Source organism: Scatophagus argus, chromosome 17 (genome assembly GCF_020382885.2).
Source record: "Scatophagus argus isolate fScaArg1 chromosome 17, fScaArg1.pri, whole genome shotgun sequence".
Taxonomy (NCBI): Eukaryota; Metazoa; Chordata; class Actinopteri; family Scatophagidae; genus Scatophagus; species Scatophagus argus.
The window spans coordinates 16,074,468-16,133,255 of NC_058509.1; the positions used below are offsets into that span (position 1 = coordinate 16,074,468).

General features: G+C 40.4%; 2 protein-coding genes across 5 annotated transcripts; one reads left to right on the forward strand and one right to left on the reverse strand.

Moving 5' to 3' along the window:
* The first annotated feature begins 461 nt into the window (after positions 1-461).
* c17h5orf49 (chromosome 17 C5orf49 homolog) lies at positions 462-6,458 on the forward strand. Of its 2 annotated transcripts, XM_046417856.1 has the most exons (4): positions 462-738; positions 1,478-1,594; positions 4,811-4,886; positions 6,223-6,458. In XM_046417856.1, exons 1-4 carry the CDS (start codon positions 622-624, stop codon positions 6,237-6,239), a joined length of 327 nt encoding a protein of 108 aa, XP_046273812.1. In that variant the 5' UTR covers positions 462-621; the 3' UTR covers positions 6,240-6,458. The 2 variants fall into 2 exon arrangements, with proteins under 2 accessions (XP_046273812.1, XP_046273811.1); XM_046417855.1 differs by lacking the exon at positions 6,223-6,458 and having other exon boundaries at positions 466-738; positions 4,811-5,074.
* A 296-nt stretch (positions 6,459-6,754) lies between these two features.
* On the reverse strand, positions 6,755-45,911 carry adcy2b (adenylate cyclase 2b (brain)). Of its 3 annotated transcripts, none has more exons than XM_046417853.1 (25): positions 44,930-45,911; positions 37,037-37,234; positions 33,574-33,735; positions 32,448-32,597; positions 29,554-29,702; positions 28,325-28,436; positions 27,017-27,144; positions 25,695-25,853; positions 23,346-23,478; positions 20,267-20,443; positions 20,120-20,160; positions 19,915-19,995; positions 19,370-19,439; positions 19,058-19,155; positions 18,280-18,364; positions 16,466-16,603; positions 15,215-15,367; positions 14,248-14,432; positions 12,489-12,573; positions 10,256-10,414; positions 9,440-9,586; positions 9,151-9,258; positions 8,006-8,120; positions 7,746-7,891; positions 6,755-7,653 (listed from the first exon to the last, which is right to left on the reverse strand). In XM_046417853.1, the coding sequence occupies exons 1-25, from the start codon at positions 45,191-45,193 to the stop codon at positions 7,501-7,503; spliced, it is 3,396 nt and encodes a 1,131-aa protein (XP_046273809.1). In that variant the 5' UTR covers positions 45,194-45,911; the 3' UTR covers positions 6,755-7,500. The 3 variants fall into 3 exon arrangements, with proteins under 3 accessions (XP_046273809.1, XP_046273808.1, XP_046273810.1); XM_046417852.1 differs by having other exon boundaries at positions 16,466-16,606; XM_046417854.1 differs by having other exon boundaries at positions 7,746-7,870; positions 16,466-16,606; positions 44,930-45,909.
* Positions 45,912-58,788: the final 12,877 nt, after the last annotated feature.

Here is a 58,788-nt window from a genome sequence, read left to right on the forward strand (position 1 = left end):
TTTGATGCTCCACTGTTGACTGTCAATAATCCCAAAAGTGTATCAGCAAACAGCCAAACTGATTGGTATTTCCCTTTGAATGTCAACAATCTGTAACTATAATATAATATTAAAATCATATTTTATAATTTTTCAGATTGTTAGATCTGCAGTAGATCTGTTTAATGATAAATCAATAAAAATTTGGCACATAAAATAATCTGTTTCTTTTTAATCTATTTGGTTTGCTAATTAACTAGTTAACTAATCAACTGAAAAGTTGCCAATTTCAGTTAATGGACGTTTCATCAATAACTGATCACAAAACGAAAGGCAATTGTGATTTAATAGATATTAATTATCATTATTATTATTATGTTTTAATTAACAAAGATATGATTTTTAAACATGCTCATGAATGTAATTAGGATAACAGAAGCCTGGAGTGTTGTTGTGTTGTTGTGAAGTAAAGACAAACAAAAAGCCAACGAAGGCAGCCATTTCAGGCGTCACTTGGAAACAATCAGTATCCTAGCAACGACTGACGCTGGCGCTTGGCGTCGTCAAACCGGAGATAAATTTTTCCGAGGTCTTATTAGTTAGGTACTTTTGTTTAGTGTTTTTTTTAATTCAGCAAACAAGATGGACGTATCACTCGAGGCACAATCCAAACCGCTTTCTACCTTGTCTACATTTAGTTACGTCCCACCGCGAAGAAAACAACTTAAAGAAATGTCGTACTTTAACAAAGACTCAACTGTAAGTCATTGGAATTATGTTCGAACTTCTCTTAGATGCGAGCTTACCTCGTTGCTCATGTAATTAACTAGCTAGTTATTTGAATTCGTACCGTGAGGAATTGACGATAACGATGACGATATCACAAAAGGAAATATGTTCAAATAGTCGCCATATACTGCTGATATTATTTGTTGAGGACAAGGGAAGTCAAGAAATTTGGTAAAGCTAGAGCTAAAGTTAGCTAACTATAACTAATTTATAAATTAAATATTCTTGAATAATATCTTTGATACAACTATGTTCCCATAGTATGCTAGAGCAGCTGATGAACAACCTTTTCACTTGTATTAGATACTTGTATTGATGTGCAAATGTTTCCTTTCATGTCAAGTTTGTTGAAAATGAACTTTTCTGTGACCATCACATAAGGTAGCATGACAAGCTCGAGGGAATAGCACGTCATATTCATATAATTAATAAATACATGAAAACTCATGTGTCCAGCAGTAATAGTACACTCATACCATGTGATGGTCTCTTTAAACGATTAATCTAAATACCACTGGTGACTGATCCATCATAGAGCTGTTTGTTTTGCTGCAACTTGAATCAGTTTGGAAAAGTAATTGTTGTGATCATCGCCTTTGGTTCTACTTTTACCTCCCACAACTCAGTCAAAGTGGCACAAAATGATCCCCTTCTGTTTGAGGGCAGGCTTTGAATAACAAACACCTGCTCACTGCCTCTCCATCGACAGGTCCCAGACGTCTCCATGTATGACCAAGTGTTCCACCAGGACGAGGGCTATGATATGAGACTGCACCGAGATGACAGAAAACATCATAAAAGAAGAGGACTAGAGATACACGAGGAGGTGCTCACCACACTGCCTTAAATCTTAAAAGATGTTCTAGCTTGCTGATGTGCTCAAAGCTAACTTGAGCAAGATATCTGAGTTCATGGACCAGACATGACGCCGGCACAGTGGTGCAGTGGTTAACACTGTCGTCTCACAGCAAGAGGGTTCCGGGTACGAGTCCTAGTTTGGGCCCTTGTGTGTGGAGTTTGCATGTTCTCCCTGTGCCTGCGTGAGTTTTCTCTGGGTACTCCTTCCTCCCACTATCCCAAGAACATGCACATTAGGTTAATTGGCTACTCTACAGTGTCCCTAGGTGTGTGCATGTGTGAATGAATGTGACTGACTGCTGACCAGTCCAGGTTGCACCCCACCTCTCGCCCATAGTCATTTGGGATAGGCTCAACCCCCCCCCACAACCCTGACGGATACGCTGTATGGAAAAATGGATGGATGGATCAGACATGAAATGAAAAAGTGTAGATTTCATTCTTAATCTGTATTCTCTGCAAGGTTTTATTTTATCCCCTGCCGACTGTGCTGAAGTAAATGTAAATCGTATATATTTTCATGTACATTTGCTGTATACCAGGGATCAAGTCATAGGTCACCGACCTGCACAATCGTATTTACGTTCAGCATTTTTCCGATGATCAGAATCATAGCGAAACAATTACAAATAAAGTAAAAAAATTTAAAAATGTGTTACTTTAGCTCTGCAATATGAAATCTGCAAAATAACTAATTACTAAAGTTATTAAATCAATGTAGTTTAGTTAAAACTACAATGTATGCCTGCAATTAATGTAAAACACAAATACGTCAAAATTGCACTTAAGTATAGTCCTTGAGTAAATGTACTTAGTTACATTCCATCACCGTTCAGTGTATGAGTGCAAGCACAAGTAAACATTGTACAGTTGTTTTACGGTAAGATGTCACATATACTGATGTAATGAGCAGTTGAAGTCATTCATTACAGTTCTTTACGTCTTTTCCAGTAATGACGTCAGTGGACTTTGCCTTATAACACCAACCACCTACATACTTGGCACACAGAACACTGTACATTATAAACATTACCTCTCTTTTTCAAGCTTAAGATAGATGTTAAAACAATTTAGACGTTACAGACAATATTCCTTCTGGAGTATTTTGTAGAGAAAATGTCAGAACATTATGAAAATGAGTTCTAAAAGACCATATGTTTCAAAATGTTCCATATTTCTAAGTCTGTTAACAGTTTTTACCATATGGTGGCTGACATACTGTATATCTCCAAGTTTTATTTGTTTATCTCCTTTTGCAGCCATGTCATCCCCATCCCCCATTATTCATGTCAAGAAAACTAGCTCACACTGAGTTTCTGGGTCACTGACAGCAGAGAGGGTGGTGAACAAAGCAGCAACACACACTGCTGAGCTTATTACAGTTAGCTGAGTGGTGGGCTGACAGCTCCTGTTGTACTGGACCTTTCTGTTCATGAATTCTTATTTGAATATGAACTAAAAACTATTTATTATATAAAACTATTGCAAGGATAATGGCAGTGTGTTATATTTTTGGTCCTGTTTCGAAAAATGCAAATATAAAACCCACCAGTGAATTTGCTACAGCCAGAAGCAGGTACTGTCTGTTCTGCAGATAGTTAGTCTGACCTCCCTGAAGTCAGAGGCACCCAGCGTTCAAAAATCACACTCCATCCATCCATTTTCTATACCGCTTATCCGTCAGGGTCGCGGGGGGCTGGAGCCTATCCCAGCTGACTACGGGCAAGAGGCGGGGTACACCCTGGACTGGTCGCCAGTCAATCGCAGGGAAAATCAGTCCTGCCTTGAATAATATTGAACACAACACACAAGTTTTTCTTATTAAAACATTAGCATGTAGCTAAAAGTTTCATTTGTTGCCACTATTTTCTCCTCTCACAATGTACCCTATTACATGCAGCAGCAATGAAGAAACACAGTGAATCTTAATGCAGACAGGGAGTAACAGTCATCTCTTCATCTCCGTTCTGGCAGAGATGGCTTTATAATACTAAAGCGATGCATCAGAGCAGTTAGGTCAGTGCAATCACAGAACACAGCACCTGAAGCTGTCAGTCTCTACGCTAAAACGCATTAACTGGGAACATTTCGGGGCTAAAAATGGCTCACTAAATACAGTTTAAATACAACACTTTCTGAGCATGCCTGAAAACACAGTTTCACTAAAATATGCACACTGGATGCACACTGGTTACCGCTGAAAGTTGCAATTGTGTTTCATTTTTGGATTGCAGAAGTGTGATTCAAATGACATTATGTGTGCCTGCACGAGCAAGGTTTAGTTGCAGACAGTGATGGTTTAACCAGCCGATGTGTCAACTTTCTGCAGCAAATTTAGGCCGTAGTAAGCCCCATCTGCGACCAGCATGCCATACTGTTACTCCGTGATTCACTCATGTATCACAGCCCTCAGGGGGGGAAATTAAAATCCAGTCTCTTTTAGGTCAGTGATTCCCAACCAGGGCTACTTGTACCCGAGGGTTACGTCTGCAGGTATCAGAGACTACTTGGAACGACTCAACAAATTTGGAAAAACAATCAAACAAACAAACAACAATAATAATAATGATTATAATATAGACATTATAATTTGCTAGAAAATAGACATACTGCTCCTGGATACCTAGAAAAGAAGAACTTTTTGACTTCACCCTTAAAGTTTGCATAGGGAATACTGGTGTAACTAACCAAAGTTATAGCTAATTAAAGCCAACGGTGAATACTGAGTGCTTTATTACACCACTAATGTCATGTTTTAGCTACTAGCTAAAGCCCCAAACAACCACATAATTTATTCTGATCTTTATGATGTATGAACAAATGTTAGCTTATAATTATTGGCTCAAACTCATCATGTTTAATTCTGCGTAGGCCACCATTAGCTTTTGAGTTAATTTACAGACCACAGGCACGATATTGGTCAGAAAAATTGTCTGTTGATGATCGAACACACTCAATACCTGAACCGCATAGCTGAAACACCTAAAATGGTTTGGACCATCGTTAATGGAATTATTAACCCATGTGCTTTTTTCTACATGCCAGAAACTCTTTTGTGAACAAGATGCATCAGATATTTTCCCCAATTCATTCAGCCCAAGCAAAGGATCATGGTTAGTCTTTCTGTATCAGTTTTTAAGATTTCTTCTGAGCCTCTCTCTGTTGTTGTCCTGCTCACCCACAGGAGAAGTCCCGAGTTGTTCCTGTGTGCTCCTCTTCAGAATATGGACGGCGTCCTGTTCCCGTCCTTTACCAGCCAGGTCGGCACCACGCGCGTGTGGCTTGCATAAAGGCTGAATTTTTCATGAAAAATGGGATCATCTGGAATGTGGCAGAGGGATATGGATCAGTGGTCCCTATGTGAAAACCTGAAGTATCACATCATGAGATCAACGTGTTTGTTCCCACTGTGAAAGTATTTTCTAATAAACCAGTGTTGTAGTGTGTAGATTTCTCTTTACTTGATAGGTCATAGTAAAATAATACAAGCATTTCATCATTGCTGGTAATTAGCAAGACAGATAGTTATTGTCAGTGAAATATTATCTGTCAAAAGATCTTAAAGAATAAAGCAGAAGTTATGATGACAGTGACATTTTCCAAGAAGCTCAAGCTACATTTTCTATCGCCAGGGTGAAATTTCTCCATTGTTAAAGGCTCAGGGGCTACAGGCAGTCCATAAATCAAAAAATGTCTACTAGTTTTTGCAGTTCAATACTGCACATGATATCAGGGATCAGAGTCTTGTTGTTGAGTTTTCTGTTTGTTTTTATTATGTGAGACTGAATGTCCTGGGTGACCGGTACAATGTGAATTCTGTAACTGTGTCTGTGACAGGTTTTCTCTACTGAGCATGTCTTTGAAAATGGACCAAGATGCATTATAGAAGTTCCAAAGGATTGTTTCAAGCAATCCCACATTCAGCACATATTTATGTTTTCCACTATACATTACCTGTACTCGATCTCCTGTCTGTTTTGTCTCATGCAGTAGATTTGTGTTACCCCTGCCACCCATGTGTTAACAGAGTTCTTTCTGTGCATCATTAACCTCTTTGCTTTGCAAGTTTTTGGATGGTTTTTGAGTATAAATTCTGAAACCACACAAGTGAGACCAACCTCCCACATAATAGGATGTTTTTGAGCACAGAAATCTCTCGTTTACTTCTGCCTTTGTGCTCTGACAGAAATAGACCCTTTATTATTAGAAATGATACAGTGCTTGAATCTGTGTGGTGTTTATTCAGAAGGATGAGGAGCTAATAGACAAGGTGGTGTCTAAAAAGTAGAAAGAGAAAAATGTCATACGATCTATTATTTGGTCACAAAAGCCACCTCAATCAACAGAGTTCTGCTTAGTCCTACACAACACGTAGCTTATTACATCCATCCATCTTCTGTATCACTTATCCGACAGGGGCGTGGGGACTGGAGCCTGTCCCAGCTGACTAAGGATGAGAGTCGGGGTACGCCTTGGGCTGGTCGCCAGTCAATCGCAGGGCTGACACACAAAGACAGACAACCACACACACACTTATAACTAGGGGCAATGTAGAGTAGCCAGTTGTACCTAATGTGCATGTTTTTGGGACTGTAGGAGGGAGGAAGACCTGAAGAAAACAAACGCATGCAAACTCCACACAGAAGGGCCCAGACCAGGATTTGAACCTGGAACCCTCTTGCTGTGAGGCAACAGCGCTAACCACTGCACCACCGTGCTGCCTTAGCTTATTACATTCTGGTGCATTTCATCTGGGCAGCCTTTATTATTGCTAAATTACTACTAAATGTGCAGCCGGGACAAATCTTTTTTTTTCATACATATGCATATTTTACAACAATGTATTTGTATTCTCTGATAACATAAGGTATTCATACAAAGAAGAGCAATAAATATACTGGAGCCAGTGTAAAATATAAATCAGTGTTACTGCTGTATTCTACATTATTATAACTACATAAATAAATCTGCCAAATGACAACGTGTATTGTCTCTAATCATTCAAACTAATGATCTTATAAGCCTTTGACTCTATTGTGAGCACATCCTGCCAAAGTTTATACTGTGATGAGCCTTTCATGGGGCACTTGTGTTTAAAGCACTAAAACAAACACAAAGGCAGAGGAGGTCAATTTATATACAAATGTTTAATGAATAACAAAAGGATGGCAGTGAACATTCACACACATTACTGTTGGTTTGGTTCCAGATAGATTATAAAAAAGAAACCTCTACTTTCCTCTTGAATCCTGCGTGCCTGAGTCCACCTACTCTTCAGTAGGACACAAACACAGCTCTAAAGCTATAAATACAATTCACAGGTTTTGGCAAACTACCCATCACACTAGCGATTTGTTGGCATCGACTGCTCTATATGACAATAAACTATTATAACATCCATTTAGAATAAAATGGAGCAAACCGGCTCACAGTCCCACCCAGGCAGTTATAAAAAAGCACAGCTCGACAGGCAGCTCAAGCTTGTTCAAATGTAAGGCTCTGAAGCACTGCAACACCGGCATGGGTAATTAGCTCCACACCAACACTACTGAACAGACGGGTGACTGCGGTCCTTGAGAGCTGTACCGAATTAGCAAACATTTCTTTAGTCAGGCACTCCTTTAGACAGTGAAGAGACTCCTCGGAGCAAAGTCCTTGTTACTCTTGAGATGTGAGAACCACCTGAAATGCAGTGTTGAAGGACTGCTCTACATTGTGTTGCTAAGGGAAAAAAAAATCAGCAGTTTTCTATCCATTGTGCTGCTGGCTTCTGGTAATGGATTTTAGTTTCGGGGCATGACGAATCACTTCTACAACCACTTTGTGTGTGCGATTGTGTTCTCAAGTCTTATTCATTCAGTTAGTGCAGTGTGCTCAAGGCATCACGGTCCCTTGTGACAGAGATCGGGTCATCTCTGTGTGAACAAAGTAGGTCTTCAGCTCTCCTTTGCCCTTTACGTTGATGATGCCGCGACACGTACACATGTACCCTAGTGTCGATAAGATTTGACTTGTCTCCTCTGTAACCTGTACGGAAAGAACAAATATGACTAGAACAAGAAGTTTACTAATACGCTGAAAGATGTGCTCCTGTAATTTTTTTTTGTAAGACATCCCACCTGTATTTTTCCCAGCACCCCAGTGGTCTCCATCCTACTGGCCACATTCACACTGTTTCCCCAGATGTCATACTGAGGTTTCTGGGCACCGATGACACCTGCAATCACTGGCCCGTGGTTTATCCCTAGCGAGGAGTACCACATTTCTGATTTTTTAGAATAATCACACATCATCAGCTTTAACTTTAACCCTTAAAGAGGAGGTTAAAAAAAATAATCACATTTATGCTCATATTTATACTGGGAAGGAATGTTCTCACCAATTCTGAGTCTGAAGTCGTTGAACGAGTGTTTGTTGATGACATCTAGCTTTCCTACAAGAGCAAAGGCAAACTCCACCATGGTGCCAATGTGCATGTACTGTCTGTCATGTTCCTGAGGGAAATACAGCGCAGGAAATAAGTCAAACGTGCCACCTGACCCATGTTTATACCCTGATATTTCATTGTCAAATTAATCCTAATAACTAATACATGGCACAAAAACCATGATGACCATGATGATTAAACCTTGCATCCTGTTGTGCACTGGGCACTACAAGGAGTGATACTTACCATTCAAATACTTTGGATGTTGGTGTAGTTTTAATTATCACATTCCCAAAGCAAAAAACATAAACATAATTATTGACTTAAACACTGTGTTTATTTTAATCTTTATCTTAAAATGCAAACATTTGCATGTCCACATAACTAGCTCAGTAACTGACTGTTACTTCCAAGGATGAGAAGCATATTATCAGCCACAGTAACTACAACTACATTATTTTGTGGGGTTACGAGTTATTTTAGCTTCAATCAGGAATGACCTGTGCAGGTTTGATGTTGCAAGCAGGGGTGAACCTAACTGGTACACAGGTACACATGCACGACAAAAATCAGGAATGCGTAATGTCACTTGTGTTACTAAGCCCCTTTATCAACACCACTATCTCAGATAGTAACACAAGTGACATTACTTTGCTGCTATGTTTCTGAGTGATGGACTCATTTGCCTCCGGTGATGTATCCAAATGAGTGCTGTAATAAATCACTGATTTGAATATTTTTGTGACTATCATGTGTGGCACATTTTAAAGAGCAGCCCCCATGAAGCTTCCTTTAGACGATGCATTCTTTGATGCTTAAGTTTTATCCTATGTGTGACCATTAATTAAAATGACAAGTTGATTGAAAGTGAGCTCAAGCTGCCAAACCTGTTTTGGCACTCTGAAATGAGGCGAAAAGGTGGTCTGTGTGTCACTTTGTATCCAGTATGGAGGAGACATTAAACATTGTGTAGCTGTCCGTGTATGTTTTCTCAATGCGCAATGTGCTGAGGACATGCCATGTGTATTTGTGTGTGTGTGTGCGTGTGTGTGCGCGCATGCATGTGTGTGAAAACGAGTGCGTGTGTGAAAGCATACCTGTGTGCACTCTGGTCCTGGTGTCACATTGAGTCCTGTTGCAGCCATGTAGGTGCTACCGATGGTCTTTATCTTCTCCACTCCGCTGAACTTAGGTTTGGACAGCAGCTGAGGACACGTGAAAAACACAGTGCATAACACACACAGGAGAAGGAAATAGCTCTCTGCCAAAACCAACATTTGTCTGCTACTTTAGAGTGTAACCACCCAGTGTGACTACTTCTCAAGCATGTTTTTTTTTTCTTTTTGTTCACAGACAGTCGGGATTATCAGTGTGAGAGGAGTTTACCTCATCAAAGTCTGCTATGATCTCGTTGAGAAGACGGAGACACTCCAGTCCTTCCTTGTTGACATCAGACTCGGTATAAAACTCTTTGAAGTCTGGGATGGAGGCGAACATCACACACACCGACTCATATGACTGATGATAAAGGTCCTGATAACAAGCAAGAAGAAGATAACAGCCGGATGTGTTGTATTGACCGAGCACTGGTGAAGGAAAGTTAAAGACGAATGGTCTGTGGTTTCAATGAGAGGGAAGATCTATGTGTTCAATACCTAACACTGAACAATGACACTGACTCTGTAAATATATAAAGTGAAACTTTAATCATCCCTGTGAAGATACTGCATCCATGTAGCGCAAAAATATTTACTGCATAAGAAAGACAGACATAAGAAAAAAGGAAATGGATGTACCAAGTGCATCCAAAAACTTGCAACACTGTACCATAATTAAGGAGACATATAGGTATGGAAAAGTATGTTAGGCAAGTAGGTTACATCAACAACAGCATGTTTGCATAGATAACATGCAACGGCAGAAGAGCATGAAACAAAGAAAATGAATTAATTAAATTATACTATGAAAAAGAAAGTATGCATGTAACATAACAAAAAAAAACAAAAGGTACAGTGACAAAAGGCATGAATAATATTACGGCTAAAACGGCTATCCTGACTTTGTCCAAAGGTAACAAAGTCCTCCTACCAGCACCTGTAATGCTCATGAATTAACACATTAGGCCTTGTTTGTTCAATCAGTACTGCTCAGCAATGCAGTACAGCACAAACATATAAACAGTAAGGCTGAATGGGAATTTACCTCATTTTTCCAGTTGCGCCCCAGGAAGTGTTCGGCTACGTGGGCAGGTAAAACGTTCTCCAGCAGAACTCTGTTGAGGTTCTCCATGGTTTCAATCTCCTCGCACTCCCTCTTGAACTTGTCCCTCCACAGGAAGTCCAACCTACAGTAATATTCATTCTGTTACAGGAGGACACAGAGTAAAGAGACACCTGCGTCATTCATGCCCAGCACTCTGTTCCAAAGCTACAGGCCACAGAAGAAACCAGCAGTTAAATTCTGATATGTGATATGGACTAAAGTTGATCAGAAGGGCCACACATGAATCCTATACAGTAGTCATACACCTGCAGGCATATGTCTGTGGTATGAGTACGTTTCTACAGGATTTCTAGGAAAACACGACTAACTGAACCCAAAAGACTTGCTTGGTATTCAACAATGCTCTCTCTGCTCAAGGAAACAATAAGCAGCCAGGAGTATTTAGCATAAGAGATAGCCATTTCTCTCTCTTTTGGATAGATAGATGTAGACAGATGTAAACAGATTACTACCCAAAACATGAATTATAAAGTGCGATTAATTGTGCAAAACATATAAGATAAGGTGCATATTGAAATAAATGTCCTCAGATTTTATGCCAGATGTGATTCAGGCACAGACTGTCGCTGGTATCGTGACCCCTGGACACCTAGAGATGTGTTGTAGAGTCGAATGGCCAGGGGGACAAACGAGTTCCTGAGTCTGTTTGTGGTTATGTGTTTCTACATCCTAGTGTTTTGTGCATCAGATTGGATACCCCAAACACACCATCGTTATGCTCATATGTGTTTGAAGGCTCCGGGCTACCTGTGAGCTGGCCCTTCCAGTGTGTGTGTGTGTGTGTACAAATGTGTGTGGGAGTCTCCTGTGAGATACATTTCATGTGTGTAGTTAGCAATCTGCATGATGAATGTGTACACTCAGTATTGTTTCTCCAGAGATTAAAGTATGCTGCTAATTTAGAACACTCCAACAGTATAGGCCCATACTGCTGTGTGCTGAGGTCTTCTGCTACATTGTTGATAACCTGAGGCAGAAGCAGAAATATGGACGTCCAGCCCTCTAAGGATAATTGCTCTGAACCATTTTTGTACATATGTTTATATGCAGTTTGAGCACTTGCTTCTCTTGTGAGAGAGGGACTCTAGTACCTCCAGGAGTGTCGAAAGTGGGCCAGATGAAACGAAGCTCATTGCAGATGCCGCTGAGAAAGCAGCTAACAAGCCTGTAAATGAGCTTTGCTCCATCGTGCATCTGTTCTTGAGGGATGAGTTACAGATGCCTTCGTTCTCCTAACCTGCTTTCTCCTCCCTCTGACTAAATGGTTAGAAATTGGCTCATTGGGGTTGATGATGACGAAAATTTTTGCAATGCAAATTTGTTAATAGTAGACTAAAAGCATTAAAAATGGATGCTCCAAGGCCTTGTGCACTCACGTCCGACACAGATTTATGTACTCCTGCGTCAAGGGCCTTGCATGACGCCATTCTTTTTAAGCTGCCTCTAGAATTATTTCTGCTTAACGAAAAATTTTACTGCAATAATTTATCCTCAAATAGCACCAAGAAGAATGAAGCCAACTAATCCTGTAAGACTTTTAAAAGACAGCAGCCCAGAATAAGAATATGACATTAACAAAGAGTTTACGGCAGCAAGTTGTATTTCTCAAACAAACGATCCCCTCCTCCTGATGACAATGACCCAGAATGAGAAGAACAGAAAAGCCCCAGTTTCATGTACAGAACCTCCTGGGGGAGTCTTCCTGTCCAGAACATCTGCTTTGGGGTCAGAGCTGATGGATGCTACCCCAAAAAAGGATAAAAAATGCACACCAAATCTGTGTCAGCTGAGTTTAGCTTTCATAAGGAGTGAGGGTGGTGGACACAGAGGAGATGGAAGGAGTGGGCCAGACTGGCTGCCTTTGTGCTACAAAAATGTTCATGTGTTATTTTGATATTTGAGCACATTGCACATTCTTGAAAATGGGTTAACTTACTTCCAAATTCTGCTTAGGAATGGAGTGAAAATAAGTTTAATCCACTGGTGTCAAGTGTCTCCTCATGCACTGGTTTTCAGTAAAACAACATTCTGTGACAGCATCTAATAAGAGTATAACTGAAGTGAACGACCATGGTGTGACCTTGGCTATAATTATAATAACAATTATGTATCAGTGTTACATTGTGTTGGCCAGTTTAAGAAGATGACTGACCTGCCTGGCTAATACCAGAAGGGTGATGAAGAAGATGAAAAGAGACACGGAGCCCATGGTCTTTAGATCCTTGAGCACTCCTGGTCTGTACACACACACACAGAGGGATAACACAGTTATCACAGTGTTGATTCTGATACAGCACACCACATCACATTACCTTGACTTCTGTCCAGCAGCTAGTATTTATTGTTTGGGTGTGCAAGCTTGTGTAAACTTGTTGCTTTATGTCACCCCCCCCCACCCAACACTTGGATTTCATTATACTTTTTATTTCATGATGTTACTTTTCAGGACAACCAATCACATGCCACCCTGCTCCTTTTAGCTAAAACATGTATTTCAAGGGCAAGCAGCCTTGCTAAGCCGAATAAATATGACACCAGCTTCTGGTTATTTTTTTCAAATATTGTATTATATATGAATGCGTGTGTGTGTGTGTGTGTGTGTTTAAACCATTAAAGTATTTCCTAAATTATTGTATTATTTTTGCATTTTACACTGTTTATTCAAATGATGATTTATTCCATAATGTCTTCTTTATTTAGTTAATGTTGAACACCGAGGTTTCCATATTGAGCTTGGGGCTGAGTGAAACAGACAGTAACACACTGTTTTGATCTTTCTATGGGACATGTTAACTTACGAAAAATATAGAACACCACCAGCCTTATCTTCAAAGGAACCACTTTTTTACTTGCAGTACCCTTTTCCTATTTCCTTTTCCTCTTTTGTATCACATTATGAAATCAATCTTGAGATTGTTCAAGATAAGATGATCTCTGGTTTTACTGACGTCATTTACCATGCCATGCGGTAATAATGTGATGAAATGGAGACTAATTTGTAAGGCAGAGCGTCACTAATATGAAGAACCATGTAATTTTGCCAAAATTGAAGCAGACACGATGTTCACGAGAACAGATTACCTCACTACTCTGTGCTGTTTGTAATGAACAGCAATAATGTGCAATAGTTAGTATTTAAAAATAGACACAAACATAAAAAGTCACAGGTATGGTCTTTTCCATGTTTTCATAAGTAACTATCTCTGTTTATTGATGTGCATGTACAGTAAATACACCTTTAAAATTACAAAAAATTTCCTTAACACCTGTAATATTTTATTTAAAAGATCATTTTTTTGCATTAATTTTGCACCATTCAGGTAGATAATGTGTTTGCATGTATCAGTTTGCTTTTACTGGTGTACTTTAGTGGTTGTGCCCATGCAAAGTCCACCAAACCGTACCAAGACATACAACTTCATGCCATGCCAAGATATATTTCTTGGCAATAAAGTGCAAACTGATCCGTCTTGTCAAAAACTGAAACTATTTCCTTTTCATTCAATACTTCATAATACTGCAACAACAATATCCCCTCCATGTTAATAAATCCAAGGTGAGAAAGACAAACAAAGAGAGAATCTTTTTCAGCACTGAGGCTCCAGCTGTCAGTCAAATGTGAAAAATGAATTCAGCTTCATCAAAACAAACTGTCATATTTTATCCTGCCCCTCATCATCCTCCTCTCCAGGGCCTATGTTTTATCAAAAGTCATATGGCATATTGCTAACTCAGCAACTCTTTCCCTCAAGACCAGGGTCCAGGCTCATTAGTCATTTAACAGACTCTGCTCAACTGATGCAAGCAGGATGCAGAGTCAGAGGGGCGCAGCTTCAAACAGATAGGACTGACTTTAAATGGGTCAAATAAGTGTTTGCAACAGAGAGGAGAATGCAATGAGTTTCAGGTACCTTTCCAGTGTATTGGTCAGGTACGGCGCTTGGCTGAATCCATCCAGCAGGGAGGCATGTGTTTGGAGGATGATGACATTGTAGATCACCACGGCAACCAGCATCACCACCATCTTCAGCTCGTAGTTGATCCTCAGGAACACTGAGCAAGACACCAGTCCCAGTATACAGCAGTAAATGAAGTACTGCAGAGAGAGAGAGAGAGAGAGAGAGAGAGAAATATGGTGACTGAAAAATGTTTCTGTAGAGGTGAAGCCCCATGCAGCCTGATGTGTACCCTCTGCAGGAGCATTGTGTCACATATGATATATGCATAAAATAAAAATAAATAAATAGATAAATAAAGTGTAACATGCTTTCATTGAATGTGCTTCTGTAACAGCAGTGAGTCACGCAACACTGTATGGTTAGGAAATAAGAGAATGACATTTATCTGATATATCAGTGTTGTTGTGCAACAAACACCCATGCTCCCATGCTTATTATGAATAAACAAATGAATGAATGGAAGCTTTAAGCCTTAAAAATTCCCTACTATGTCTCACAACCTGGAACTATTGATGACTAAAATAAATATCTTGTTTTTTTTTTTTTTTTTTAAAAAAAAGCTATGTCATCAGCTTAATAGATTTGAAATGGTCACACAAAGGTTTCCTTGTGGGAAGTGGAAAACACAGCAATAAGAAATGTTGCTTCAGCAAATTCTGTGTTCACACCAACATGTGAGCAGCATAAGTTTATTCAAAGAAGGACATTGCCCCAAGTGTTGTGATGTATTCTCTACAGGAAGCTAATTTAGTATGGGTACCATTTTTATACAATATATACGTCAACTCAATTGAGCTGTTTTTTGTTTGTTTGTTTGTTTTTGTTTATTGCATACTGGTTAGTAATTTGACTTATTAACATATTTACCACATATTTACCCTACACCTCATGTTTATTGACCTTGCCCTATCATACTTACTGGCAGATAAAACTTGTTTTCTCCTGTGTTTCCTTTCCGGTCGTCCAACAGGCTGTCATTAGTTAGATTCACAGGCGGAGTAGTTATCAGGACTTCAGGTGGAGCAGTCATCATTGGGTCTTCTGGTGATCCTCCGGGATCCTCCACGAATAACTAACAAACAAAAAAGAAGAAAGATTGGAGGGCGAAAAGTTTGACACGTCAGCCAGAAATGGTTTACTATGAAGTCTTTGTTCTTCTGCAGTCATCAACATGAATTGTGGAGATTATTTGTACTTTTCGATGTGACATGTGATTTGATGTTGGCTAAACCACTTGTTTGTTAGTTGTCTTTCATACACGTCATTCACTCCATGCATGTGAATCAATTAGAATCACAAGTAGGGGTGGTTAATCTGGCCAAAAAAATAATATCACAATGGATTAATCGATCCACAACTTAAACTGACACCCTGACGACTACCACCACACTTGAAATAACTTATAAATTTATACATTTCCACCAATAAAACAAAATATTGCATTAAAGATGTTTCTGTTTTGGCACAAGCTCTTTATCATGTTGCATTTTTTACATCCTGTCAGCACAGCCATCTAGCTGGCTGCATCACTCTGTTGATACTGTATGTTCACATAGTGTGGATCTGCCAGTCACTGAGGTTATGTGAAGCTTGGAAACGGAAGCAAGAGGAGCATGTCACATGTATTCATATTATCATTAAGAGACGTGGCAGCTGTAAGAAATCAGCAGCAAATGTGACATGAATTATGTGGATGACAGAACATATAGGTGTGCCTTTTGAGAATATACTTTAAATATAATGTAACAGGATACCTGAGGGAAGCACTAAATCACTGTATTAGTACATGTATGTGTGCTGTATTATGGGCGTATGGATGAAAGTGTCTCTTTTGGTGTCATAATCAGACTATAGCAAGGAATTAATGCACATTTAACCAGTACCAGCTAATGCTGACAATGTTAACAATGTAAATGTTTAGCCTGACTATCTCTGTCTGTGGAACTCAAGTGGTTTAAATGTCGTTTTAAAGGTGCATCTTCACCTGCTGCATTATCTTAACGGTCAAACTGTCCTCCCCAGTATGACCTAAATCAAATCAAATAATCAAAAATGATATTATTTCCACTGTGCTCCTGTAGCTACTGTCAGGACATGCAGTTCCACAATCAACTTATACATCTGTGAACCAACCACATCCACCAGCCTTGGCCTCTGACTGGTTTCTCACCATATTGAAGATGGCCATCACCAGTATGAGAGCAGTGGTTGTCATGGTGAGGACCAGTCGCAGCCAGGGATTATTGGTGACGATAATGCGGGAGGAAGTGGGGAACCAGGTGAGAGAGCAGAAGGACCCCTTCCTTCCCTGCTGAGGATGCAAAGGAACAGAGGGGATGATCGGAACAAGAAGAAAGATGAGTTTTTGTTATTAAAATTCAATTATGTTGAATTGAAGAAGAAATATATATCTATATCTGTATATATATATAGATACACACACACACACACACACACACACACACACATATATATAGATATATAGATAGATAGATAGATAGATACTGTATCTTCCCATCACAGACTTTCTGCTTGGTGGGGCTTTCTCTTTAGCAAGCTAAGCTCATTTGACTTCAAAAGACATTTTCCAAGAAGTGCATTTGATCGCAATAAGCATGTAATGCACACCCACAGATGAACAGAGCGTATCCTTTCACTATAATATGCCCCATTAACAATAACACAAACCCATCACAAATACATGTCTGATGCACACACACACACACACACACACCAGTTAAAAACATTGGATATGGCCTCTCATCAGTCAACTGTGTGCTCTTTCAGCAGTGACCACAGCAGCTTTTATTGTTCAGTGTTAAACTAATGCTTACTGCAAAGCCATCAAACATCTCTGTTTGGGGTGACCCCAGTTTATTGATAATTCTTCATTAATCAAAAGTGACCCTCTTACTTGGTGATAATACTCTCTTGAGAGGAAAAGAGGAAGAAAATGGGCTCCTAAGAGAGAAATCACTTATTGATTGTCCATCTAACACTTGTGAAGGGTATCGGTAGCAGATCGTAAATAACAGCCAACCCTCCCCTGATGCTGGATAACAAACAACAGCAGTGAATTGATGGATGAAGTTGAATACAAGGTAGATCAGCTCATAAACCATCTAAGAATCTTTGCAAGGACTCTTATAAGACATGTCGCTGTTGAGTTGTGTTGCCACAACTATTGCCTAACTGTAGCTGGCGAGTATTGATTGTGATATGAAGAATCTCATTTCACATTTGTCATTCCATGGGCATTTTTTTTTCTTTCGAATATAGTCTTGATTACGAATACATGTTTTAGTACTTGTTGGATAGCTCAGGTGAGGTGATAACGCTGCCACCATTGGTCATTGACCTTTGTAAGGCATCAAATTCACAATCAGTTTTGAACAACCGAACAAAATGTTATGACAAATATCACATCAATAACTGTTTAAATGTCAAAATCCAGGGAATACCAATAGCAAATAGAAAAACGACCTGTAAGTGATTAGATGGGCAGTAATTCAACATTTCCTTCTTTGTCACAGTAGCTTTAAAGCTGATAATAAAAGCTGAAAATAAAATGTCCAGAGGGTATCTTTCCATGGTTAAAAGAAGACCAAATTGGGAGATTAGTAGAGAAGGCATAAAATCATGAACTGACAAATAAAAGGTCAGACAATGCTTAATATTAATCTTAAAGTTGCATGCAGTTCTACAGAAAACTTTATCAAGTGTGTAGAAGAATGTTTTGGTTGAAGACATCAGCCTGCTGGACAGTCACTGTGTCCTCAGCGTATAGAGGACAGCTGCACTACGTATGCAGTGAAATTCCATACAGAAGAAAGAAAAAAGATGCTTTCCATATTTTTGTCTCACACATAAATTTGGTGAAGTGACTGTGTGAGAGTGTATGTGTGTGTGTGTGTGTGTGTGTGTGTGTGTGCGCGCGCGTGTGTGTGTGTGCGCGTATTCACTCATTAATCCATACAAACCCACCAGAATGTGACCGGCGAAGCAAAGGAGCAGGATCAAAGCCAGCAGCAGGAATGCCAGGCCAAAGGAGATCCCCAGCACAGCAGTTCTGCAACACACACACACACACACACACACACACCCACACACATTATGTTAAACCCTCTTGGCACCTCTTGGTCCTCTGCAGTGTCATCCAGGGGAACAAATGTAATGAAGATTTTAATGTATTCTAGCTCAGACCTGCACCCCATTTACATGAAGTAAGCATCACTATGGATTCCACAGCAGCATTCTGTATGTGCTTCGAAATGCAGCTATGTTCATGTATCGCTTTTCTCAGGAGAGACACACTGTGGTTGCTTTAAAGATCCCTGCCATAAAACAGATGATGTCATGTCTAAATGTGCAGAGTGATGCTGTGACAAACAGAGCGAAGATATAGAGAGTGAGACAGAGGTGAATTAGACAATCAATGGCCTCTCAGAAGCTGAATTACACCTTTGGCTCTCAGAGGCAGTAAATTAGCATGACTGTGAATTTCTGTCGTCACCATTAAACAGACAGCACACTTTGATTCACCTGATCTCTAATCACTACCAGATATGGTGCCCTTTCATCTCGATCTGCTTTTTAGCATTCTGCCTCTTGCCCCCCTGCCTCTTTTATTTCATTTCTCATTCCTGTTGATGAGACAGCTGGCATCAAATGGCTTTTTCACATCAACCTGCTGCCACAGCTGGAGTTTGCTGATGCTTTGGGGACTGTGCAGTGTAAATCCTGTGAAGAGCTGCACACTTACTTGGGCAAAACAAGAACCTGCACGATGAATATACAGCAGAATATGAGGCAGGCACAGGTGACATAGTACTTGAAGGCCGGCAATGTTGTGGATCTGTACTGTTGAGAGAAAGTAAGGAAAATTTGGATAAGACGGTACAATTGACACAGAGAATATAAAAATGTACCAGACTTCTATGTGGAATGAAGCAACTATGAAGCAAAAATCGCAAAAAATGTGAAGGGTGTCCTATAAGCAACCGGTTTGTTGTCTACTCCCTCCCCACCCCAACCCTGAACAATGCTGGCTGGTGGTTTGCATTCACTTGCCTACCTCTTTCTCAAGAGCTTTGTTGTGAAAGAACAGTGAGATCCTCTGGATGTCTTCAGACTTCAGCCACTGTCTGGAGAAACAAGTGAAACAGATTCAGCTGTGACAGATTCAGAAAACACAAAAGGACCAGTCTCTGGGTTGTGTTATGTTGCATCTGAAAATTATTCTGTAACTTGTTGTGCTGGAAGGAGCCAAATGGCAATGTAATTGAATGGCAATTGAATAGAACATTACTGTTTTTAGTTTTTATTAGTTGTAATACAGTTAAATGATATGAAATGTGCACTTTTGGGTTTGGGGCTATATGAATCTGTGGCAAACACAATGTGAACCACATTATGTTCTTTCTCGAACTGACATTTTTTATTTGATTAACTGAGAGGTTATGATTTCCCATATAATAACTACAGTAACATAATCAAAGATCTCTTGAAGATTATTTTTCTGACTTGTGATTTCTTCTATTTAGCACTGAGAAGGTCTCAAGTGACTGTGCTTGACCTGTGGCTGTGAGGAGTGATGCAGAAATTGGATGTGCAGCTTACTTCTGCGAGTTGATGCCGTCGATGGTGCGAATCATTCGCTCATTGAGTTCCTCCTCAAACCTCCTCCTTTGAGATTTAGACCTGGGATGGACGGGAAAAGAGGACAGTTTTAAACATGAGCCACAGAACAAAAACAATGAAACGTTGTAAAGACAGCGTGATTACATGTGTTACAATTCTAAATGCAGTATTGCACAAGGCTCACCTTTCTCTTCTCTGAAAGTGGTACTGCCCCATGGGAACGTCCTGAAATGGGAATGAGACCATTAATCCATTAATGACTGATATCTCCATCTGTGTGGGTATGTTTGAGGGCGAGTTTGAAAGACAAAAAGCACCACATTGTACTTACAGTTGTGTTGATCTTGCCGTTGTCTGTGGTCATGCTGTCTCGGTGGTGGAGGTTGGCAAAGGGCTTGGCCGCACCCCAGGACTCGAGGTACCGCGTCATTCTGACAGACGCCCTCATCTTCCCACCATCCAGAGAAGGACGAGAGCGCACACCCAACAGAGGGCTGTGCCTCTCAGTCTTTGAAAATCAACAACAACAGAGAGGGACACAGAAGAAGGTCACAGGTTAGTTTAATGACACAGATTGTGAGTCAGAACAGCAGCCATGCTGGTCCCAGCTAACAACTGAATGATATGGTAGCAGATTTAGAAAAGAGTTGTCAAATCAGTGAACTGACTACATTATCGTCAGTTTGTTGACTTTATATGTCCAACAGTTACATACAGCAGTGCACTTACAGTATGAGTTTGTCTACAAAATACGTTGTCCTACAGTTTTGAACATATTATCCTGGTGTACATATTAGGCAGGTTTGTATATATAAAGATTACATGTACAAACCTTATAATTCTGATCAAGCTGAACAGTACCTCATGCTCGCTTTCCCTCAGTGTGTATGAAGGAAAAAGGGCTAGGTACTTTGGGTGACAGTGGTCAATTGACAGCCACTGACATCTGTGCCCTGCTTGTCAGGGTCCTGAGCCGCCTAAAGCACTTTTAGAGAAGCTCTCCTTTTATTTTGGCATGTATCTTGAGTGGTTCTCTCTGACAAACACCACTTCACTGCTGACAGAAACATTGCACCAAACTAAGCCATACAGCAGTCAAACCGAAAGATGTATTTTCCCTTTTCCTTCAAGTATATCAAAATGGAGTGGGTAAAATGTAGTTGTTACATTCCTCTGGTTATTTATCTCACTTGCTGATACAGACAAGTATTGTGACTGACCAAATATGACACATAAGACTATAAGAATCAGAACAGACACTGTCAGTAATGGCGGTGTTCATTTCCCACGGCTGTACTGAACAGCTCTGACAGTGACAATCAATGACAGTGGAGATGACACCTCCTGCGACCTATGCTCCATATTTGGCCTTGATCCATGCAGGGGATTCTTGAAAATGTCACTGAGCACCCACAGCCCTTTTCCATTATCTGATGGGATATTGAAAAGCAATTTCCATTACAATAAATAAAGGACACAGAGTAACATCTTGTGGAGACTTCTGATAAGCTAATATTGTTTTATTGTAAGAAGACACGTTACCACACTTTAAATACCTAGAGGCTCATGTTAGGCCTGCTTTTGTTAATTACTGCAGGGCTGCATGCAGCCAGAGTAAATTAACACTCTCTACTCAAGTGTCGCTCCTCTGCATTCATAAATGGGATGCCATAAAAATCAGAAAAAAGTGAGCAGGGTGAGTGCCATCTCTCCCGAAATGCACTTACACAACAGAGACCAGAGACTGCTGATAAAAAGGCAGCTGATAACACGCAGCTTGCATGATGGCCTATGATTGCCTCTGTTTTCAAAACTGAACATCTGGTTTTCAACAATAGATAGTGGAAAGCTGCTGTCTGCTGTCAAAGTGTGTCTAAATACTGTATGTCATATGTGTTTGACGGCCAGAAGATATCAGCAGAGAAAGATGACAACTCATTTTTCTAACTTTCTGACAGATGATAATCACAACAGCATTGATCAAAACATGCCCGTTCATTTACCTGAGAAACTTCAGTGAAGGCTGGGGGAACCTCTTTTTATTATGTTTTTCTTGTACATTCCACTACAATATGCTGTTACTGAGTTAGCAATCTGCGCTGTGAGAAGTGCTTAAAGAGATGTGATGACTTTAAGGGAAAGCTACCAGTCCTTGGTCAAGCTCTTAGGGGAGGAATCAGAAACGGAGAAGACGAAAAGGAGCCAAAGGACCAGATTTGGAGAAATCAGTGGTGAAAACACACTGTGGCTTTTCATGTCAAAGAAGGCAATTTCAAAATATGCACTGGAAGGCCTTAATTCTTCAGAAGAGAGATGCCACTAAAAGCCTTGAGGTCTATGAAGCAAGAAGAACATGGGATGCCTGAGGGAGGAGAAAGGAAGGTCTTACTGCAGATATTTAGGGAAATGGATGCAACCTAGCCAAGTGATAGAGGGATTAGGAAGGCAGAGGACTGTTAAGCACAATTTTCTTTTGCCAAGCCAAAAACACTGAACACAGCCTGGATGCCAACACATTCTATATAGAGATGTTCTCAGCAGAAAGTTCACAGAAGAGACAGATCTTGTAAATGTCCTTGAGCAGCCCTTTACGTCCTGGTTTGACAGGAGGGGCTGCATGTCTAGAGCAACTGAGTGAACACACATTTGATAACACTGGTTCACTACACACTCATATTATTTTTCTATACTTGACATTGTCAAAATTGTTTAGCTGCCTACTGTGCTCCTGGCAGGATGAAAAGGTGGCGTGGGATTTTTTGTGTATACCTGACCTGCACATCGAATCAAATGTTTGTTAAGCAGTGCTGCTGAAAATATTTTTTGCATCATTATATCATCATGACCCAAAACACAGAGACGATCAGCAGTTACTGCTGCAAACTAACAACTACTATATGTGAACATTCATACTTCATCATAAGTGAAGATATATATACAAGAATACAGAGTGCTGCCCTGTGAAAACCATATGTCAAGAAAAGATAAACTTTTCATGAACTAAGAAAGAAAAAAGAACCAGCAAATCCAGGCATGAATGTGTGTACAGAATTCATTGCAGTCAGCCTGATAGTCGTTTCAGAAATTCAGGGATCACCAAAGTCTCCATTAGTAGATTTCATCATCTAGGGACGATGAATGTTCAACATTTCATGACAATTCATCTACATCAACAGCTGAGATATCAAAGTGGTGGACTGACAGACAGACTAACCAAACAGCATTGCACTCATAGGCAATACCGCTCACATGGCTGAACAACTGAATAACCTAAGAAGTACTATTTATATTTACTTTCTGGGTTTCATATGGCCATATCCTATGCTCTTTCATGTATTATACTAACCTAACCAAAGGTGCTCTCTGGACTGGACATGAGTGAATAAACCATGTAAGTGATTGTATCTGACCTTGGGGTTGATGACCAGGAAGGTGACCACCCCATGTTCTTTTAGGTAGGAGTCTCGGCTCTGTCCATCTCCAGGCTCCACCTTATACGAACCTTTCAAATGTTCCAACGTCACTGAGGAGATGTGCACCCTCCTGGAGACGAGACAAGAAGGGATAAGAGGGCAGACGGTGAGAGAGGTTAAGGGCTTGCATCAACAGGTCCATCAAACATATTATTTACCTCCAAGCCTCATTACCTACACTAAACAATACTGGATGATTACCATTACAAACAATGAGGGTTGGCGTTGGGAATGTGTTCCTGGGCATATTTTTCAGATACCTTTCAGCAGGCATAAGAGGAGACAAACCATTAGCAGCCCAGTGAGACAACGTGATGGCACTGAAAAGCTTATTTTCAGTGTAGCACGCACATAACCACCAGCCAATTTCCCCATACTTGTTACAGTGATAGAATGGCAGACCTAATGGTCACATAGCACGCGTAGAGCTGATTGGGCAAATGAAGTGGCTATAATTGTCTCAAATGCTTATAATGGGGTAGAATAAGGACAGGCATGTCTCATGTTCCATTTCAGTCTGTGAACATACACTTTCCTCTTCAGTGATCTCTTCTTCACAAATCCAGCTAACTGTGCACCACACTTCCATAATATGAGTGATCATGTGTATTGGCTCAACAAATTGTGCATATAAGCCGTCAACTTCTGTGCTCCATATACCTCCAGAATGGTTCCGACCACATTGATATCATTGTTATGCTGATGACACACAGATTTACTTCACTGAAAAACCCAATAACCTGAATCACCTGTCCATCCTCCAAGATTGCCTGGCCACCATCATAGATGGGATGTCACTTAACTCCACCTAAATTGTGTTAAAACTGACATTCATGTAATTGGACCTGATAATTTTGCCACTGTCATTGATCAACCTTTTAAACCACGTATAATAACAAGCCCACTGCAAAAAATCTTGATCCTTCTATGACCTTTGACCATCAGGTGACTTAGCTTGTACAGTCCTGTTTTACCAAAAATATCACCAAAATCAGAAATACTTTGCCATCAGCAGATCTCAACCTCTTAATCCACACCTTCACTTTTTCTTGTTTAAATTACTGCAACTCTCTTTACACATCTCAGTCAAACTGGGCTAAATCATTTACAGTTGGTTCAAACTACAACTACCAGCTACTATAAAGTCTTGCTGATCACATATAAAGCTCTACATGACCTCACCATTAGATATATTTATGACCTCTTGCTACCATATTCTACTTCTTGACCACTTGGTTTATCAGATCTTGACCTTTTATCCATTCCTTCTTCCAACTTCAAGACAAAAAGTGATTGTGCCTTTACTGTGCTGGCCTCAACTCAACTTCCATTAGATTCAGTCCATTAGATCTGCTCATTCTGTGGACTCTGTTAAGAAGCTTTTAAAAACTTACTACTACAGGCAAACTTTTTGACAGAGCTCTATTCCAAAGTGTTTGGCTCATTTTAATTGTTTGTTGTTTTATTTTAATGTATTATTCTTCTATGCATTTTTACCTTAATTGTACTTTGTTTTATTACATATATATATATCATTTTTCTATGTTTTTCTTATGTGAGGCACTTTCTAACACTCTGTTTTAAAATGTGACATATAAATAAAGATTTACTTTAATTTACTTATAGCAAAGTCATTAGGAAGCAAGTAGGAAATGGGCCAAGGAAGAAATGATTCATACAATACACTTGGATACAACATATTGATGTGCTGCAACACATCAATATGTTGTTCCCTCAGGTGTATCTTAATATTTGGTTTTGACAGGATGGTTTATGAGGGTTGAGTCGATATTTATTTTAGGACACTCATAATCATCCAGATATTTTTTAGATTGAGGTAGTCTGTGATATTCAGTGCTGATTAATGTTTGATCTAACCATTTCCACCATTTCCAAAAGAGCAGAAATTCAAATATTCTGTGTTATTCTTTTGTGGGTGAAAAAGCCTCCAATACAGACTCCTCGAGAAAGTAACTCTCCACTGAAACTCAACATAATGATACTATGGAACTGCTGACCACCGGGACTTGCTCACTTCTGCTTTAGGCTGCATGGATCTGCAGTTGGGAAGATGGGAATTCACCAACTTGCTAAAGTGCAACTCTGCATTAATCACTGAGAGAGCAGAAAGAAATTCCCAGAGCATAGCTTCCTGTCTGGTGTACAAACTAAAACTACTTCCCTCTAGTTTGCAAACCACACAGTAATTACAAGGGTTTGTGAAGTTGCACTGCACCAGTAATGACATCAGGTGAAGCATTCTCTGAAGTGTCCGTTATATCTTACCCTGGCACACCTCCTGCCTCCATATGATTGGCTAGCGTTACGTCATGTGACCACACATCATACTGCCACTTGCGAAGGCCAATCACACCACACAGGACATTCCCTGAATGAACACCAACACGCATGTTGATATCGACTCCAGTGGCATCTCGGACCTTCCTATGAAGAAAATAGAGTAGAAAATTGATCTTTTGTCTAGTCTACCATTTTGGAAAATGTGCATATTCACTTTCATTTTGAGATCAAGTTTTGAGAGCAAGTTTGTGAGTACAGAGCTGGAGTTGAGACACAGTTAGTCTTTCTTGGCATAAAGACTGAAAACAGGGGGGAACAGCTCATCTGGAGCACCCCGAAAAATCAACAATGAGAAGGATCATCTCATTTTCAGTTTCAGTTTCAATTCAATTCAGTTTATTTTACATAGCGCCAATTCACAACAAAAGTTATCTCATGACACTTTCCAATTAGAGCAGGTCTAGACCAAACTCTTTAATTAAATTATAGTATAGAGAACCCAACATTCCCCCTTGAGTAAGCACTTGGCGACAGAGGTGAGGAAAAACTGCCTTTTAGAAGACAGAATCCTCAGAGCAGACCCGGGCTCAAAATGGGCGGCCGTCTGCCTTGACCTCCATTTTCAGGTTGGCCCCATTACAACTAACTCATTGAATCTACATGAAATTACTTAATCTGTACACAGACAGAGATGTAAGAACAACTATTTACTATTTCTTGGCTAATCAAGTACAGCCACTAAAGTGTTACATCTCATTTCTTAAAAATGAATAGAATATAATTATGTTCTCTTCTTTTTAGCCACAGACTGCCATTACCACTAGTAACCAGTAACGTATTTTGTGATATATGCCAAATGACTCAGTGTTTCTTCTGGAATTTAACTCCAGTCAGGATAGAAAATGTTGTAGTACTGCACTGAAATAGGCACTGTTTCATTATGTCAGAGATGGACGGCACTGGGTGGCATCTTTAATCTCATTGCGATTAAAGGTCAGTGCAGGCAAGCAAACATATTGGTCTATGAAACTAATGTGTGTGCTCTCTCTTGCACGAGTGAAAAACAGTGACAGAGAGCACGAGGGGTAGGGAATATTTTTTCATTTGTTTAAATTTTTATTTGCTCAGTTGGTAGGCTTATCGTATTGAATTCACATTGTGTTTGTTCTGGAGTTCAAACAGAGCAGAATTCAAGTCTGGCATTCCTTCTGTTCAATCTGTTTGACAGGCGTGTGTTTGTGTTTCTGTTTGTGCATGAATGTGAGAGAGGGAGAGACAGAGAAAGAGAGAGAGATCTGGTATTTTACTTGATGGCCTCACACATATCCAAGCCCATCTTCACGCAGTTCCTGGCATGGTGAGGCAGCGACTCAGGCAGACCAGACACACAGTAGTAACAGTCTCCCAGAATCTTGATTCGCATACACTCATTTTCCTTAAAAGCAGAGAGGTAAAGAGTGGAAATGGGAATTACACTATCATGAAACTCCATAAATTGTCCACTGTGATATAATATCTTTAGCAAAAGTTAACTATTTCACTTATAAAATGTGTTTTCTCATGCTCTTTCTCACCTCCACACAACCCTCACACACAGGCACATCCATCAAGCCCAAAATCATACACCCACACACCTAACACATTAGCTCTTATTCCACATGTGGGATGTCTAACAGCTCATTGTTGGATCGGGTTTATGTAACTGCAGCTTCATCAGGCGGAAGGACAGAGCTGCTGGACACAAAGCTGAGAGAGCCTGACTCAACTGTTTAGACCCGCACAGCAGAGAACCCATGAGACTGTGAGATACAGTCTGACCAACCCACACTGCTACGACCTGAAGCTGTTAGCAGGCTCAGTGCTCTGGGAGGGTACAGCACAGAGGCCGACACTGGCCGCAGGACACAGAAAACATTTATTTCAAGGCCATGCTTTATCTGATTGACAGCTCAAGACAGAGTCTGCTGTCTTCTCTTTGTTAATTTGGAATTATTCAATGTGTGCACGCTATTAAAATTTGATTGACTGTAAATAGATTTAAGGCAACATTAGCTGAAAGCACTATCTCTGGATAAAAATGTATTATTTTTGTCATAAACATCCATCATTTATGCATTAAAGCCAAATGAATCTTAATTAAAAATTCAATACTGTCATTTCAGTATACATTTATGATGCATATTTTGTATGATTTACACAGTTAATCAATTTATCCAAAATTCCTTTAATAAAATCTCACTGTGTTACTGTCACGAGACCACAAACAAAACCTTACACTGAAAATAAAGGGAGGCTGTAAGTGTTGTAAATTTACAAATTCTTGTCTTCCTGCTCTGTGGTGTGGTACTGGGCTGCATTATACAAGAAAATGTTTCCAATATTTTTTCTGCCTCATTAAGATACTGTTTGGAGAGGAGCTTAAACATCTCACAGTACAGTATATCTCAATCCAATACCATGACAATAAAGCCTCATAAATAACAACAGAGTTGAATCAACACCTCTCTAACACAGGGCACTTCTTACATGACTATTGTAGCATTAGATTTTTTTTTTTTTTTTGGGGAGAATGGGCATCTTCTTACAGTGCGTGCGTGTGTGTTTTATGGCCCTACCTTTGCAATCTGGTCAAACTTGCCAAAGAGTTCATTCAGCATATGCACAAGTTCACCTGGAGAGCAGTCACTGGCCAGCCTGGTGAAGCCTACAATGTCTGCATACAGAATGCTGCAGAAAACAAGAGGAAACAACAAATAAAATCATTCATATTGTATTAGTGAATCAGCAACCATCAAATAAGACAATTCATTGTCATAGCTAGTGTTTGGTTGTCCTGTATGAGGAGAGGCAAAATGTTTATTTTATTGGGAGAGTATCACGTGTATGAAGCACTCTGTTGCACTTGATGTGATTACTTTGAATTAACTTGTAAGCTGTGCTGCTTTGCAGCATTATGATGGAGACAATGTTGGTGGCATCAGAGGAAATATGTTACCACAGCAGAAGCCTTTGGATTCATATCAGACAGACAAATCTAAGATGTCTGCATGTACAAACACATTCATTGCTGCTCAGGTTTCCAATGCAATAAAATGAAATATTGTAGTAGTACGTGTAGTACATATTATTGTGTTGGTTTCTTTATCAAAGTGTAGTTAGTTTTTCTGTACCATGCACCTAAACTATTTTCATCACACTTATGAATTATTTCTCCTTCTATTAATACTTCATATTTAACATCATTTAACATTAGATTTAATATTTAATAAGATTAACATTAACTTTGTGAAATTTGTGAAGCAGACTTATACAAACAGCACGTCATGCATCATGTATCCAGCACCTCAAAAAAGTGACATGTCTGCAAAACCTTTACAAGTATCTACTTCCCAAGAAGAAAATGTTTTTTCAATAAGCATAGAACATACAAAGAGCCTCTTCCGGTTAGCCTGGATTTGTATGTTTGAGTGTTACCAATATAGAGGAGGGTGCCATCAAGAACAGAGGACATAGACGCCTCTTTGTTCAGCAAAGTGACCTCAGAGCACAATTGAGGTGGATTAACTCTGAATTGAATTTGACCATGTTGATCACAAGGAATAAGAAAATGGGATGCAGAGAAGATGGAGAAAAGGGATGGGAGAGCAGAAGGAGAAGTAAAGGGAGATGAGAGAGGAGGAGAGGAGCCGACAGTATAGGAGCAATCCAAATGTGAGAGCATGTGAAGAGGCAAGGTGAAAAGAAGACAGAGTGTAAGCAGCAATGAGGTATAGAGCAATCAAGCACAGAAAATAATAACCTTTACCATGTGGGGGCACAGATAAAGGAAAAGGACCCTTACTACCTGACATTGGTGTGCCGCTGCACATACAGGTTGTGGAAGTTGTTGGTGCTCTCAGTTCGACCAAAGTTGGGTCCTTGGAGTCTCTGGATGATCTCGGCTTTCATCACCCTGGCTATATGAGCCGGCAATAAGGATAACAATAAACGTTCCTGTGGAGAAAGTAAGAGAGAGAGAGAGAGAGAGAGAGAGAGAGAGAGAGGGAGTTAACATGACTGGAATTTGATGAAAGAATACAAAGAAATAGATTTTTTGGCATATACCGTTAAATATGTGTCCTATATGATAGGAGTTATAATCTTAAAGGGTTAAAAAGACATTTTTGCTGCATCTCAACTTTAAATATCACAAGTTTGTGAATGATCTAATCTGAATTCTCTACACATTTAAAAGTGCCATCACACATTCAGACCTTTGTGCAGTTATCTGCCACCTCTGTCTCCAGGGCTTATCACCTGAAGAGGTCAACAAGGACATTGCGGCAGCTCTAGTGTATGGCAGCACCCTCATACTACCACTGTTACCACTGCTCTGCACCACTTTCTGGAGGTCCAAGACATGGACAAAAACTGACCCCTTCCACTTTGGGCCAGGAACTCATCAGTGGCCCCAGTGGTTATACTCTTGTCATCCACAACCAAGATTTAACCTCTTAAATAGATGGCTCATTCGGGCTCATGTCTCAGCACTGAGCACAGGAAACTAAAGTCATGTACAGAAGAGCAACTGAGGCAAAGAAATTATTTTTCTTTTTCAGAGGAAAGCAATTGAGCAAGTTCTGGAAATCTGGAGATCCTGTGATCCTCCAGGTAAAACGTAAAAGAAAAATGATAAAGTTAGAAATAAGCACTTTATGATGTTGGGTCCCTTTTGTAGTGTTGTGATTTTTTCTACTTGTGTACTCATCCTGCCTCACTGACATCTACTTCAGTTTGCAACTTGCTATGTTTTCCAAAATGTCATTTAATCACCACCAGAGGCAACGAGCAAAAGTCACACTCAGTCAAAGGAGGATAACGGACATATAACCCAGCACGTACGAGAACCAGCAACACTGCTGCACATCTACATGCAGGAAGGTAGTGACGGGAGGTGGCATTGGTGCATTGTGGTGACTGTTGGCAGTGAACTGCATATTTTTACCACATCTACTTCAGTCAGTTTCCCTCCGTAGGATTTTTGTAGCTCCCCGTGGCTGTACCTTTTGAATGCTTTGATGTTTTAGAAAGTTTTATTTTAACCGTACATTTTAAAGTTCAACAAAAGCACCACTGGAAATATCTTGAACAAAACACGCCATTGTGTAATTTAGTCAGCTGTCTGGGAGAATAAGAAAAATAGAGAAGCAGAGATGAAAGATCCATCACACATAGCAGTTTTGTAACCATGTATGTTGTGGGTTATTGTGTTTTTTTGTTTTTTTTTTTCATTTAGCACTATAGGATGGAGGTTTATTTGAGAGTGATTTTGGTGTGTGTGAGTGTTTGGGCGTGTGTGTGTGTGTGTGTGTGTGTGCATATTAGAAAGAGTGAATAGCTGCCTGAGGGGGTGTGAGTCATAAATGCGGCTCACAGCAGAGAGGGTCATTACATTGTTCACACACCACAGGCTCATTTCCTAAAACACAGCAGCAAATTAAGTAGAGACGGGAGCTGGAGAGGGGATTGCGCTAAAAATAGAAACCTACACCAACTGCACTTATTTACTTATTCAGCACTGAAGCAATATGAACACTCTACTGTGAGCATGCAGAGGGGGTATAATAGCCTGAAGTAATGTAGCTTTATTAATCATGTGTTTGATTAATGAACTCAAGTGATCTGTATTCAGCTATTGAATGAGATATGGCATTGTTACATAGATATTTGCTTCTAACACACACACACACACACACACACACACACACATTTTAATGTATGCATTTTTTCAAATTAAAATGTTGTTCCAACCCAATAACATCATAAATGAATGGAATAATGACAAAATGAAATAATGACAATGATAATGACAAAGTATAAGTATACTGGTGCATTTCAACAGGTGTACGTATTTAAAATAGTAATTCAAAAATTAATGATGAATTATGTACTTAAACACAACATCAAATTTTACATTTATGAAAGCTCACAGCTTCAGTGTCATTTCCCTGTTCAGAGAAAATGGTCAATGTCAGGGCAAATATGCTAATGTCAAGCAAATGTCACTGCATAATGCCTCTTTAGACAAAAGTAAGAAGTGAAATATTTTAGCAATAATAATAAAAAAAAAAAAAACAGGTTTGAATTTCATTCTTATCCAGCACGTGTGGCTCTGAGAGAGATAGAAATAGCAAAAAGAATAGAGCCAAAGCTTTGGGCTTTGAGCTGACCGCTAACATCGGTGAGCAATGTGCTCATAACGACTATGCTAACACTATGAATAATGTTCACTGTGTTACCCTTTGCATGCCAACATTTGCTAATTTACAGTAAACACAAAGACAAAGTTTATGGGAATGTCATTAGTTTTACAGGATTTTACAATCTGACCTGAAGATGGCATTAGAAGAGAAGTCAGGGAATCACAAAAACTATTTCAATTCTTTGTCAGGTGAATAGAAATGGCTGTACAAAATGCCAAAGCAATCCAACCAATAAATGTTGAGACAATTCATTCAGATCCACAAATGCCAACTTCACTGCGGCATGAAAAGTCGAAGAATCAGACAAGAGTGAGAGAGTGAGAGATATTTCAGTGTGGGCCTAACCAAGCAACTGAGCAACACTGCCATTTCTAGAGCTAAAAAAGTCAAGTAATTAAATATATAGACGTAAATTACTGTTGTGAATAGACTATACACTGAGAGTTTCATCACACATTCATTTTGTATCTGTCGTTATGTGTGTCTGCGTGTGTACCTGTTGGTGCTTCTCAAACTCTAATTTAATGGGGGACTTGATGCAGTTGCAGGTGTCTTGGTAAGTCTGTTTGAGTGCCAGGTCCATCAGATGTTTGTGGTACGCCCCAACCAGGTTGCCACAGGTGAAGATGATCACGTTGGCTAAGATCTGCCACATACACCACACGATCACATATGCACACAAAGAATAAGGCATTAAAATAATGTCAGGAAGTGACGCATGCTGCAGATATGCCTGTACATGTAATTTCCCGACTATCAGCCTCCTTCCACTTAAATTTCCATTATCACCATGTAAAAGCAGGCCAGAGCACACAATGTGACTGCACTTTTACACCACTATGTAAACCTCAAGCTCGTTCAACTGTGGTCTTGCATATCATTAGATTGTCCTTGGTGCTGTATCCAAGGGCAGTGAATGTCTTCGAGCATGTTTTATTGTTGGTGTGCTTTTCCACAGTGCATTTATGAGTGGGTGTGGGTGAGAGAGAGAGAGAGAGAGGGAGAGAGGGAGAGAAAAGAGATTATTGTGGTTTAGTAGTGTAATCAGTGTGTTTACTGTGGTGTTTAATTAGAAGAATTAAGAACCACTATAAGAACCACTGTGTGTTTGAGTGTGTCAACCTCAGACATGTATCTGATAAAAAACAAAACAAAACAAAAACAAAAACAAAAAAAACAACTCGATTCTATCAAGCAATATCTATCATGTTTTTGCATCTTCATTCAAATTTTATGCTTACTCTCTAACATTTGTTGGTGTGCTTCATTTAGAGCCGCTCTTTTAAGAGCCGTTCGCTGAGTACGTTAGAAGGCAGCTCATTTGACTCTGGGGGCTTTGCTCAATGTGCTGTGTCACTGTGTTACAGGACAGGTTCACTGTTTTACAGCCCAGTGCTTACTGAAATGTTGTACCTCATCATTTTTAATCATGCAAGTAACAGCCTTGCCAGTTTTGTTTTTGAGAAACTAACTCATATGAAGCAATCATTCAGGCCATCAGAAAAGCAAAACGGGAAGCTGGTAGCAGAGTCATCTGCCATACTAGCAGGGAGTCATGCAAATTGCAATTTCAACAGTCCTGTATTGAGCTATGTGCTCATAAGAGAGTTAGTCTGCCTCACCTGCCAGACTAAAGGCTCCAGTTCTGTGACTTTGGAGGCCAGACAGATGCTGAGGGTGACGGTGTGCGAGAAGCAGGTGATCGCACTGGCGATAATGGCCCCTCTCATGGAGAAGGGCAGCATGGTGTAGACAACAAATACGATGAACAGGAAGAAGGACACCTGGAAAGAGGAACACATCAATAGTGGCAGATTTGTCTAAAATAAACCAGATCTGTTCAAAGCGCTTGATGTTGTGAATATGTTATGATAACTTTCCAGATTTCTTTCAACTTTATGTCCCCTGACATAATTCAGCATCAGAGATCAACCGGTTCTGAGCCGATATGCATCATCAGGTCATCCAACTGTTGCACTAGTGCCTCTGCAGTGCCTAAATATAGACACACACCAAAAAAATGCCTCTAATCTGAATCTCACCAGAGATTTATCTTCTGTATCTTCCTACTTTTTCTGCATTTTGTTTAAATACAGAATGGAGTTATGAGAGTTAACAGCCCACTCTCCTTCACAAAAAGACCTGACTGCTGAACTTGGTATGAATTATTAGAAATGAGTGGGGCCTCCCACTCAGCATCACAATAAGCTAAATCCTGAGATAAACAGTTCTGAAGATTATATACAACATGTCACAGCGTCACAAAAGTAATGAAGTATATTACAGCCACTGTTCAAATGTTTAATTTCAGCATGACAGCCCAGTGGAATATATTTATGCAGCTTCCTGTTTGTTTACTGTAATCAGTCATCTCTCTTTCCAGGTTTCCATCAGAGACTCTTACTCTGGCTCCTTCTGCTTGGAGTGTGTGTGTGTGTGTGTGTGTGTGTGCTACATGGGTGTTTCCTACTGTTTTGTTCATTGATAACTTGCACCTAAACCTCCTGCTTTGTCCCTGTCCACTTCCCTTGCTCTCAGTCCACCCCTTCCTGTTATGGTGGCGACCAGCGCGAGCGGGTTACGATTTCAACTGGGACACCAGATGAACTCTGACCTTCCTGCCTGTCTGTTTATTTCCTGTGTCTTTCAGGTTCAGAGAGTCGGTGTGCAAACAGGAATCCACTTAGAGTGACTTAGATTTGCTGAAAATAAACTGTGGCAAAAGTTGATCTTTCTTGGCGATGCATTACAAAGATATTATGACCGCTGTCAGTGGCATAGCGTGTTATCAAGCGAAGTTCATTCTAGAAGAAGACCTGAAAACAGAGGAGAGAGAGAGAGAGAGAGACTCAGGCTCAGACTTGATTTGTTGCTAGGGGAACCAACGTAGAGTAGGATGGTGACGTCACAGCACATGCATTGTTTTGGAGGTCTTGTATATTTGGCCATAGACTTCAACTGCTAACTCTGAACTTCCAACCCTGAACAACAAAACCCACAGAGGAATGTTGGCGTCCGATCTGTGGGAATCGAGAATGGCAGTCCAATTTCAGGTGCGTCACCTGCCTCTGTCTGCTACGCAGGCAGCCAGACACACTCCATCTCCACAGCATTCCGGCCTGAATCCTAATACACTCTCAAACACCTTCAAATGGGAGCTGCTGCCATCACCTCACTTCGGCCTCTTCAATAACTTTTCTCTCTCCCCTTCTCCCTGGTTGCGAGTGCACAACCCCTCCTGTTTAAAACAGAAGCAGCACACACCTTCAAACGGACCTTCAAGACACCTTCAAGAGCACATAGTATGCACGCTTGAATCCCCACATCAAAAATGTTTTGCTATTTGTTCACTTTAGCATTTGTGAGGGGAAGCAGCTCGACTGCGTTTTTTGATGCAAGCACAACCTCATCTCTTTCATGCATGTGCCAACACTCACACACAGGTCAGTGTGTCTTGATTCTGGGGTACCAGGTGCAGCAGCCATGTTCAATCTGCCTTCTGGAAAGAGCCTTGGCCTTCAGAGAAATTGAATAAAAGTCTGACTAACAGGGTAATGCAGCTAGATGTTGGCAGACACTGCATGTGGACAACATTTTTCCTTGTGTGTTTACAGAAAGAGGGTGAGCATGCGAGCATATTTGGGTTCGGGTGGAGAGGTTGAAAGTGAATGACCGAGGAGAGCACCAGTTTCTCTCTATCCCTGTCTTTCTCTGTCTCCCCGTCTCTCTCTCTCTCTCCCTCGCTCTTGCTCTCTATTTTTCAGGCCTTCGCTGTTATTAGCTCTGTGTGCTCCATCAGACATGCTGTTCTCTCAGTAATCACAATCAATCCTACCCACTGAGAGCAGGCTGCAATTCCTGCTGTTCTCTTTTTACCGGATTTCTGCTCCCCTACAAGTTTCTTTCTTTCTAGATAGATAGATAGATAGATAGATAGATAGATAGATAGATAGATAGGAGTATGCATGGGAGTGTCATGGGAGCAGAAGAGAATAGTTAATAATGCAGAATGATTATGCTCTCACAGGTGGCTGATGGTAAAAATATCTCCACCCCAGAGGAGAGAAAGAAGGAGAGGAAATTTTGGGCATGGTGGGGAGGGTGGAGGGGGGTCTTAACAAGAGAGGAGGAGGAGGCAGGTGGAGAAGCTGGGGAGAGAAAATGGGATTTGATGAATAGGGGGAGACAGGTTGCTAGCATGAGAAAATAGGATTTCGGAGACAGAGAGAGGAGGAGTCTGGCGCTGAAAACTAATGCGTCTGTCTGCTGATCTGCTAACCTCCAACTCTCATCAGGACTCATTAACACTTGTCACATGTGGAATTAATTTTGTGAGAACCAGAATGCACACACGGTCAAACACACACACACACGCAATCTCTCTCTCTCTCACACACACATGCATGCAATCACAAAACACTGAAAAATACACAAATACACAATACACAAAATACAATTTTTATGCTAACATTAACAGTTCTCTTCCACAGTTTTGGATTCCAGCAACCTCAAATAAACTCTGAAAATTCAAACAATAAAACGTGAATCTAATCTCTGCCAGCAAAACAAGGTTATGTTAGAACAAAATAACACTCTGATCTACATTTCTACTAAGCTAATAAAGCTAACTAGCTAATAACTCTTCTACTTTTCTGCTCTTCTTTTTTCAAGCACTTTCAAGTACTTTTTTTTGCATTTCTCTCTTATATTTACAACTTTTTTGTCTTTGAGAATTTCCGTACTGCAGGACCAATACAGGCCTATCTCATCTACCTCTGATAAATAAAAAGAAAAAACATTTAGATGCAGTTGTCATAATAAAAATAAAATTAATGGCTTGTTGCTAGAAATGAGAAGTATGCCTTTGTTTCAGAGATGACTTTTATGGTAAATCTGTTACCAGCGTTATCGTTGTAAATTGCATAATGCGCCATGCAAGAACAGAAAGCTTGCTGGGTGTAGCAACAGTAACTAAGAGAGGTGGAGCTCCATACAGAAGCATAACCAGACCCACATATGAATCTGATTGTTATTTTAGACATACGCAAATAATAACACATTAAACAAACATGCAGCTTTATCTACCTGGTCCCAGGGGCTGAGTATCCCTCCTGAGAACATGAACAGGTAACCCATGGTGACCAGACAGGCCCATATAAGGAGAGAGAAGAGGCGGAGCATTCGCTTGAAGACCGACTCAATGCAGACAAGGATGAAGATGGACAGGAAGAGGAAGAGAGCAGCAGGAACTGTGATCAGGAACGCCAGGTGGTCCTCTGTGTTCTGGAGAGAGAGAGAGAGAGAGAGAGAGAGAGAGAGAGAGAGAGAAGAGAGAAGAGAGGATCATTGCTTTATACAGTATCAGGATTGGTAAGTTTGGAGACTTGAATACAAACATACTGATTTGCAGTCTGCGTATTCACTAAGCCACTTAAGCCCCTCACACACACCTATTCAGTTTATTCTTTAAATCTACAGTGTATTCTACAGTGTTAGCATTAGGGACCAAAGACAAGATCCAAAGGAAAAATGAGTGTGTTTTAAATACTTATTACAAATCCATTTATCCTGAAACCCATCAAACAAAGACAAAATAACAAAACAATGTGATAGTTACTTTTCTGTGTCCTACTGAGGACATTAAAAAAAATGATAAGGATAGAGGCGTAACATGATACACACACGCACACACACATACAAACAGATGAACAGACGGCGCACAGATTGGGAGACAGACAGTCTGAGCCCAGAGAATGTGCTACTGCATCACTTCTGCGCTCACACTGTCAAAGTCAGCATTTAGAAGCTGTCAGCACACACACACACACACACAAAAACAGTCTCTCCTTTGACCCTCTCCTCATCCTCTACAGCCTCTTCCTCCCTCTTACTGTGTCATGTATAAGTTCAGGAGGATATACACAACAAAACTATCCTGACATGACTGTTGGGTGCAAATCTGGCAGTAATTTTTCCTCGCATGGCAGCGTTCAGCTTTTTTTTTTTTTTTCAGGGATTCTCTCATATCTCGGTGCCATTATCCGCCTCATGCTGCTTTGTGAAGATATTCATGTTCCTTTGAAACTAAAATCAAGTGCAAACGAGCTAAAGTAGCTGTTAGAATTTTTCATTTGTTTCAAGAAAAATGGCTTCATATCTGACAAAATGACTCCTTAAAACTTTTTTTTCGCAGCTTACAGCCAGTTTTTTGTCTCTACACCGAACTTTGATGCAGGGCTGGATAGTTTCATGATCGGCCAGTGAAATGTTTTCAGTATGGATATTTCTTTCATTAAGATTCCCGTATGTTAGACTTATCTGTGTCTGTCTTTGTGATAAATTATTAGTGTTAACAGGAGAAGACTGCAGCACCTTTCAGTTCCCCTTAATGTCTTCATCCTGAGCTTTTGCATCCCTTTGACCTGCCCATAACCTCTGCATGTGTGTGTCCTAAGCATATTTCTAATTGTACATTCTGTAGTAAAGGCGCATCTTTTGAGTCTAACTGAAAAAAATACTTGCAAAAATCTCAGCGCAAACAAACACATCCCACAGAAATATTCCCTTCATCCTTTTGACTTCTTCAATAAATAGTAAAATTCAGTAAATTATGGAACAGCAGCTAAAAATTGCTCATTTGCTCAAGAAGAGGACTGAGACTGAGACTTGAGCTTGCCTTACACCCACGGAAACCATATTAAGTTATTCCAAAGCCATGAGCGCTCTGACAGGTCCAGAAGCTGTAAATGTTAAATTAGCAGACCACTTTGTGATAAGATGTCACAGATTGTCGCAGTGAAATGAACACCAGTGTGGGCATAGAAACGTGTTCGATTCTCTTAACATGCAGCTTGCTGAAGCAGCTTTTATGTAACAGAATGAAAAGATGCCTCAGCTTTGAATTTGTGCCTGATTTGACAGTTTATTGACCTGAGAACAGCAGAAGCTTTTTGGCCGAAGCGAATGCAGGAAGAGAGCTTTTTGCTGTGTGTTAGTGCAGCAGCATGGTGTAGCAGAGGTAGTGTGAGTCAGGGGCTAGAGAAAGGATCCCATGGGATCTGGCTGCTGACGCCATGCCAGCTATACAGTCAGCCTTCAGCGCAGATTGAATCCCAATGAGGATGTAAGCAAGACTGGAAACTCCTAAAAGCGGGTGGATATCTGAGTGAGCCTCGGTGACAAAGACCTTTACTTTGGCATCATATGCACAAACTGTAAGCTCACACACACCATGCACACAAAGAGGGAGGAAGCCACTCCCTCACCAATACAGTGTTTTCACGTATTGCACACATCTGCACTTTGCACATTTCTGATTGTAGGCCATCTAATCCTGTTTAAACCCTTTTTGAAACCATTTAAAGCCATTTCCCTCAACATGCATAGAGGGAGGGAGTTGTTCCTGCCTGCTATAATATACTGCATTGTGATCCAGAACAATTATTTCCTTTTTTAGCCCAGTCTGGCTTACCCAGCTATTATACTGGGAGGAAAAATGGGGAACAGAGAGAGACATGGAAGGAGCAGCAACAGAAAGAGACAGAGAGATGCAGCAATCTCATTATTCATCAGTGAATATATACAAACACACCAAATACATTAGGTCAGAAAATGAGGAGAAGGGGAGAGGCGGTGCAAAAATCATGATATTGTACACACTTTCCACGTTTTGGTGCCTGCTTAATATTTATCCTCTCTGATTAAGAAACACTCATGGCAGATTTCTTAGGTCTGCTCTCAGCAGACATTTGCACAGTTATGAAAATCATGAATAATCAACAAACCTTTCCTCTGGTGCCCCATTTGCAGCACAGCTGAAAGTTAACATACTCTGCTAAAACAGGTCAAAGGTGGCAGAGCATCCTGAGTTTGACCCAAAAGGTTATGATACAAATTATTCAAATTACTTTGAAGCAAAGTAGGTAGCATAGCCGAAGTCCTAATCACTATTACAGAGAACCTATTGGAAACGTTTGATGCGACTTTCAATATTCATGTATATCCTTTAGACATTTTGTTATCATCCCTGAAAGGTGATTAATTGACTTGCTAAACATGGTGGTGAGAATCAGTCAGCTATGGCCTCCATCCAACAACTATATGTCTGTTCTCTGCAGACTCACATAAAACTGTTGCAGATTTTCTTCATTGTCTGGCTGAATTTGTGGATTTTTAGCCAGTCACGGTGAATCGCTGTGCAAGTATAATAGCAATACTTATCATATCATTAACCAGCACTTCTGTGCTAGGCTAGTTACCAGAGGTACACAGATGCTGCTTTTGGTTTTTAATCATGGTAACAGTGAATAAAAACATACCCTGTTTTATAGGGACAGAGGTGTTCTTTAAACAATTTCTGTTAAACCTGGGCCTTATGTTTACATATTTTGATGTGTAAGTGACGAAGGGTGCAAATGTGTACAGAAGCAACACAGGCTGCAATGGCTGTTACTTAAACCTTGTGGGCAATTCTGACTGTCAAAGTACGTCCACTAAAAGTGTTTGTTCTTGCCACTCGCAGGTTGAGATTCCTATTAAAAGTGTCAGAAAGGATTCCTACAAAGAAGAGCTTTATGTTGAAGAATATAATTTTTGTTTTTGTTTAACCAGAAAAAAAAAATGTGGGTCTCAACAACTAGACTCTATTCAAAAAACAGCAATTTTACTGTGCCAAAAACGACACACAATGATCATCCAAACTCAACAGAAACAAAACCAAAGCCACCTTGGTTCATCTTTTCACTGCTCTGACAAACACTAACTGTGGCTGGGTCGAAATAAACCCTTAATTCAAGTTAGATGTAAAAATATCAGGAGCGAGAAGGAGGGCAGACATCACAGGAGCAGCGGGGGAAAGCAACATGGTTTCACATCTAACATGGTGAATTAAGGTTTCATTTCAACCAAACCAGAGCTGGAGACTGTTGGAAACAATAACAAAGATTGTTTTTCTTTTAAATTTCATTGTTTTCAGTCCCTATCACCAGGTGATATGTCTGCTTTGCTCTGAAATCGCTTTTTTTTTCAAAAAATTACTCCTTATTTCAGTTTTCAGTGTTAACAAGAAGGCTTAAAGAGCTAACCAGCACTAAATAACACAAAGCAAGAGATATTGTTCCTGTCTTTAAAATCACAGCCTTGCAAGCTTGTCAGGACTGAAAGTCACAATACCTTGGAATGTGTTGCTTTGAGTTTTACCATTTTTTGTTAAATTTGCCTTTTGTGAGTTCCTCAACCTTATGGAATTACAATATTAAAGATAGATGAAGTAGTCCTAATGTTGTATTGTTCTGTTACAGGCACAAGGTGTCCTGAGGAAGGTTTCGTTCAAAAGTGTAAACTAATGAGGTATCATTAAAGGAGATCAAGGCTTTTTGTTTGTTGAGGATGATCTTAATGGTTTTGGTTTACTTACAGCATTGACTGGGATATTCATGAAACATGTTGAGGTAATGTGATAGATTTTGTTTCAGAGATCTTGACATTTTTTGCTTCTTCAGCTGTGTGATCTTACATGCATCCGTCACATTACAGGGTGAAGAAACTGTCATTTCATAAACAGACAAACAGATGCCAGGACACTGCACTGACACAGAGCTGCTGAGTTGATCGAAACAGTTTGAAAGGCATTCACACGGAGTCAGATAATAAAAACAACATACATTTGAAAATAGTAACTTTTGAAACCTGTAATGGAGAATGGATTCTTGCAAATGTAAAAATTTGATGGATATCTTTATGTTAGCTTGAAGATTTAAAACAAAGCAACCAAACTTAACCTTAAAATGAGTATTAATTATTGTTTATGAGAGGTGTTTTGATGCCATTTATTTCCTTCCTGATTTGCATTCTGATGCCTGAACTTTGTTTGTCTGCCAATACCACACACTAACCTGATACCCTGTATGGATGTTAACTACTTGTACAGTAAAAAATCTGTCAGGTTGCACGCAGACCAGTGCAGACTTGTGTACTGGCCAATAGCAGGCAAAAGAGGCATTGAAATACTGGTATCAATATTGGACCAACTCTAATTGTAAAAAAGGTTTGCACCTAAACTTAACCAAACCAGAGCTAAACTGTTGTCGTACCAACAGTGATTTGTAATGGTTTGGAAGGACAGATAGAGAAATGAAGTTGTCTTGCTTAAAGGGGAATTCAATCAGATAATGCTTCTTTGTGTTTGTCTAGAGGGTCAGGAAAAATCAAATATCTTGTCATTTAACTTGGAGGAGAAGGAAACGTTTGCCAGGAATAAAATTAACTGCAATGATTCATGGACAAAATTGAAATTGGACAATTAGCTAAAACAAAATGATTAAACCCAATATTTTTTGTATAAAATATGACATCTGTGTGCAGATTAGTGCTTTGTGGTGTTGCAGCTTTGACCACACCTCAGTCAGTGATGTCACGACATCTATCTCACCTCATTCATTCACCTTCCTGCCCCTAAATAATGGATTGGTGATCCGTCATTACAAAATCACTCTGCTCTCACTGCCCTGCATCTATCAAACTGTCAACAAAGTGGAACGCAATAAATGTGTACAGATGCTATTAATATAATATTAACATCATTTATAACAATTCATTAAAATACAAAAAATAAAAATGCGTTCCTGATCCTAAACTGGAAAAAAATCCAAAGATGGAAAGGAACGTTGAAGTCAATAAATTGAACATGTAATCAATGATGTAAGTCATAAAAATAATGGGAGCGTTCTTGTCCAGTTCAAAGATTTCCAATGTTCCATTAGCAAATATAATATTGATCTCTATTAAACTGTCAAATGTAATGGGGCTAACATATTGTCCTGTAATTGCTGGCTCTGTACAGACATGTGGGCATGAAAATACACACACACACGCACGCACACAGACAGACACACTAACACACTTTCCAATCAATACAAATTCAAGGCATGAGAAGGAACAAGAATTATTATTTTCTCTATAAAAGGCAGATAACCCTAAGAAGGAAATGAGAGACTTCCTCTAACAAACACACCCAAACAACACACATACTCATAAACTGAACATGCATGCAAACGCACACATGTGCATACCAACACACACAAGCACAAAGACACACATACAGTGCAGTATGGGTGGAGGAGTCTTAAAAACACCACATGCACCCATTCCAGCCATGATCTGAGGAGAAAGATAAAAGTGTGCAGTAATTTTGGGAGCATTAGTGCTGCTTTGGTTGGGTTTCTGCTGGCTCACTGATAAAGCCAGAACACTTACAACAACATCCTCTCCTCCCTCTGCCGCCCGGCCCTCAGCTCATATGTCCCCTTTATTTATTCCTGCCATTCTTCTTCTTCCAGCGGTAATAAATATACACGCCTCACTGAAAAACCACTCCGTAACTATAGACAGCTCTGTCTGTCCTTTAATAGGAACAAATTGGGAAAAAAAAAAAGTTCTTCAATCACCATTGTGAATGATGGGAAATTATTAGGGGAGATTGTAATCTAGCCTGTGAACACATGAGTCTATAGCAGCAGAAGAAGAGAAAAAAATCAACCAGCCAGGGCAATAAGATCTATTGATAGGTCTTAAATAGAAGGGATCAATATAGGTTCAACTGAATGTAACAGGACGAGAGGCGCAGTGAGCACAAAGGCTGAGCACCTTGCACAGATCTCTCACAAGTATGTTCCACCTGCTTCCCAATGCCCATGTGCTACAACGCACACAGACAAAATGTGCCTGGCAAGTCTACAGATCATGAGGAACATATAGCAGCAAAACAATCGTTCTGAAACACCAACAACCACAGCAATGAGTGGGCTTCCTTTTGTATGGCTATGTAATACAGACACAAAAGCAGCACTTGAGAAACAATAGCTTGTGTTTGTGGTTGAGTGTTTTTGGCCAAAACAACACTTTTCACTTAACAAAAAGCACCAACACCCACACAGCTGCGAAGTAAACTCTCATCCCGCTCTTGATCCACTCTGAAAACCCACCGCTGAAATTTAAAGTGCTGCTTCACGGTCTCTTTTGATGTCGCACATATTCATACACATGCACACGAACCTCTCCGTCTCATTCAGTCTCGTGCTCAAAGCAAAATTCCCTTTTATTCTAACACTCCCCTGTGATTCTAACAAGTAGGCTTCTATCTGATGGAAAACACAGCTTATAGCCGTGCAGGATCTTTTAGGTTATTACAATAAAATGTGCAGCATTCCACCACGTTAAAAACACACCGTGGCTTTTATTTCGAGTTTTTGAAGCTGCATTTGAATTCCTCGGTCAATATGGTTGGTTGTAGAAAGGAATTTCTTTAGTATTGCTCTATGATTATAATTCTGGTTATCAAATGAACCAGAAAGGATAAGTGGAAAAAGACAAAAAAAATAATTTTAATTCAGAATAGAAATTATGAAACTACATTTCCCATCATTTGTGTGCAGCTATTTGAGTTTGTAAAATAATTTTAAACACGGAGGGAAACATCTTACTTAAAAAAAAAAATAACCTGGCATGTTAAATGGCAATTTTTCATTTGTATACTGTACTGTCCTGATTAAAGAAACAAGATGTAACAGGTGTATTCATGAACTAAAAAGATGCTGGAAAGTGGAAAGTTTTGTATCTTGGACAAAGTCAGGCTGTTTGCAGACTTCAGACTTCTTAATGACTAAGTGGTATCCTTCTCTTCATAGCTCTCTTGAAGAAAGTGTAATAGCAAATTTCCCAAAAGTGTCAAACAAAAATTTTTTTGTCAAGTTTTTTTTTTAAATTTAAATTTTTAAAAGTTATGGTTAGGGATTGTTATTCTGAAAATGTGAAATGCACAACAGTAATAACATTTCCTGTTTGTTGGCACTGATACAGTGCTACATTAACATTTTAGAACAAACTATACTTCTTTCTGGGTGGATAAACTTACCTGTCTCTCTAGAGACCTGCATAAACACTTACCTCTGCACACACAAACACACACATACACTCACTCACCAGTCCTGAAGCAAAGAACACTGCCAGCAATGCGAGGCAGGTTCCCATGACGATCAGCAGCAGGAACACGATCAGCGGATGCTGCTGGCTCATTCGGTAGTAGGACTCGTACAGCCAGTCCTGGGGCTTCTCACCCTCCACGCACACCTCGCCCTGGAACCCCGGGAACCCGTCTCCCAGGCTCTCAGGCCCCTCGGCACCCTCGCCGCCATCACTCTTCTCCAGCAGGTAGCGTCCTCGGGTCCACAGAGCCTCCTGCCACATAGGTAGCTGCCTCTGGAAGGACAGTCCTGCTTTCTGACTGACCCAAACACTTTCTCCCACCTTCCTCGTTGCCCTCAAAAGTCCACCTCCTCCTCCTCCTCTTGTTGATTTTTAAAAAAGTTTGGTCAGCAGTGTGGGATAGATGGACAGCTGAGTGATAGACAGTCAACTTTTCAGCTGCTCTGGTTTCCCTGGCATCCTCTGCCGCTCCCTCCGCTCGAGGCGACAAACTGAGTCAGGACAGTGTGAAATCCAGTCTTCCTCCCTTTCCTCCACCTCTTCCTCTTCCTCCCAGAGAAGGTTGTCAGCGACTGAAGAAGAGAGATGAGACTTCACTTCCTTTCTTCTTGCTTCTCCTTCTTGTTTGCTCTTTATGTTTGGTCAGGCTGCCTCTGCTTACTGCTCTGCGCTGTGCTTGCGATGAGGCAACATGTTAGTCTGCTGAGGTGCAGATGAGAACTGAGGGAGAGAGAGAATGTGTAGAACTGGGAGGGAGAAGAGAGAGTGAGAGGAGAGAGGGTGTGCACCAATGTGTGTGGTGGGGAGAGCTAGCGGGTAAAAGTGTGTGTGTATGTGTGTGTGTGCTGTACCTAGCAGAGCGAGTGGATATGTGAGAATAGTGATGTGTGAGATTAGCTAATGTGGAGAGAACTGGTATATGACTCAATACTGTGTGTGTGTGTTAGTGAGTGTGTGTGTGTGTGTGAGTGTGTGTGTGTGTGTATGTGTTTGCAAGGTACAGAAAAAAGGTTTAGAAATTTACATAAGAGGGAAGCAGCAGACAGTGTGAAGTTGGCAGGAGAGCGGAAGAAGAAAAACTGCTTGTCAGCGTGTGTGTGTGTGTGTGTGTGTGTGTGTGTGTGTGTGTGAAAAACAGAGAGAAAGTGAGCGAGAAGGGTTGTAACAGCTGTGCCGAACCAAGAGGAGCAGCAGTCTGGAGGGAAAGAGAATAAAATGCCATCCAGCAGCGGGCGATAAGCTAAAAAGACAGGCAAGAAAAATACACAGACAAGGGGGAATGATGGGGAGGAAGAGGAAGAAGAAACAAAGTCAGGAAGGAAAAACCTCAGGAGACAGAGAGAGTGTGGGAGGAAAAAAGATCGGTGCTTCAAACGGGGAAAAGGAGAGGGAAGAGAGAGCTGGTAATGAGTGAAAGTTTGAGAGCGACAGTGTCTATGTGTGTCAGCTGGTGGGAGTAAAATAAGATCTGACGAACCAAAATCCCAATATTCCTCTCCTCCTCCTCCCAGCTCTCATTTCTCTCTCCCTTTCATTTCTGCTTCTGTTCTGCCGCATCAGGTTCCCTCTCTCCCCTCTTTCCATGCTACATGTGATGCACTGTGAAGTGTGAAAATGGCCGTGCCACTCCAATGTGTCAAAGCCACAGTTTCCCCTTAGCACGCTAACCAGACAGCGAGAGAAAGAGAGAGTCTGTATGGTGAGGACAAATGCACACAGAACTGAAGGTCATCTTTAGAAATAGTCTTTACATTGTCAGATAACAACTGAGTGTTGATTTTATCTACTGGAAGTGAAGGCAACAGAATAAGCCTCTGTCTCAGAGCACCAAAAACTACAAATAGGCATAAGCAAAATAAGAATTAGATAACAATTAACTATTAAAATTCTCACAATTAAAGTGAGAAAATGTTGAAGTTCAGCAGGCAATGTTTTCTCTGGTCAATATCTTACTTTAGCATGTTAGCAGGTGTTCAGCCTCATCCAAATACAGCTGAGGCTGAAGGGAATGTCATTAGTTTTGCAAGTATTTGGTCATAAACCAAAAACAAGAAAACTTCAACTTGAAAAAGTTCACCTGTACTTGAGAATTCATTCTCTCAGGACCTTTTATGCCTCCGTTCTATCCTATCATTCCACACAAAAGCAAAAATGTTTGGCTCTTGAAGGATCTGTACAGAATTTCATGGCAATCTATCCATCATTTAGGCTGAATGAACAGACCAAACCAACAGACCGACCGATATTGTCATTCCTGCTGCTAGCTTGGCAACGCAAATGCAGTTTTGGCAGTGTACTTACAGTGTTTGTGTTCTCTTGATTCAAATGATTGCACACATGATGTAATCAGTACATAAATGAAAAGGTCCTGAGGGCGGATTATTACAACAAGGACACCTGGCTGTACCATCTTTCATGTCATTCCAACTGTCAGTTCCAATCCCTTCAGACAGTCAATATAATTTTGAAAATTCGAAAAAGAAACAGCAGGTGTATTGTGAAACTCTAATCAGAAATATGTGAGAAATCATATGTAAGGAATAGACATATGAATAAACTTACTCTGGGATTCATAGCTTCTGGTTCCTGGAGATTACTGAATATATTGAGTTTCAGTTACTGAATCAACAGCAGTACAAATAGCAAGAAATTCAAACCCGAGCTCAAAGCCGCTGTGGTCACTCAATGTTCTGGAGGAAGAAAAGGATGCAAAGAAAGAGATATCTCATATCATATTCAGAAAGAGTGCAGCGCAGGGAAATCAATCACTGTGAAGAGAGTTACACAGTCAGAAATTCATAGAGAATCACCATCCAACTGGGTAACATTATGATGATAATGAGAGTGATAATGATAATGGTACCCACATCATCGTGTCCCTCTGTACATTAACCCTCAAGCTACAAAACACATTTTTCAACTACACGTTTTGTCAGTGACCTCTAAAAAAAGGAGTATCTTGTGTTAAGCATATTTTGAATACTAAGAGAAACCTCCATGCAGATCAGTAATAACTGCATATTTTTGATTAAAATACTGTCAGCAGTGTTTAGTTGTTGATGTTTATCTAACGACATACATTGAATCAAACAAGCATTCGACAAATTTGTGACCACTGGAGGGCAAAAATGATTCAGTACCAATTCTGGGTTTTTAGATAACGTATTTCCAGGAGCAACTGAGTAGCCTCCTTTACTATTCACCTTGTACACCACAGACTGTCCGTACAGCTCTGGGTCATGCCATTTGCCAGTTTTCTGATGACTTTGCAGTGGTTGGATGTATATGTGATAGGTGCTAGGAGGAGTTCAGAACACCAGTGGATGATTTTGTGGAGTGGGCTGGAAGAAATGATCTGCTTCTGAACGTAGCCAAGAAAATGGAGATGGTGATTGACTTCAGAAGGAGGCAGAGGACGGCCCCACAACTCCTCCGGGAGAGGATATTGACTTGGTGGAGCATCTTGGTCTCTGCAACAACAACAGAGTGAAGTGGAAGACCAACACAGAGGTTATACATAAGAAGGGGATGAGCAGACTCTATTCATCCTACCGCTTGTGATCCCAAAAAAGTTGGGACGCTGCGTAAAGTATCATTTGTCTCACAGAGTGGGGAACCTCGGCCCATCCTTGCTGGTAAATAGCCTTTCGAGGACCCTTTCATACAGTCATGATCCTGTCACCTGTTCCCAGGGAACCTGTTTACCTGGAGATGGTTCCAAACTGGTGTTGTTGGAGCAGTACACAGCTTTCCAAGTCTGCTGTTGTCCTTGTCCTAACTTGTTAACGTGTTGAAACATGTTGCCAGCAGAAAGAAGAAAATATTTTCAAAAATTAATGAAACTGATGAGGTAAAATAGCCAGTATATTGTCTTTGTACTGCTTTCAAATGCACATGTGTCTAAACAGCTTCACAAATGATCACATTCTGTTTGATTTATGTTTACACAATGACCCTACATTTTTGGAGTTCTGTACTGAGCTGTGTTTATTTTTCTGTTGATAAATATTTCTCTCTGCTTGTGTTGATGTGTCCAGTTTAATCTGGATAAACAACAAGCTTTCTTTGTGATGAGGGCCAATTTTGCTTATGTTAGCATGGTAACGCCACAGTATTATTTACAATGATGTTTCCCCTCTAGATCAATATTTTGTATTTGTACTTTAGAGTTAACTGCCAAAACTGTATAGTATAATAACTGTGCATTGAGTTAGTGTGTAATTTATTGCATTATGATGAGGCTAACATTTTTCTAACATGTTAAGAAACAGTTGCATACCTCCATGTTAAATTAACATATAAATTAACATTCTGGAGCAGAGTCTATAGCCAACAGACAACAGTAAGATTCAGGGCCTTTAGATTGCTGGGTATCCAATTTTCTTCACCCACTTGTCTTACTCCAGCTCTCTCTCTCTCTCTCTCTCTCTCTCTCTCTCTCTCTCTCTCTCTCTGTCGTTTGGCTTGCTTGAAAAAAGTGGCTGCCAACATTTTTGTATAACTAAAAGTGATTAGAGCTACATTGCAGGCTGTTGTTTGTCACTGGGTTTGATCTAGTGTCAGTATAAAAAAATGTCCCTATACATTGGTTTAAAAAACAATTCCATATCATAACTCTGAGTAATCTATAGTTCAATCAATGTCGAGACAATCAAAACCCCACATGAGACAACAGCAGTTAGACACTAAATACTCTGAGACAAGGGAAAACAAAAACATAAATGGCTGTAAATAGCAAGATAGCAAGCATAGATATCAGAGCAGGTGTAATGATTAAAAAAACAAAACAAAAACAAAAGCAAACTCTGCAACAATTCAAACAAGTAGTGTAGAATTATTACACATAATTTACCACAGTGTATCACTCAGCTCACTTATGTGAACTTGAGTAATACAGTATACTACGGTTCGAAAAAGTACGCTATGGATTTTATATGCTTTCCATTTGAACAACAGCACTAACAGCAATCTAAAAATATGACACATATTTGGCTATTCTGAACTTCTTGAGGCCTGCTGCTCCAGTGGTTAATCAGAAAAGGATCAAGTTCTCAGTGTCAGTAAACTCCTGAATGTAAAGCAGGGCTCTGCTGGATCAGACTCCTTGGAAGAGCCAAAATCCAAATATTTATTTTAGTAACAGGAAAGACGGCAACAAGATAGAAGGGATGACTGACGCCAGGAGTCACTCATCGTAATAACTCAGATTCCCCCCGACAAGCTGATAGCTTTATGACATGTAGTGTGATGTATTTACAGCCATTCTGTGCTGCTCATTCTGCCTCTTGTGGCTGTGAGTCTGTGCCATCCCAACGACTTTTTGACCCCGTGGAAATTGGCGTGAGTCAGTCTTTCATTGTCACATCAAATCTCCCATCTGGTGGTGATAGGGGCATTTGACAAATGTTGTGATGAGGTCTAACTCTGCAGTGTTTGTATCTATGATTGTTATTATCCCTTGTTGTTATCCCTGTATTTGAGTGTGTGTGTGTGTCCTCGTACCAAATCGCAACATTTCATATGCCTCCTGCATGGTGCCTTGAAAAAGCATATGTAATGTAATCTAATTAGGTCTGCCTTGACACAACAAAGACACGATTGATGAAGTGAGCTGAGCTCCCTTGCACATAAACACGCATCCCCGTGACAGCTTAGGAGTGCGTGTGTGTGTGTGTTTGTGTGTGTGTGTGTAACTGTGCAAGACAAAGATAGCTTGAACTGTGAACCGCTTTTCCTTAATTCAACTTGCCCTTCTCTCAGTGAGATAAATGTTGTTTTTCATGAACCCTTGAGCAATGTTACTCAAATTAGGTGAATCCCAGTCTTTAAAAAGATTAACACACACACACACACACACACACAAATACAAACTTCCCAAGTGGCAGAAGCATCACTGTGGAACTAATCTGCAAAGTGTAACAAACTGTGAGGGGAGGAGGAGGAGGGGGACAAAACTTGAGGAAACCATCAGTAAAATTAAGTCAAACACACACATACACACTGACCAGCAGATATGAGCACGTGTGTGAGACATAAACAACTACACACAACATCAACTACTACAACATCTCTTCATACCATGTTGTCAAACCACATCCCGTTCATCATTTATGTGAAATAAATAGAGTATTCTATATAAGCTCTTATACTTCATCACATTAAGAACAGATGTGGTTGTGCTGACCACCTGCTGTCTACTGCACACACACACACACAGACAGACATACACACAGCGTTAAAGGTGGTGACAGAATGAGAGCACACTGAGGAAGAGTGGACTGAACGCACTAATTCTGTGTCAACAGCCTCCCACATTCAGACAGAGGCTCAGTGTCAGGATAGAAGACACAAGCAGATGGAGAGAGGATGATGGAGCTATGTTGCCTTCAAGTGCTGTGGGAAATATTGCAACTATGAGATAGGCATGCATGAATGTTAAGTCTGATGTCTGCTACTATCTTTCCCATTATTTTTTCCACCTTGACAAGAATACATTTTGTTTAAGCTGCATTAATACATTTTTTGGACAACTGGAGGGCAGTTAAACGTGAAATTTATACAACTGGTTGTATAAAATACTTATGGGCTTGGGAACATATTGTAAAACTGTTGTTGATACTTTATTGCTGTATTCATATGCGTGGATTATGGCCACAGATATAGCATTTGGTTATCTGTTTAGCTACCATGTTAGTGAACGGTTTCCTATTCACTCCGCTTTTGGCTCTCTTTTGGTCTCCGCCAACTGACTCTTTAGCTGCTAAGTGCCTCACTATGTTCAGATACTGCTGCTGGAAGAAGGAATGAAGTGATTAGAGTTTGTGCCATTTTTTGTTAGTTGGTGCAAAATATGAAAAAAATTTGGGTAAAAAAGAAACATGTTAGTCATTTGAATGCTGGAGTCAAGGCTGCTGTAGAATTACTGTCACAGGATCTATCTAATTTTGATCAATATGGTCTATTCCTGATTGAAAATGGCTACTGACAAGTTCTGTTTATAGCTTGGGAACTGGAAGAAAAATATAGAGCCTGAGGTACGAAGTGACAGTGATATCCGACCTGAACAAATGCTTTGCTGTGGAGATGAATGGTATTTGTGTGTTCTGCTGTGGTGCACATGTGCCTGTTATTGTGCTGTTTTAATGAGTGGCTCCAAGACATTTCGTCTGTGTTTAAGAAGTTTTTTTTTCTTGCTGTTTTTTGTCTTGGGTAATCAAATGAATAATTAGAATACATGATACTGGCAGGCCTGCTGAGAGAAATCTGCAGCTTGTCACTTTTTTAAAAAAAAAAACAGAGAGCAGCATTAACTCAGGAAGAAAAAGAGAGAACTGCAAATGGATTCTAACATGTTTTTTTTTTTCCTGTGCCATTTTAAGTACACCAATAACAGAAAAACCGACATACACCCACCAGGACTGTCAGAAATCAGTGGATGGACAGTCGCATTTGTGCCTGCCTGGTCTCACACATCCACCTTCACTTGTATGGGAAATCAACAGGGATAGAAATCCATCGTCTTATGGATTCACTGAAGAGTACAAACCAAAACAGAACCTGCTCCTCTGTACCCTATATATATATATAGGTGTGTGTGTGTGTGTGTGTGTGCATGTGTGTGTGTGTGTAGTACAAAGATGGTGAAGACATTAAGGGCTACAAAAGGACCTAGGTTAAAAAGCATCTATTGAATTTGAACAGATGCGGCTGAGCATGAACAATGATAATTACAGGAGGACTGACAATGTGCTGGAAATTAAGCAGATTTGCCACCTTGATGAGAGAAAAGTGGGCTTCATCACCTAACTGGGTCTCTCTCTCAACCCAGCAGTGATTAAAACACACTGAGATGACCTAGATAAGTAAAAATCAAGATGGGAAGGTGGGAAGGAGAGAGCCGAGATGGAAAAAGAGAGCGATACCACCCACACTGAGAACTCCTGATTCCTCATTAAGACAAACACTGTGGGATTCATTAAGAACCACAAGCAATGTTTTTCTCAATCAAACACAGTGATTTAAACCTGGCCTGTTTTGCATTTGATCCCTTGGCAAAAATTCCTTATTTGAGAGATACACAAAGTATCTGAGAATTGACAAAACGCTAAGATAATCAGGCTTTTAATTGTCTTTGATTGCTATTCTTCCGGGAATGCTAACAAGGCTTGTTAAAATGCAGTTTGGCTGTGTTTCCTGCAGCACAAAATCTTGAGAAGTGGATAATAGTTGAGTTTGAAGACTCCCAGGATAGATAGTGGAGCATCATAACATCATTAAGTACTTGAGATTGTGATCTCTCTCTCTCTCTCTCTCTGTGCTGACACTAAAAAAGAAACCTTAGTAGAGTGGTTAGTAAGCAGTGGTCTGTGATTTGCTGTCATAAAGCAAGAAGTTGCAAACAAAAATAACAACAAAAATCAGATATACTTTCAGAAAATCAGAACATTATCAACTGTTATTCTCACTGTCTCACTGTCATTCACTATCATTGTGACATATGAAAACCTTGGGGATTACAATATAAACCTGAGGGAATGAAGAAAGATAAACATATATTTATATCTATATAAAATTCCTTATTTTTCAGAAATTCCTTTAATCTCTCCTTTCTCAACCTTAATCAGTCATATTACAATCACTCAAATTAATGAAACAAGGGAGGGGAGAGTCATCCTTCAATTTAACTTGCTTTAATGAATTTTTGTTCCACTTTAGATACATGTTATAACCACAGCACTGACCTTTCATCAAGGTGTCAGCCAACAGTGTTTTATCTACTGACTGAGCAGACACATCATCAAGAGAAACTTTATCATTCCTTTTGGAGTGGAGTTTAGCATCCTTTGGCAAATGTAAACCAATATTCATTCTGCTTTGAGTTTTACTTGGTACATGTTCCACTATGTTCCCCAGCTTGTTGCTAACTTTGCCGGTCTGCTGTAGGGTGAAGTGGATTTTCAGACCTTTTGTTGCTTAAAAATGAACAGGATGCTGGTGAGAACGATGACAGTGAAGCAAAGCAGTAAAGTGGCAGGTCCTAAAACCAGAACAGCGAGATCAAAAATGCCCAAATGTTCAACTGTGGAGCGCAGTGGCAGTTTTGTTCCTGTGACCAACACCTTTCATATTACATGTAGTCACCTGAGCCGTGGTTTACACGAAATCATTGATTTAGTGGCTCTCATAGGTCCTAAACATATTCAAACTGTGACAGTCCTTTATTTTAAATGTCAAAAACCCAAAATGTTGCTTAATTAGGATTATTAATAGAACAAAGCCCCAAAATGTTTGATCTTGATACTGTACAATGGCATGGCATTCTTACCAAATTTCAGTACAAAATCTCTCAAATTTCACAACCAGGAAATTGAATGTCAAGTACATGGTGGTCAGACAGGAGAAGTCTCATCTGTCTGAGCTCTCTGCTCTGCCTTTTCCATGGAAGATTCAAGCTGAGTGTGGATGCAGCTAATCACTGACTTGTGAACGACTTGTTCACTCAGCCGTGCATCAGGCTTTTCCAAGTTGTTTATTTCAGCTTTTGCTGAGGAGAGACTGCTGGCCTGGGTCATCAGGTTGTACGGCTGGCCCTACTCAGACATACCCAGGCAACTCTGTTTATTGGACGAACTGCCCTCCCGCTTAGGTACCATGGATGGTTGTCTGATTGCTGTGAAACACACACAGTACAACAGTTTTTCAAATGAAGGGATTATATCCTGTACGTTAGCAAGATCACAACAAGCTCTTCTCTCTCGTTTTTAAATTTCTCAGGAGTGTGTCCCATTAAGAGCACTCACACTCCTCTGAGAAACCATGGATTCTCATCTCTTTTTCTGTCACCCACAAAGGTGCCGTTAAACCTCACAGTGAACACTAATCCGTACGTCTCACTTTTGAACAGGAGGCTTTTTTACAATTCAAACGTTCGTACATTTTGCCACCTCTCACCTTGCTCGGCCAAAGCTTTCATGTCTAATCTTTTCAGGTTTCCACTGTAGTTCAGCTTCATCACTGTTCAGAGGTCATATCAGCGAGGCTAAAGACAAGTGGCTCAGGATTGTCACAAAGATGCAGGTGCTTCAGTCAGCTGGATTGATTCTTTCTATGATGAAAAACACAGGAGCCAGTACACCTAATCCTTAACAAAACCACTCACCGATATCCACTGCAGGCCCGGTGCCTGGCAGTGCGGAGTTAGCGCCTCTATATTTGGTTTCAGGGTTTAAGTGTACTGAAGACACCAAAGAGCTCAGCAATGTAGAGCAAACAGCCTATTGTTTAAGGGGTTCCCCTAATCCAGCACCAGCAGCAGTACAAGTGTGCCACCCAGTGCCAAAGAGAAGAATCGCATGTTGAATGAGGAGCATGCCAGAGACACACAGACACAGTCGGAAACATAAACCCTGGGAGTTCAGACTAATTTAAATGACTAATGTGTAACCTTTATGGTGTCACTCATACTAACAAGTCAGAGAATTATCGTCCAGCTCTGCAGTTCCTGTAAGCCCTTACAGCTGTAGCGTTTTTAAGCTCATTTTTTGGGGTTTTAGGCTCACACCTTTACTGTTTTTACTTCCACACACAGCAGGCAATCGTTTCCAACAAATAAAAGCTGTGATAAACCCACTGTTCTGTCTCCGCACACCACTACACAACACACAGATAAAATTAGTGGCTTGCTGGTGATCGCAGTGGGGCACTTAGCAACTAAAGAGCCAGACAGGAGTTGGCGAAGACCTAAACGAAGCTTAAAGGACTGAATATAGGACTTGTATTAGTCAAGTGACCGTTAACATAACTACAAATGAACACTACTGTAGTGCACATGCGCCGACTGTGTATGCAGTCTGTTGTCGTTGCTTTGCGTCTTGTGAAGGTGTGTTCATATAAAAGTGTATGCTGATTGCTAACGTTTTTGCCTTAACAAAGTATACAATGATAATATGTCAAACTTGTGTGTAAAGCTTGCTAGCAGCAAATAGCCCAAATTTATTAATACCCTTGTTATCTCACAATTTACAAAAAAACACCCACTGAGTGGCAGTTTTAAAATGTTTATTAAAAAATAAAATAGAAAAAAATATATTTACATAAAAATGTCAAAAAAAGAAAACAAACAAAGCCCCCCCCAAAAAAAGAAAAGGGAAAAAAAAGGAAAACAAAAGCTGGGCAGTGGACCTCTCAGGAAGCCAGAAGCTTGGTGTCCATTGAGAGGGTCACCGCTCGCATGAATTAGCCAGGACACAGAGGGGCTGCCACCTTTCTCTAAACGGCAGCCACCAGTTAAAATGCCTCACTGCATCGCAATGAGGGCAATATTACATTGCATCTACATGTACATGTGTACGTCAAAATCTCAGCGGTCCTAGCGCACTCTGTATTGACACCCTTTACAGTGACTTAGAATCAGTCATTGTGAAGTGAAGGTGACGTGATAGTGCACAAACAAGCGTGCTGTTTAACCTCTTCCACCACCATCCATATAGAGCAGAAGCAATGGAGGAAAAGTGAATACAGAGTGAGCTTCACTGGACTGCTGAGATCCACAGAGATTTTAATCCATACAGACTTCCTAGGATACTGCATGTCGAGTTTTTGCTGTGAAGATGCAGGCAACTCTAACCCAGTCAACGATGTTCCATTACCAATTTCATTCTCAGCCTCTCATCAGTGCTGGTTCTCATCTTTTAAAGCAGATGCGGCTGTCAGGGATGCAGTTGGAAAAAGTTGAAAGGCCAACAACATATACGTTGTTATCCAACTTAGATTTCCGCTAGGACCGTAACTGAGCATTTCATACGCTCATGTGATGACCTGCCTATGGATGGAAATAATTACTTGTGGAATAATTATCCATGGGGAATCACAGGGTGACAGAGTAAGAAAGTATGGCTGGGCACATTTTGGAAAAACACCAAAGTCTGTGGCTCCCACAATTCTTATTTTATTGGTCAAATCATTAAACGTGTAAGCAATTTCTCTATAGGAAAGTGACGGTTAGCTCATAACCTACTTTGCCTGTGAGTCATCGGTCAAAGCAGGAGCCCTTTCTCTGAAATCAAATTGATGTAGTAGTTGTAGTTTTGACTGAAGAATCAGAGTTGCCATGGTTTAAAGAGAAACAAAACATAAAAATTACTGAATAGAGTTTTAGTAAAAGGTACAGAATTGTTGCTGGACACTTTGGCCCCTTCTGAAGTGCACCTGCAGAGTGCAAGTCGCTCTCTGGGTGCACTTGTTCATGAGCCGTTGGGCATCTGATTAAAAACCTGCGGTGGCAAGTCACGAGTCTCAATACTTTCTCACACACGTTTCACTATGTCACACACTACACAGACCCAGACCCAACCACTGACATTAACATCCCCCATTCCTTACATCTGACAGATACATGTAGAAAACTAGACTTTGATACATGTCAGGACCTTCGTACAAATACAAGGGGGTGGGGTTAGGGGATGTGGATGGAGTTTCACATGTGTTGGCTTGTGAGTGTGTCAGTCAGTAACATTACTCCAGTCCAACAAGCAGTGTTTGTCATTTGGAGGAAAAAAAAAAACCCAAATGGAAAGACAAGAGATGACAATAATTATAATAATCCACTTGCATAGTAATAACACCAGCGTGTGTACTGTTGTGGGCGAGTCACAGCCATCGACAGTCCTGTCTGTGAGTGTGTGTATTTGTGTGACACGGTGTGCTCGCAGGAAACGACGTACACACGCTCCAAGTAAACACAAAGAAAGGCATTGCAAACAATTAGCGGAAGTACCTGGCAATCAAATATACACAAGATTCCTGAATGGAATCAAAATATAATTCCCTTTCACTAGGGTCCTTGGTTAAGGAAGACTCGCCCTCCCTTTCCCTCCCTCCCCCTCCCTCTCCTTTGTCCAGGAGCACAAAGGAGAAAACCTTATCGCTGAGCATCTTAGTGTTGGTCTGCACTGATTTACAGCTGTGGGCAAGAGCTGACCTCAGCCCTGGGGATCAGATTTCCACAAACGTGTTCCTCGACTAGAAGAGGATTTCCCTGACCTGGAATCAGTGGCTTCCTGCTCTCTTACCCTAATCTTGATCTTCAATTTCAAGTCAGATAAGCCACTGCCTTCTCGGCCCCACCTCTCCTACATGTAATAAAAAAAAAAGAGAGAAGCACAAAAATGAAAACCCACTAGCATATATGTTGAACAGAACAGGCTCTTTCAGACCAAAATCCTGCACTGTCTGGAAGCTTTTCTTTTAAAATCTTCTCCAGTGGAGAGAAAGATGGCCAAGACAAAAATGCCAGCCTTCCCCTGACCGACAAAATATGGCAACAACATAGTCCCATAGGTTACACACACACACACACACACACACACAATCTTGAGGTGGCACTACTAAAGCACTATCTGTTCAGGAGCTACCTCTTTTAGGCCAAAACAGAAGTACATTCTCTCCCCTCACGTCTCAGGATATCCCAGGGTGCAATTTTTATCCTTCTACTTCCCTCCAGGATGCCTCAGACTAACTGGACCGAGGAACAAAAATTTCACGAGGAATTTTATGTTAACCTCGCCCATTTTCACAAGGCAGCTGAAGAAAAATGGAAGGAATATCAAGATACGGGAGCTTTGCATCCCTTTCTGTTCCCGCTTCTCTTGGACAAACACAACAACACAAATAAAGAGAGGAGAGAAAAAGAGAGAGGGAGGTGGCCTTTGAACTGGGGTCCATCTCAACCTAATGACAGACAGGCACATTCACACTCACACACACATATTCACACACAAAACAACTGCTGAATGCACCCCAGAAATGCTGCCTGGGACAGATTTCGTAAACAAAATTTAAAATTCTACAAAAATAAA

What these genes read in the sequence shown, in the direction of transcription:
- adcy2b (XM_046417852.1), bottom strand. Translation starts at nt 45,193, where the DNA reads ATGTGGCAGGAGGCTCTGTGGACCCGAGGACGCTACCTGCTGGAGAAG. An exon ending in GAGGCAGGAGGTGTGCCAGG is followed by an intron (nt 23,479 to 25,694) that starts GTAAGATATAAC and finishes TCTCGTCTCCAG; the next exon opens with GAGGGTGCACATCTCCTCAG. An exon ending in GACGGCATCAACTCGCAGAA is followed by an intron (nt 19,440 to 19,914) that starts GTAAGCTGCACA and finishes TTGTTTCTCCAG; the next exon opens with ACAGTGGCTGAAGTCTGAAG.
- c17h5orf49 (XM_046417855.1), top strand. Translation starts at nt 622, where the DNA reads ATGGACGTATCACTCGAGGCACAATCCAAACCGCTTTCTACCTTGTCT. An exon ending in ACTTTAACAAAGACTCAACT is followed by an intron (nt 739 to 1,477) that starts GTAAGTCATTGG and finishes CTCCATCGACAG; the next exon opens with GTCCCAGACGTCTCCATGTA. An exon ending in GACTAGAGATACACGAGGAG is followed by an intron (nt 1,595 to 4,810) that starts GTGCTCACCACA and finishes GCTCACCCACAG; the next exon opens with GAGAAGTCCCGAGTTGTTCC.